This window comes from Scyliorhinus torazame, chromosome 16 (genome assembly GCF_047496885.1).
Source record: "Scyliorhinus torazame isolate Kashiwa2021f chromosome 16, sScyTor2.1, whole genome shotgun sequence".
Taxonomy (NCBI): Eukaryota; Metazoa; Chordata; class Chondrichthyes; order Carcharhiniformes; family Scyliorhinidae; genus Scyliorhinus; species Scyliorhinus torazame.
This window is the reverse complement of record NC_092722.1, coordinates 46,494,533-46,566,621: the sequence shown is the minus strand read 5'-3', so window position 1 is coordinate 46,566,621 and position 72,089 is coordinate 46,494,533. Positions and strand designations below refer to the sequence as shown.

The 72,089-nt window shown below is 46.2% G+C and overlaps 1 protein-coding gene across 2 annotated transcripts; it reads left to right on the top strand.

The window, feature by feature from the left end:
- The first annotated feature begins 30,916 nt into the window (after positions 1-30,916).
- Positions 30,917-64,870, top strand: cdc42 (cell division cycle 42). Of its 2 annotated transcripts, none has more exons than XM_072478440.1 (6): positions 30,917-31,024; positions 52,607-52,766; positions 55,798-55,870; positions 57,140-57,249; positions 58,170-58,367; positions 62,582-64,870. In XM_072478440.1, the coding sequence occupies exons 2-6, from the start codon at positions 52,662-52,664 to the stop codon at positions 62,672-62,674; spliced, it is 579 nt and encodes a 192-aa protein (XP_072334541.1). In that variant the 5' UTR covers positions 30,917-31,024; positions 52,607-52,661; the 3' UTR covers positions 62,675-64,870. The 2 variants fall into 2 exon arrangements, with proteins under 2 accessions (XP_072334541.1, XP_072334542.1); XM_072478441.1 differs by lacking the exon at positions 62,582-64,870 and adding an exon at positions 60,896-61,228.
- Positions 64,871-72,089: the final 7,219 nt, after the last annotated feature.

Here is a 72,089-nt window from a genome sequence, read left to right as displayed (position 1 = left end):
AACTTGCCAACATTGAGGGCATTTAAAAGTTTATTGGATAAGCATATGGATGATAATGGCATAGTGTAGGTTAGATGGCTTTTGTTTTGGTGCAACATCGTGGGCCGAAGGGCCTGTACTGCGCTGTATCGTTCTATGAGAAGGTACCTAAACAAATGAAATGGCCACAGTACGTGTGGGTATTACTGATTCAAACAAAGCTGATAAAGGAGGTATCCGGGACATATGAGGAGGTGAAAAAAATCCATCTTAGGTGGATATGAACTAGTGCCTGAAGCTTACAGACAAAGGTTTAGAAATTTAAGGAAAACGTTTGGTCAAACATACATGGGGTTTGAAAGGCTCAAACAGAGTAATTTTGATAGGTGGATAAGGGCTTTGAAAATAGACCAAACGTATGAAGCTCTCAGACAAATTATACTTTTGGAGGAGTTTAAAAATTCAATTCCTGATGTAGTGAGAACTCATGTGGAAGAGCAGAGGGTTAAAACTGCGAGATTAGCAGCAGAAATGGCAGATGATTATGAATTAGTTCATAAATCAAAGCATGGATTCCGACATTGGTTTCAGCCGTGAGGGATAGAAACTGGGGACATGAGAAATACGGAAGTGGTAAAGGTAAAGGAGATCTGATGGGAGATAATAGGGAGGGTGTACCTCAGATTAAAAAAGAAATCCAGGAGGGTGGAAAAGAAATGAAAAGTTTCAAATCTTTTCACTGTAATAAACTAGGCTATGTAAAGTCACTGTGTTGGTGGTTGAAGGAAAGCACAGGGAAGGCTAATGTGGTAAAACAGGATAAGACGTGGGGTTTGTTAAAGAGTTAAAGGAAAGCCTAAGTGAAGTGAAGGAGGTGTAAAAGATTGTACAGCCTGATCAAGAGGTGATTGATAAGAAGGTGCCAGATCTCTTTAAAGAATTTACTTGTGTGGGTAAAGTTTACTCATGTGTATCAGGAGGAGCATGTAAAGAAGTCACAATTTTAAGAGGTACGGGAGCTAGTCAAGCTTTAATGGTAAGAGATGAGGAGTTATATAGTTTGGGAAGAATGTTGCCAGAAAAGGTGATAATATGTGAAATTCAGGGTGCGAGGAGTAGTGTTCAATTATATAAGGTAAGGTTGGAAAGTCCAGTGAAGAATGGTGAAGTGGTCGTAGGAGTAATAGAGAAACTATCTTGTCCAGGAATACAGTTTATCTTGGGTAATGATATAGCAGGATCGCAGGTGGGAGTGATGCCTACTGTGGTTGATAAGCCAGTAGAAAATCAGACAACTGAAGCGTTGAAGGACGAATATCCTCGGATTTTTCCAGATTGTGTAGTAACAAGGTCACAAAGTCACAAGTTAAGACAAGAGGAGAAATCAAAGAGTGAAGATGAAGTTGAAGTGCAATTATCAGAAATGATTTTTGATCGGATGGTTGAAAAAGAACAAGAACAGGTGGAGGATGAGGTGGAAAATTGGCGTTGTTACAACAGAAAGGTGTAGAAATAAAACGGATGTATCAGAAAGCATACACAGAAGAGGATTCTGAGTGTATACCAGAGTGTTTTTACCATAAATGTAATGTCTTCATGAGAACATGGAGACCTTTACATATGCAGGCGGATGAAAAGTAGGCAGAAGTTCATCAAGTAGTATTGCCGGTAGGGTATAGAAAGGACGTGTTGTGAGTTGCACATGAGGTACCAGTGGGAGGTCATTTGGGAATAAGGAAAACTCAAGCTAAAATTCAAAAATATTTTTATTGGCCTGGACTACGTAAAGATGTAGTTAAGCTTTGTCAATCATGTCACACATGTCAAGTGATAGGGAAACCTCAAGCAGTGATAAAACCAGCGCCCTTAATACCCATTCCAGCATTTGAGGAACCTTTTACAAGGGTCGTAATTGATTGCTTTGGACCGCTTCCTAAAACAAAAAGTGGGAATCAATATCTTTTGACGATAATGGATGCCATCTGGTTTTGATACCATTACTCTGGGTGAGCTCTATTGGCTGCAACCCACTTCAATAATGCAATTTTTAAGCATACTCTCAATCTCTTTGTTAACCTGTGCCAATTTTAAAGGGTAAAGTCTGTATGGATGTTGTTTGATTGGAACAGCCTTTCCCACATCTAATCATGTATAGCCATTTTAGTACTTCCCAATTTATTGCCACAAACTTGCCCATGTGATATCAATAACTCTTTCAGGTCAGTTCGTTTTTCCTCTGGAAGGTAACTCAACAATGTATCCCAATTTTTAAGAACATCCTTGTTTTACAATTTAATTTGAGGTATGTTTCCAGAGGCCATTTCAGTATGTAATATTACAGCTGAAAAGATTGTGGAGGAGTTACTTAAATTCTTTACTAGATATGGACTACCCACAGAAATACAATCGGATCAAGGATCAAATTTTACCTCCAGTTTATTCAAAAAAGTTATGGATAGCTTAGGAATAAAACAATTTAAAACAACTGTGTACCATTCAGAATCGCAAAAGCATTAGAAAGGTGGCATGATACATTAAAGACAATGTTGAGGGCTTATTGTCATGATTATCCAGAGGATTGGGATAAAGGAATTCCATTCGTACTGTTTGCAATTAGGGATGCACCTAATGAGTCAACCAAATTCAGTCCTTTTGAACTATTTTTTGGTCATGATGTAAGGGGTCCACTTAAATTAATTAAAGAAAAATTGGTGAGTGAGAAATTGGAAACTACATTATTGGATTACGTGTCAAATTTTAGGAAACAATTAAATAGAGCAGGTGAATTGGCTAGACAACATTTAAAAGTTGCAAAAAAGATGATGAAACGTGTAGCGGACAACAAATCCAAAGTTTGTGGTTTTGCCTGTGGAGATAAAGTTTTAGTATTGTTACCAGTGGTAGCTGAACCTTTAAAAGCAAGGTTTTGTGGACCTTGTCAGATTGAAAGGAAATTAAGTGAGGTGAATTATGTGGTAAAAACACCAGATAGAAGGAAGACTCACCGAGTGTGTCATGTGAATATGCTTAAAAGGTACTTTGAAAGGGAAGGAGAGGGAAAGGAGGTTTTAATGATTCTAACACAAAGCGACAAACCAAATCCAGATGACTGTGAATTTGACATACCTCAAATTAAATTGGAAAACGAGGATGTTCTGAAAAATTGGGATAAATTGTTGAGTTACCTTCCAGAGAAAAAAACGAACTGACCTGAAAGAGTTATTGATATCACGGGCAAGTTTGTGGTGATAAATTGGGAAGTACTAAAATGGCTATACATGATGTAGATGTGGGAAAGGCTGTTCCAATCAAACAACATCCATACAGACTTATCCCTTTAAAATTGGCACAGGTTAACAAAGAGATTGAGAGTATGCTTCAAAATGGCATAATTGAAGTGGGTTGCAGCCAATGGAGCTCACCCAGAGTGATGGTATCAAAGCCAGATGGTACCCAATGGGTGTGAGTGGACTATAGAAAGGTTAATGCAGTTACAAGAACGGACTCTTATCCTATCCCACGTTTGGAGGATTGCATTGAGGAAGTGAACAATCAGATATTATTTCCAAACTGAATTTACTTAAAGGTTACTGGCCGGCACCTTTATCTGAAAGGGCGAAGGAGATTTCAGCTTTTGTCACTCCAGAAGGTATATACCAATTCAAAGTTATGCCATTTGGCATGAAAAACTCCCCAGCCACATTTCAACGGTTAACTAACAAAGTTGTTTCAGGATTACCCAATTGTGCGGTATACATCGACGATCTGGTAATTTTCAACCAGCCATGGAAAGAACATTGAAAACATCTGACGGAGTTATCCGATCGACTTCTAGAGGCGGGTTTGGTGATAAACCTAACCGAAAGTGAATTTGGAAAAGCCCAAGCCACTTTCCTTGGCCATACAAACGGACAGGGTCGAATGGTCACACGGGATGTTAAACCAACAGTTATTGAGGAGTTTTCAATACCCTCAAGACGAAGGGAAATAATGCGATTTCTTGGCATGAGTGGATTTGATCGAACATTTATGCAAATGTTTTGTAGTGTGATTGCTCCACTGATGGACTTGCTGAAGAAACATCAAAAATTTCAATGGACAGAGGAGTTGCAACAGGCATTTGACTGCCTGAAAGCTGTGATAACCAATGCTGTTGGAGAATTACAAGGGACTCTGTGATCAGATTGAACTAAAGTATCTGACTTTAAAGAGACATGCCGAGGCGTAGAGGAATGGATGGATCGTGCAGAGACCTTCTTGTTCAAAGAGACTGTCAATCGAGAAGGATTTCAGTTGGAGGAAAATGAACAAAAAAAAATGGACCATATTATTATACCTGTTTGCGTGTGTTGTTTTTTGAAACGAAAAAGTATATTTTCTGTGTGCATTTCTTAAGGATAGTGAAAAGGTGAAAAATGAAACCATCTTGAAGTTGATGGTTTATTTTTTTTCTTGGGAGGAGGTGTCATGTGAGAGTACCTTTAAGAAATGGGTGTTTAAGAAATGTACCTTTAAGAAATGGGTGTTTATCAGTGATATCAGAGTGTGGGTGGAGCTGGGCTGTCTGTCAGCTTTTTACTTTTGTTTTAGGCTGTTTGCTGCAGGGTGTGTCTTAGTTTTGTTTTCAGTGTTGGAGCTGAAGCCAGACAAAGCAGGTGTACTGTTGATCTCTCTGCCATGAAAAGACTATCTCTTGATCATTTGGTGAATTCGGAATTATAAATGTTTTCGGTAGTGAATGTAAACCTGATGTGCTTCTGTTAAAAGGTGTTTCTTTTGTCTTCTGGATGTTGTTTGGGAAGTTATTAAGGATTACTTAGTGTTGTATTCTTTGGGGGTTGTATTTGAATTGATGGTTGCTAAGATGTTCCCTGTATGTTTTAAAAAGGGTAACTTGAGTTCATAGAATAAACATTGTTTTGCTTTAAAAAAATACTTTTCCATTTATGCTGTACCACACCTGTAGAGTGGGCCGTGTGCTCCCCATACCACAATCTATTAAAAGTTGTGGGTCAGGTGAACTCCATGATACACTTTGGGGTTCTCTAAACCCTGGCCCATAACAATATTCCTGTTCCACCAGTCAGGGAGATCAGTATATTGTCGCCAGTGTGGTACATGTTGGCAAAGGAGTTCATTGTTCGCCTTGTGGCCTGTTATCTCACATTATTTTGCATGTAAAGTGACATTTTGGCTCATATACATGCGCAAAAAATAATTGCTGGAGCGGATGTCCATTCGTCTCATTGCTGCTTACGACACAAGATGGAGCAAGTTGTATGATGTGTTAAACTTGTACAATAACTGCTCACTTGTCGCAGCTGCACGGTAGAATTGTGCGGTTTGCTTCTCTGAAGGTAGTTGATTTGTTTTGCATTGTCTGAAATCTGTCTGTTTTCAGTACTGAAATGCCACTGCCAATATGTGACCTTCTGAATGCGCTGATCATTCACCATGGCTCACAGATTTGCAAAGGGGGAGGGATAAAGCACAACAAGTCTATCAAGTTTCACTTGTTTCCTGTAACAGTCTGTTATTTAGCAATCTCTTTCCATAAGCTTCACTGCGAATACAAACAACCCCATTCAGTTCATTATTTTTTTCTAAGTCAGCATATCCCTCCTTGTTTCTAATAATTTGCCCTTGGCAAATGCATCCCAGTTAGCTGTATTCTTCTTACACTTCCTGCAAAACAGTAACAATGTTGAAACAATAATTTTTAAAATTCATTTTAATATTTTCCCCTCCTTTTGAGGACCAGTGTTTATCGAATCATCATTCTTTGCTGTTCAATGGTATTACCATTGCTGACCTCCCCGCTCCCCTCACTATAAACATCCTGGGGGTTACCTCTGACCAGAAACTGAACTGGACTAGCTATATAAGTATCTTGGTTACAAGAGCAGGTCAGTGGCTGGGAATTCACCTCCTGTCTCCCCAACGCCTGTCCATCATCTACAAGGCACAAGTCAGGGGTGATGGAATACACTCCCTGAGTACGGCTCCAACAACATTTATAAGGCTCAACATCATCCAGGACAAAGCAGCCCACTTGATCGGCACCCCCATTCCCACCGTAAACATTCACTCCCTCTACACAGCAGTAGCAGTGTATACTGTGCACAAAATCCACTGCAGCAACTCACCAAGACTCCTTCAGTAGCATGTCCCAAAACCAGTGTCTCTTCCACCTAGAAGATAAGGACAAGAGATGCATGGGAACACCAGCACCTGCAGGTTAAACTCCAAGCCCTACACCATCCTGACTTGGAAACACATCACTGTTCCCCTACTGTCACAGGATTTTTTTTTTTAAAGCTATCTTCACACCCACACTGTTTTTCCCCTTTGGGCAATAGTGGGGGAAGTAGTGGAAGTATTCCTGAACTGATCATCATCCCGTTGAACCGTGTTATGAATCCTCCTTCTGTGGCCAGCAGGTCCTGGTGTTGGACTTGAACCTACAGCATCTAGTCCAGAGGAAGCTACGAGAGCGCCACGTCACAGAGTTAAAAGCCTGGAACTCACTCCCAAACAGTACTGTGGGTGTACCTGTGATTATATGCATAAAGCAAGTTTGTACATAATGTTACGGGTGACCTCCGACCGCTAGGTGGCAGTGTAAACCCACCACGTGCCCCTGTAGTCTGGGAGTTGGGAGCAGATCGTGCTGGAGGATAGATATATTTTATGGTAGTTCCACAATACTAGTGTTAGTAGTTTATTATTTTATTTATCCCAGTTATCTTATCACGCAATTGTTCTACAATAAATTATTTCAACTAGATGTTCTGTAGTTCATCATTCACTTCGGCCAGTCTCCAAAACACGACAGTACCTATGTCAGATGGACTGCATCCATCCTTGAGGAAGGAGGCTTTACATTAGCTTCTCACGGGCAATTAGGGATGGGTAACAAATGTTGGTCTTGCCAGTGACATTCATATCAAAAGAGTGAAGAAAAGAAGGATTTAAAAGCTGGGGCTGGATTATTTTCCAGACGGGTATGTTAAACCAGCTCTGAAGAGCAGAAGGAAAGAGAGTCCTTGCTTGGTGTCAATGAGCACCGGATCAAGCCATGTTGTTTGTGTGGTCAGAGGGTGAGCTGGGAGTGCTCTATGACACAGGAGAGATTTCGCAGAGAGCAGGGTAAGCTCGTGAGGGCACAAGATGGGGAGAAAAACTACATTTCTATGATGAGGATACTGAATCCGAATGAGAGGTGATGTAATCGAAACCTACAAAATACTTAAAGGAATGGGCAGGATAGATACAGGTAAGATGTGTTGCTCGGTTGGGGAGTCTACAACCAGGGATGCAATTTCAGAATAAGGGGGAAGCCACTTCGGACCGAGATGAGGAGAAATTGTGTTACACAGAGGGTTGTTAATCTTTGGAATTTTCCACCCCAAAGGGCTCAGTCATTGAGTGTGTTTAAGGAGAGATTGATAGATTGCTGATTAACAATAACATAAAGGGTTATGGAGATGATGGGCTGATCTACCCGAATAGGAACAGAGTCCAGTAACGTGCGCGTCAGTTCATTCGGGTAGATTGGGAGTCTCAGCGGGGAACGCACAGCCAACGCCGCATTTAGTCCCATTTTCAGCATTGAGGAGTTCTGCTTGCCGGAACTGCTCAGTGCAGGATGGGATCGAGACAACATTTAAAAATAGCGTTCCATTCTTTCGACCCCCCCCACCTCCGACACAACCCCCAAGCCCTAACTCTCCTATAAGGATGTCCTCAGGACCACTCACACCTCTCTGCACCCGCACAGGACACCTCCATCACGGGACAAATGCCAGCCTGGCACCATGGCAGTGCCAACTTGGCAATGGCCCTGCCAACTGGCAGTGCAATCTGGGCTGTTCAAGGCTGGCACCCAGGTGGCAATGCCAGGGTGCCAGTGCCTGGGTGTGGCACCAGCAATGCCAGGGTGCCACACTGCACAGAGGGCAAGCACCTGGGGGCCCCAAATGTCCTGGGAGACTCCCATGAGTGCCGTTTCATCTGGTCTCTGTTTGTGGGGACCAGCTTTTAACAGCACTCACCTGAGATCTCCAAGGCGAGGGTGTTAGATCCCACGCCTTGGTTAGGTCGTGCAAATGTATATTAGAGTGAGACTATCTGTCTCACGCTAAATGCAGATATGCTAAAAATTGATCCCGCCCACAAAATCGGCGGGATTCACATTACGACATCTCGTTAGATCTCGTGCGGTGTGGTGAGCCGGGTAGATCCCGGAAAAGGGATTGCCCAGTCGCTTTGTGCCGTACTGTACTGTTCTATGTTCTATCGATACTATTGAATGGTGGAGCAGGCTCAATGGGCTGAATGACCTGCGCCGTTCCTATGTTCCTAGCTGGTTTTGGGCTGAGGAATTGGAGGCTGTTGTGGCTAATATGCTTGTCTCCAAAATTCAGTTATCAGGAAGCAGGCAAAAGCAGTCCAGTGTTGACTTATTTTGATTTTGTCTCTCCCTATTCCCATAGGAAAATTTTCTTCCCTCCTTACTGAAGCTGATAAAGAGTTTTGCTGACTAGAACTATAGCATTTGGACCTGGGGCCTTCTGGTCTGTGTAATGTACATTGAACATCACAACACATCAAGGGAATGTCAAAAGATATTGGAGAATGTTCTGGATTTATCAGTTGTAATGAAGCATCTTGTCGAAATGCTCTTTCAAATCCTAACTGATCTACTCCGCATTTTCCCAAATTCTCCAATCTATTTCACATTTATGGCATTCGCAATTTTACTTTTTATCCCCTTCTTCTGCCTTTTCTGGTTGATGAACATTTGCATGACAGCTAGTTTCACAGCAATGACTTTACCACTTATTACACATTAGTTTGACAGACTGAGATGATTCATTTCCAGCTCAATGATTCTAGAATTGCTTTTTTTCTCTTTGCTTTCCCTTCAGGTGCTGACTCATGCTGTGATATATGGTTTAGCAAGCTCAGTCACCCAGTGGAGCTTTAGCTTTCCACGCCTCAACAGTGAACCACGATGGCTGTTCAACCATGAAAGACATTACTGTAAGCTGAACTCCGTCCTCATTCAACCCCATGACTGTATTTTCTAACAATTGTACTGGATAGCGATTAGGAAGAGAAGCCTTTTTAAAAATACATAGTTTTATTTAAATAATTTTTATTTTATACATAATACAACCAATCAGAATAGCAAACCCCCCTACCAGCCCCCCAGACCCTAGCCCCACCCCGCCAAAAACAGCTACCCCTCCCGTTTAGCAACTAACGGTGATCAGCTCTTTGAAATACAAAATAAACAGCTGCCACCTTCGGTAAAACCCCTCGATTGCTCCCCTCACAGTGTACTTGTCTTTCTCGAGGTGTAGGAATTCCATCAGATCTCCCAGCCACACTGAGGCGCCGGGTTGAGAAGTTGACCGTCACCCCATCAGCACTCGCTTCCGGGCAATCAGCGAGGGGAAAGCCAGGACATCGGCCTCCGCGCTCGACTGCAGCCCCAGAGAGTCAGAAGCCATTTAACACATTCTGGTTATTCTACTGTAGCATTGCAGTTGCAGACGTGAAGATCAGACAGTGGGTAGGGGATAATTGGGCAGAAAGATTTACTTCAGGCTCATTTTGAAAGTTGTACTGTCTGCCCCTCTTTTCCTATCCATTACAAATTCCTGTATCCATATTTACAATGGAATCTTGCAATGTAAGCACCACAATTCCACCTTCTTGCTGGTCTGTCTTTTTACATGAACTTTTGTGTCTGCTATCGAGAAACATAAAAACTAGGAACAGGATTAGGCTATTCGGCCCTTCAAGCCTGCTCCGCCATTCAATAAAATCATACCTGATCCTCCATCTTAGTGCCGTATTCCCACTTTCTCCCCATACACCTTGATCCCATTAAAATCTAAAAACTTATCTATCTCTTGAATACATTCAGTGACTTGGCCTCCACAGCCTTCTGTGCTAGAGAATTCCCCAGGATCACTACCCTTTGATTAAATTGATTTTGCCTCATCTCAGTCCTACATGGTCCACCCATATCCTGAGACTGTGTCCCCTGGTTCTAGTCTCCCCAACTAGGGAAAACAGCCTCCCTGCATCTAGCCTGTCCAGCCCTCGTAGAATTATATATGTTTCAATCAGATCTCCTCTCATCCTTCGAAACGGCCCAATTGAACCAATCTCTCCTCATAGGACAGTCCTGCCAACCTTGATGTCAGCCTAGTGAACCTCCGCTGCACTCCCTCTCTGACAATTATATCCAATCTTAGGTAGGGAGACCAAAACTGCACGCAATACTCCAGGTGTGGCCTCACCAAGGCCCTGTATAACTGCAGTAAGACATACCAACTTCTGAACTCAAATCCTCTTGCAGTGAAGGCCATCTTACCATTTGCCATCGTAATTGCTTGCTGCTCTTACCTCTCCACTTTCATTGAATGGTGTACAAGGGCATTCAGATCCTTTTGTACACCCACACTTCCCAATAGAAGTAATGGCTCTGCCTCCTAGTACAGATCTAAGTTCTATAAACCACTCTCAGCTCGCAATTTCAATCCAAAACTTAATCCATCTGCTTACTTTTTAAAATGAATTTGTCCAACTAATCTACGAATTTAAAAAAATCAATAATGCACCTTCAAAAGGCAATATAACATCAAACATATTTTGCAATTGTTCCCACTTGGCCTGCATTATTTGCTTGACTCAGCGCTCATTCCTGATGATTAATATTTGAAACATTTTACTGGTATTCAGTTTGGCAGCTGATTGCAAACTGGCAATTAGAAGTGCTCTGGAGAAATAGGTTCAAACCCCGCCATGGCAACTGGTGGTATTTAAATTCAATTAATTAATTAATAATTTCAATTGAATAATAAAAACCTGGAATTGAAAGGTAGTCTCAGTAATGGCACCCACAAAACAATGATCGATTGTTGTTAAAAACCCATCTGGTTCACTTATGTCCTTGAGGGAAGGAAATCTGCTGTCCTTACCTGGTCTGGCCTACATGTGGTTCCCAGACGCACAGCAATGTGGTTGACTCTGAAGTGCAATGGAAAGCCACTCATTTAATGGGGAATTAGGGATGGCCAAAAAATGCTGGCCTTGCCAGCGCCGTCCACATCCCACAAGAATGTTTTTTTTAAATGCATGTGGTGGAATCTTTGATACATTGGAATGACGGAAGGGGTGGATGATGGACCAGCAAGAAAAGCATGAGGGGAGTTAAATTTCGATGTGACAAATTAATTAATGTCTTTCAGCAACAGAGGGGCGAAGGCCATTGTGGAGGTGGGCAGTACTGTAGAATTGGGAATGAGTGGCCATGGCGGTGGATGGGAGATGGGTTTCAAAGCTTAGCTCAGGATTGAACCAAGGTGCTGATCAATTTAGATCAACATGAGGGATTGGCTGAGGAGGTAGAGTGAATCAGAAGTAAGGGAGTGACTGATTTAGTTTTCCAGCTGTTAAGCTGGAAGAAGGTGTGACTCACTCAGGAGCTGATGTTAAACGGCATGGAGGGAGCCAGGGAAGGGTTGGAGGACAGGTACGGCTGGGCATGATAGTTGACTCCATGCCTGCAAATGGTGTTGTAAGGAGCAGTGTGTAGGTACATAAGAGGGGGAGGAGGGGGGAAAGAATCGGTCCTCACTCAGGAAACTCTGGAGGTGAGAATAGAAGGAAGGTATTGGAGTCACGAGGAGTCCTGAAAAGGTTAGAACAAATAGTTTAATTTGTTAGCAAAGTGGTGGGGAGCATAACTAGTCTCAGCCAGAACCATCTGAAGTTGCTGGTTCCCTTCTGGGCCGGCTTTTATCTGGTGAAATTAACAAGTCCCCCTGTTGGTCCTCCACCCCTCAGCGGGAGAGCTCATATTCAGCAAGCTCCACGGGGAGATCAATCGGGTCGTCCCCATGGGTCTTGTGCGGTTTACAACAGAAGGGGGGGAAAGCCTTTGAGGTAAACGCACTGGCTACCTTTAGATTGGTCTGAGTGGATTTATTCAAGTCATTTCACAGAGCCCAATAATGGAGAGGTGTTGGAGGAAGATGAAATAGTCAAATGCTTTGAATAGTGTGGCTACGTCAATGAGGACAAAACGGATAATTCACCACCAGCACAAAGGACGTGATTGAAACTTTAGTCTGGGGATGTGATTGAGATGCAGGTGGGGGAATTCCAGCAGGGGGAGCTTAGGCATACATGGGCATGGAGCTGGTGGGCAGTGACATGCTCAGAAACATTGAAGAGGAAAGGGATATTAGATACAGAGCAGCAAGTAGTCAGAGTTTTCTTTTTGAGCTGGAATCACTATTGTGGTACCAAGCTGTACTAATTAAGAACAACCCAGTTTGAATTCCTGATCTGTGCCGCGTTCAGTAATCCCACAGTTAAGTGTGCTACAATAGCCTCAGTGAGGTGGTTTACAAAAACACTAGGCCAGCCAGGGTTCATTTTAAGTTAACTCCTAGATACCTATCGTGCAGACTTTGCTACAAAACATGAGGGTGAATAGTGAAATTACCTGCCCAGACTGCCCAAGCAACTCTTGCCATTTTTGCAGATGGGCGCTAGGTTTTGAACAGGAGCTGGAAGAACGTAGTCATGATCAGACCAACTCGAGAATAATTTCCTCAATTCATAGCTAAATAGTTTCTAGCACGAGGGTATTAACTCCAGCAGGTGGACTGATCGGCACATGGGCAGAGCATGTACAAAAATGAAGCAGTCAAAAAGTGGACAGTAAATTCCAAACAGAATGCTGCTTGAACTCCTCAGCAGGTCACGTGTCTGCAAAGGGAGAGAGAAACATTTCAGATTGACTGATGTTGCTTTTGAAAAATTTAGTTTATTCTAAGTTTCACCTCTGATGATACATGGAAGTTCTGAAAAGTGCCTGTGAAACTGTTTTTTTGCAGTTCCCGATGGGCTGGTGTGGATCAACACATGAGATAAGGCAACTTGTTGTAGAGTTTCCTGGTGGACCCTACTGTGGAAGACAACAGCCAACCACTGCAGTGCTTTGCCGAGCATAATTGTGAACCAATCCAATGGAAATCCATGGTCGCCAATCCCCTCTTCTTTGGTCATTGTTACTGAAGAAGGTGGAGGATGGCTACTTGAAGGTTAATGAGCCAAATCACTGCCTTCAACATAGGACAGGATAAAGTTGGGAAAGGACAACGGGGGAGGAAATAACTCAATGATTTTTTCGCTGATTCTTTTGGCCAGGTTTCTAAGATGAGGAGGCTGAGGTGGTTGGCAAGATAGGGTGGATGTAGGGAAGTTGTTTCCATTAGCAGGGGAGACTAGGACCCGGGGGCACAGCCTTAGAATAAAAGGGAGTCACTTTGGAACAGAGATGAGGAGAAATTTCTTCAGCCAGAGAGTGGTGGGTCTGTGGAATTCATTGCTACAGAGGGCGGCGGAGGCCGGGACGTTGAGTGTCTTTAAGATAGAAGTTGATAAATTCTTGATTTCTCAAGGAATTAAGGGCTATGGAGAGAGAGCGGGTAAATGGAGTTGAAATCAGCCATGATTGAATGGTGGAGTGGACTCGATGGGCCGAATGGCCTTACTTCCACTCCTATGTCTTATGGTCTTATGTCCTTCAGGGAAGGAAGCCTGATGTTCTTGCATCTGGCCTAGCGGTGACTGTAGTCCCACGACAACTTCAGACACATAACCTCTCTCTGAACTCACTCAATTGCATTAAATCACAACTCACAGTGGTTCACGAAGTCTCAAAACCTGCTTTTCAGGACAAGGAATGGGTATTAAGTGCTGTTTACGCCCTGAGAATGAATGAATCTTAATAAAGAAAGTGCCCTCTGGTTTAAAGCAACATAGGTGCAGAGGTGGACTATGCCTGGTGGGGACAGGTGCATCACTCTTTGTGACTATCAGAACCTAGGCCTGGTGGGGGAATATCCATCCCAACAACAGCCAGCATCTTCAGAAGAGGATAAGGGGTAGAGAGGGAAATGAGCCTTATCTCGGATACACTCCCTTGATCAACTCCCCGTATACCTGATAGGAACATAGGAAAATGAGTAGGCTATTCAACCCCTCAAGCCTGTCCTGCCATTCAACGAAATCACGACTGATCTGTGACCTAACTCTATACACCTGCCTTTGGCCCATATCCTTAAATATATTTGATCAGCAAAATCCCTATCTATCTCACATTTAAAATTAACAACTGATCTAGCTTCAACTGCTGTTTCTGGGAGAGAGTTCCAAACCTCTACCACCCTGTGAGTGAAGGCGTTTTTCCTAACATCTCTCCTGAATGGTCTATCCCTGATTTTTGGACTATATCCCCTAGTTTTAGAATCTCCACCAGTGGAAATATTTACCTTTATCTACCCTGTCTTTCCCTGTTAATATCTTGAATACTTTGATCAGATCACCCTTAACCTTCTAAATTCTAGCGAAAACAGGTCTAATTTGAGTAATATCCCCTCGTAACTCAACCCCTGTAATCCACGTATCATTTTTGTAAACCTATGTTGCGCTCCCTCCAAAGCCAAAATATCCTTCCTAAGGTGTGGTGCCCAGAACTGCTCACAGTACTCCAAGCTAGCACTCCATTAGCCTTTTTGATTATTTTCTGCATTCCTGGCATTTTAGGGCTCTAGGCACGTGATCCCCAAACCCCCAAGTTTCTTTGGACATCCACTGCACCTAACCTCTTTCCACTTAGAAAGTACCCTGCCACAATGTTGCCCATTCACCTGGAGCACGATTCTCCCAAAATATATTGAGGTTAATTTGTGGCGGGTTTTCCAGGGGGTTTCCCGCCGACTCTGCTGGCAAGTTCCCCACCGCTATTCCATCACACACAGTCACTTTTCTGGGCCCTGGGGAGTTTCTCACTGGTTTAGCCCACGCTTAGGGCTGGATTCTTCAGCCCGGGTCCGCCACAAGGACACCCTGGGCAAGACACTGACAATGGAAAAATCCAGTGATCTCGGGTGGGATTCTCGGCCCTTAGAATTGTTTTCATCACTGGGGAGCTGAACTCAGAGTTCGGGCCGCCATTTTGAAAGGGTGCTCCGATCTCTAAGTGAGCTTGTGGGTCTCTCACAACCCCCACCCAAGGGCAATGTCATCCCCCCCACACACACACATGGACACTACCCTATTCCCCCCAAGTGAGGACACCCAGCTTTGGCGTCTCTGGGGTCCCCCCCCTCTTCAGGACCCCCAAGCCCCCTTACATCATCTCCTCCCTTCCAGGACCCCCTCCCATCACACCCTAACCTCCCAGAGGCCCCTACCTACCTACCCTACTCACATCTACTCTTCAAGCCTCCCCTCCACCCTCCTTTCATGGGGGCATGGCTCCATTCATCCCCTGGCACGGGCACCATTGCACTGCCACCTTGACCCCGGGCAGTGCTCCTGCCTGCTTGGCAGTGCCATCCAGGCTCCCTGGCAGTGCCAAGGTGGCAGTACCAAGGTGCGCACATTCCAGGGGGAGGGCCAGCGGGCCACCCTGCACTTACCCTGGCCACCCAGGGGTCTCCGATGGCCCGGGAGAACCCCCCCCCCCCCCGGCCGGGTGCTGTTCCACCTGGGTTGACCAGTGCTGAATGGTGCCGGACTGCGGCCTCGCTGGGGAGGCCAGTGGATCCTGTGATGCTGGTGGATACTGGGTAAGTCTGCATAAGCTGGTTTAAAACTGGCTTCGATGCGTGCCGTTTGGTCACGCCCCTTGTGGCCGTGTTTCAGATTCTGGCGCTTCCCGGAACCTGGGTGAATCCGAGGCGCCAAGACTGACGGGAAGCTCGCGAGAGGGCTCTCCCGGCATCCACCGGCCTCACCACGCTCCAGGGAGAGCGGCCGATGGATCATACCCCAGTCTGTCAATATCTCCTTACAATTTTAGGCTGTCATAGACTGTGTTAGCTTGCAAACATCTAGACTGTCCACAATGCCACCTAACATCAGCAAATTTGGATATATGACTTTCTGCCATCATCCAAGTCATTAATGGATATTCTGAATAATTGTCCCCACTCTCTGCCGCCTGCCATTCAACCAATCTCCTAACCATGTCAATAATTTGCCCTCAACTCCATGGGCTTCCATCTAAGTTAACAGTCTCTTATGTGGGACTTTATTAAATGTCTTCCGGAAGTCCATCCATAGACAATCCCCAGTCCATTACCTTAGTCACCTCTTCAAATAATTCAATAAGATTGGTCAGGCATGACCTTCCCTTCACGAATCCATGCTGGCTCTCCCTGATCGACCAAACTTTTTCAAGGTGCTCAGTTACTCCATCCCTGATTATAGGCTCCAGCAATTTTTCCACTGCTGATGTTCGACTAACTGGTCTGTAATGCCCTGGTTTCCCCCTTTCACCCTTCTTAAAAAGTGGAGTGACATGTGCAATTTTCCAATTTAGGGGGACTACTCCTGAATCCAGGGAACGCTGGAAGATTATAGTTCGGGCATCTACAATGTGCTCCCCTACTTCCTTGAACACCCTTGGATGGAAACAGTCAGGTCCTGGGGATTTGTCACTCTGTAGTTCCATTCATTTCCTAGTTAGTGATGCTGTAATTTCAGGGTGCACTTCTCCGGAAAAAAGTGTTGTAGCGAGCGGGAATTGGCGTGAGCTTCCCGGCGCTCGACCCAGTGAGGCCAGCAATGTAATTCAACGTTAATTGGTCCACTTAACAAGGCCTCATGGGATTTTCGCTGCAAATGAAAGCTCCCCAGCTGATTCGCCAGGACCGTGCTTGCCAGCCCCCTGCTAACAAATTCGAGCTGCACTCAAACAGCACTTGCTCAGCCAACCCCAGCCAGCTGATCTTACGAGGCTCCTGGACGCAGTGGAGGCCAGGAGGGATGTCCTGTTCCCCCCGGGGGTACCGGAGGATGATCCGCAAGGCTGCCAGTGCTGCCTGGGATGGGGTGGCGGTGGCTGTCACTTCAGGGAGTGTGACCAGGAGGACTGGTCTCTAGTGCTGGAAAAAGGTCAGTGACCTACATCGGACAGCACGAGTGAGTAGACATCAACGCCACACCCCTCCTCAAGGGAGCTTCCAGCCCCCCCCCCCCCCCCCCCAACCCCGCAGGCAACCCCCAACCCTCCATCCACCTCCACGCCCCTCCACCATCCCTCCATCTCCCCTTCAACCCACCCTCCCCCAACTGTGAACCACGCATGTGGCTAACGGTGCCCTCTCTATGTCTCTGCAGGAAAAGCAATCGGCGGGAGAAGACCCAGACTGGTGGTGGGGTACCGGACTTGAGAATCCTCACCTCCTTTGAGGAGCGTGCCTTGGAGGTGACTGGGGTAGTCGAGGCTGGCGGACCCCGCAGAGGTGAGAAACCATTGGGCTCCACCCGGAGGACCTGTCAAACGTACATTATTCTTGCCTTATTGACTGACTGACCCATCCCTCCCACTGACCACATGTCCATTCTCCCGTAGTCCTGCAGCCGATGGCGCTGGCCCATCCCGGGCGGCACCCTCTCCTGACTCCGAGGAGAACACCTCGGAGGAGAGCTCCGAGGACGCAACCGTTATAGCCGCGGCACAGCTTTCATCCCCACCCTCCACCAGCGCAGGTACACACACCTCGGTGGGAAATGTTAGTGGACAGGCATCTGGGGCACAATCTGGTGAACCCCACACTGCTGATCATGCACATCAGGTGGAGGCAGGAACCCCCAGGTGAGACAGCAGTCGGAGGGCTCTGGGTCCTAGGACTCAGCTGGATCCCAGCCTGATGCTGAGCCTCTGGAACAGGGTAACCCGGAGCTGATGGAGACGATAGGGAGCGTCCGAGACATTCAGAGGGAGATGTCAGCGTCACTCCAGTAGATCCACAGCCGATTGGAGGAGTCCCAGAGGCTACAGGGGCAGGTGATGGCGCCGGCAATGAATGGCACCGAGGCCAACACTGCTTGGGTGACACCGCATGGAGAGCCTGGTGCATGACGTCGGCACCATTAGTGAAGGTGTCCAATGTGTCGCTCAGTCAGAGATGGCCATAGCCGAAAGTCTCGATAGAATGTCTGCCTCACTGGGGATGTCACCAAGTACCAGGCTGACCTTAATGAGGTTCTGCGGGACATGTCCCGCTCTCAGATTGGCATGACCGAGGTGCTGCAGAGCTTGACCCAGTCGCAGGTGGGTATTTCCGAGGTGTTGCAGAGCGTGGCCCAGTCACTGAGGAGCATTGCTGAGTGCGTCGACACAATGGTGCAGACCATGGGGAACCTCCAGGGCCGGCAGAGCCAGATGATGCAGGGGCAGCCAGGGCTCAAACCAGCTGCCCCTCCGTCCTAAGGCAGTCCCCAGGAGCCTATGGGCACCGACCGGGAGGAGGGGGCGCTCGATACCTAACTGGACCCGTCCTGGGGCACTGATGGTGGCACCAGCTCCCCCCCCCCCCCACCCCCCCCCCGAGTTCCATCCCTCTGATGAGACCGCGTCTCGCAGTCAGCGCACGGGACAGGGTGGCTCAGCTGTGCATGTGCCGCCGACAAGTGAACCGGGGCCCCCAGAGGACGGCTGCCAGGGGCATCAAAGGCCACGGGATGAGGTAGGCAGCTGGCAGCCTCCACCACTGATGTGCATCCTGGGGAAACACCTAGTGGTAGAGCTAAGAGGGCAAAGCACACCGAGGATCACTGAGGGCAACGGGGGAGGGGGGAACGGGGTGGGGGTGGGTAGGTAGGGGGTGAGCAGGGGGTGTGGAGGGGGGGGGAATGGCACCATTGGGAGAGTGGGGACCAATATTGAACATTATACACCCTTGTACACATCCAGTAAGATGCCTCTGTCACTTTCTTCCGCATGCAGGTGATGGTGTGCGTGAGCACTCAGCAGGCAGGCAGCGGTCAGACTATGGCATAGATTGAGGAGCACTGGCACTCAGCTCTCTGCGGGTTATTATCACCCCCTGCCTTCGACAGTGACCCGCTGACAGTGCCGACACAGTTCCAGCACCCTGGAGTGATGTGACACATATCCTGGGAGGGTGGGAAATGGGGGTGGGGAGTGGGTGAGGTTGCGTTGATGGGCTAGGCCACGTCTAAGAGAATCGGGCATGTATGAGGGCCTCCCTGGCCCTCCGGGCTTGCCGGATCCTCACCACTGCCGCCTGTCCTGCAGCCTCCAGCTGGACCTCAGGTTCCTCCCTGGGCATGTCCTCGAGTTCCTGCTGGTCCGATGCCACCTCATCGTCCTCGTCCTTGTCCTTGGAGTTGGCCACATGTTTCTCATCACCAGCCTCCAGCACGTTGTCCCGCTGCTGTGCGAGGTTCAGGAGGGCACAGCAGACCACCACAAAGCGGGCTAACCTCCGAGCGGTGTACTGGAGTGTACCACCAGAGCAGTCAAGGCATCGTTACCAAGTCTGATGCACCGCTCCATCACAGCCCGGGTGTCAGCATGGACCTCGTTGTATCGGGTCTCCACTTCGGTCTCAGGCCTCCGTACTGGCATCATTAGCCAGGTCCTCAGCGGATACCCTTATCCTCCAAGAGCCAACAACCCATCCTGGGGTGCTCTTCGAAGAGGGCAGGATGACCGACTATCCCAGGATGTAGCTGTCGTGCCCTCTCCCAGGGAATGGGCACACATGTGCATTATCTTCATCTGGTGGTCGCACACGAGCTGTACGTTCAGGGAATAGAACCCCTTTCAGTTAACATAGGGCACTCCCAGATGGCCCGGTGAATGCAGGGCAACATGCGTGGCATCTATTACCCCCTGGACCTGGGATATCCCGGCAATGGCGGATAAAACAGCCGGATGGACCTGTGGGCTGTGGCCTGTGAGATACCGCACAGGTCCCCGCTCGAGACCTGGAATGATCGCGATGCGTAAAGGTTCAGAACTGCAGTTACCTTGACGGCCACCAGGAGCGGGTGTTTTCCTCCTCCATGTGGTGCCAAGTCCGCGAGGATATGACTTAGGCCCCGCACCATCTCCTTGTTGAGGCAGAGCCTCCTGCGGCACGCGCTGTCCGTCATTAGTTCAAATGACCATTGCGCCTGTACACTCTGGGTTGTCACGGGCCCCCCTCTGGGTCCCTCCCTGGCCTGATAGGCGGCCGGGTCCTCATGGTGTGGGGCAGGGTCCGGCATGTAGGCCACTGCCTCGAGCATCTGTAGATTATGCTCCTGCCATCCTTTCCGCTGTCTGACAGCAACGTGTAGCACCAGCACCACCAGAGCAACGTCTGTGTCCAACATCCCTGTCATCGCATTCAATATCTGTAAGGCATTGGGAGAGGGTGTTAGACTGGCAGACAGGAGTGGGCGGGACCCTCCATTTCCCCACTAATCCCCCTCCTCACCTCCCCCGCCCCCCCATAACCGGAACGCCCTGCCCACGCACACCCGGCAGCTTCACAAGCTGTGAGGAGGATAACCGAGTGGCACTCATCCCCAATGATGGCACTGGAGCGAAAAAAATATTGCACTCTCTCCACGGGCGGCACGGTAGCAGTGGTTAGCACTGTTTCTTCACAGCTCCAGGGTTCCAGGTTTGATTACCGGCTTGGGTCACTGTCTGTGCGGAGTCTGCACGTTCTCCCCGTGTCTTTGTGGGTTTCCTCCGGGTGCTCCGGTTTCCTCCCACAGCCCAAAGATGTGCAGGTTAGGTGGATTGGCCATGCTAAATTGCCCCTTAGTGTCCAAAAAGGTTGGGTGGGGTTACTGGGATGGGGTGGAGGTGTGGGCTTGGGTAGGGTGTTCTTTCCAGGAGCCGGTGCAGACTCAATGGGCTGAATGGTCTTCTTTCTCACTGTAAATTCTATGATAGTCACCGTACCTGCATCAGAAACCTCCAACTTTCCAATGTGTGGCATGGCCGCCGTCGCTAAGGCGGCCTCCTGAGGTGTATGAAAAATGGGCCGAGTTCTGAGAAGGTGGCACCATCGGCCGCTCCACTTTATCCTCGTTGCCAGTGTTAGATCCAGAGAGAATGACCACAAGGAAACGATGATGAAAGTAATAAAGTTTTAATTACACAATAAACGATGATGTACAACTCTACTCCCCGAATGGTCTCCTGTCCCGACCAATGTCCGGGTTGGGTTTTTCATGCCCGGTAGGCTTCCCGCCCTCTTAACAGGGAAGCTCGTATTCGTCCGAGGTCAGGGGGAACCTGACAGTCCACACTCGCATGAGAGTTACAACAATGTCCCTTGCAAGTTTCCTTTCATAATCCCTTTTAGTAGCTCTTATAAGCTGCTTTGTGACCCTTTGCTGGTCTTTGTACCTAACCCATTCGTTTGGATCTGTGCTATGTTTACATTTTTGTAAGCCCTTTCTTTGAGTTTTATGCTGTACCTAACCTCTTTAGTTGTCCTTGGTTGTTTTTTGGTGAAGTGGAGCCTTTTCCTCTCGGGGGTTTATTCTTGCTTTGTATCTCGTTAAATGTTTCTTTAAATATTCTCCAAACGATCTTCAGTCTTTTGACCCATGAACAGATCTCCCCAGTCTCTGTCTCATACCCAAGTCTAAAATTCTAGTATCTGAAACATGCTTTTCACTTTCTTTCTTTTTTAAAATAATTTTTATTAAAGGTTTTCATAAAATATCAATAACAAAATGAGAAAGAAAAAAGAACCCAACAGGGGTAAGTACAAAACACAATCTGAAAAATCCAAACCCCTCCCCCCGTACCTAAATAATAAATTAACATTAACACCCCAACTTAAGACAACAGGTGTATACACCCCCTCAGACCCTTCCAGTGTAAATAACATAAATAAAAATAAAGTAAACCACACGCCCCCCCCCACCCCCTGAGCTGCTGCTGCCATTGACCAATGTCTAGCGTTCTGCCAGAAAGTCTAAGAACGGTTGCCACCACCTAAAGAACCCTTGTACCGATCCTCTCAAGGCGGATTTCACCCTCTCCAATTTAATGAACCCTGCCATATCGCTGATCCAGGATTCCACACTTGGGGGCCTCGTATCTTTCCACTGAAGGAGAATCCTCCGCCGGGCTACCAGGGACGCAAAGGCCAGAATTCCAGCCTCTTTCGCCTCCTGCACTCCCGGCTCCTCTGCCACCCCAAATATTGCGAGCCCCCAGCCCGGTTTGACCCTGGATCCTACCACCCTCGACACCATCCTCGCTACGCCCTTCCAAAATTCCTCCAGCGCTGGGCATGCCCAGAACATATGGGTGTGATTTGCTGGGCTCCCTGAGCGCCTAACACACCTGTCCTCACCCCCAAAGAACCTGCTCATCCTTGTCCCGGTCATGTGTGCCCTGTGCAGCACCTTAAACTGTATGAGGCGCATGAAGAGGAAGAGTTCCCCCTCCCTAGGGCATCTGCCCACGTCCCCTCTTCGATCTCCTCTCCCAACTCCTCCTCCCACTTACCTTTCAACTCCACCACCGAGGCCTCCTCCTCCTCCTGCATCACTCGGTAAGTTTCCGAGATCTTCCCCAATCCCACCCACCCCCCCGAGAGCACCCTGTCCTGTACTGTGTGTGGCAGTCGCCGTGGGAATTCCACCACCTGCCGTCTGGCAAACGCCCTTACCTGTAAGTACCTGAAGGTGTTCCCCGGGGGGAGCCCGTACTTCTCCTCCAGCTCACCCAAGCTCACGAACTTCCCGTCCACAAACAGGTCCCCTAACTTTCGTATGCCTGCCCTGTGCCACCCCGAAAACCCTCCACCTGTTCTTCCTGGGGCGAACCGGTGGTTCCCCCGTAATGGGGTCCATGCCGAGGCCCTAACTTCCCCCCTATGCCTCCTCCACTGCCCCCAAATTTTGAGGGCCGCCACCACCACCGGGCTCGTGGTATACCTCCTTGGAGGGAGCGGCAGCGGCGCCGTTGCCAGCGCCCCCAGACTCGTACCCACACAGGACGTCGTCTCCAGCCTCTTCCATGCAGCCCCCTCCCCCTCCATCACCCACTTGCGCACCATTGTCGCATTGGCGGCCCAGTAGTACCCACAGAGGTTGGGCAGCGCCAGCCCCCCCTATCTCTACTCCACTCCAGGAACACCCTTCTCACCCTCGGAGTCCCTCGCGCCCTCACAAACCCCATTATACTCCTGTTAACCCGCCTGGAAAAAGCCTTCGGGATAAACACGGGGAGGCACTGGAACAGGAACAAAAACCTTGGGAGCACCGTCATTTTGATTGACTGCACCCTACCCACCAGGGACAGCGGCAACGCGTCCCACCTCTTGAACTCCTCCTCCATTTGCTCCACCAGCCTTGTAAAGTTAAGCCTATGCAGGGCCCCCCAGCTCCTGGCCACCTGGACCCCCAAATATCTGAAACTCCTCTCCGCCCTTTTTAGTGGGAGCTCGCCAATCCCCCTCTCCTGGTCCCCTAGCTGAACTACGAACAGCTCGCTCTTCCCCATATTGAGCTTGTACCCTGAAAAGTCCCCGAATTCCCTAAGCATCCTCTGGCATTCCTCCCACCGGGTCCGCCACATACAGCAGCAGGTCGTCCGCATAAAGCAACACCCTATGCTCCTCCCCACCCCACACCAACCCCCCCCAGTTCCTCGACTCTCTCAGTGCCTTAGCCAGGTGTTCAATTGCCAGTGCGAAGAGCAGGGGGGACAGGGGACACCCCTGTCTCGTCCCTCGGTGCAACCGAAAGTACTCGGACCTCCTCCTATTAGTGGCCACACTCGCCATCGGGACCTCGTACAACAGCCTAACCCACCTGACAAACCCCTCCCCAAACCCGAACCTCTTCAGCACCTCCCACAGGTACCCCCACTCTACCCTATCGAAGGCTTTCTCAGCGTCCATCGCCACCACTATCTCCGCCTCCCCCTCCCTCGCCGGCATCATGATAACGTTCAAAAGCCTCCGCACATTCGCATTCAACTGTCTCCCCTTCACAAACCCCGTCTGGTCTTCATGGATGATCTGCGGCGCACAATCCTCAATCCTCGTGGCTAAGACCTTCGCCAGCACCTTGGCATCTACATTTAGCAAGGAAATCGGTCTGTAAGACCCACATTGCAGGGGATCCTTGTCCCGCTTCAGGATCAAGGAGATCAGTGCCCGGGACATCGTCGGGGGTAAAGCACCCCCCTCCCTTGCCTCATTAAAGGTCCTAACTAACAGCGGGCCCAACAGGTCCATATATTTTTTATAGAACTCGACCGGGAAACCGTCCGGCCCCGGTGCCTTCCCCGCCTGCATGCTTCCTATCCCTTTGATCAGCTCCTCCAGCCCAATCGGGGGCCCCAATCCCGCCACCAGTCCCTCTTCCAACTTTGGGAACCTCAATTGGTCCAGGAAACGGCCCATCCCTCCCTCCTCCCGTGGGGGCTCGGATGGGCACAATTCCTCGTAAAAGTCCCTGAAGACCCCATTGATGCCAACCCCACTCCGCACCACGCTCCCTCCCCTGTCCTTAACTCCCCCGATCTCCCTAGCTGCGTCCCCCTTCCGAAGCTGATGCGCCAGCATCCGGCTTGCCTTTTCCCCATACACGTAGACCGCCCCTGGGCCTTCCTCCACTGCACCTCCGCCTTCCTGGTGGTCACCAGGTCGGATTCGGCCTGGAGGCTGCGCCTCTTCCTCAACAATCCTTCCTCAGGTTCTTCTGCATACCTCCTGTCTACCCTCACCATCTCCCCCACCAGCCTCTCCCTCCCCCCCCCGCTCCTTGTGGGCCCTGATGGAGATCAGCTCTCCCCTCACCACCGCCTTCAGTGCCTCCCATACCATCCCCACTCGGACCTCCCCATTGTAGTTGGTCTCCAAGTACCTCTCTATACTTCCTCGGACCCGCTCGCTCACCTCCTCGTCCGCCAACAGCCCCACCTCCAAGCACCACAGCGGGCGCTGGTCCCTCTCCTCCCCCATCTCCAAGTCCACCCAATGCGGGGCGTGGTCCGAAATGGCTATTGCTGAATACTCGGTATCCTCTACTCTCGCTATCAGCGCCCTACTCAAAATGAAAAAGTCGATTCGAGAATAAGCCTTATGGACATGTGAGAAGAATGAAAATTCCCTAGCCCCCGGCCTTGCAAATCTCCAAGGGTCCACCCCTCCCATTTGGTCCATAAATCCCCTCAACACTCTAGCCGCCGCCGGCTTCCTACCCGTCCTGGACCTGGAGCGATCCAGTGCAGGATCCAACACCGTGATAAAGTCTCCCCCCATTATCAGGCCCCCCACTTCCAAGTCTGGGATCCGACCCAACATACGCCGCATAAAACCCGCATAGTCCCAGTTCGGAGCATACACATTGACCAGTACCACCCTCTCTCCCTGCAACTTACCACTTACCATTATGTACCTACCGCCATTATCTGCCACAATGCTCGACGCCTCGAATAACACCTTCTTTCCCACCAAGATCGCCACCCCTTGATTTTTGGCATCTAGCCCCGAGTGAAACACCTGACCTACCCACCCTTTCCTCAGTCTTACCTGGTCTGCCACCTTCAGGTGTGTCTCCTGAAGGCCACATCCGCCTTGAGTCCCTTCAGGTGCGCGAACACGCGGGCCCGCTTAACCGGCCCATTCAGTCCCCTTACATTCCAGGTTATCAGCCGGATTAGGGGGCTACCCACCCCCCTCCCCCGCCGACTAGCCATGACCCCTCCTCGGCCAGCCACGCGCCCGCACCCCACACCCGGCCCATTCCCCACAGCGGCATACCCCCGTCTTGACCCACCCCACTCGCTCCAGCTCCTCCTTGATGCTTTTCACTTTCAAGCGCTATACTGAATTCAATGTTGTGATCACTATTTGATAAATGTTCTTGCAGCACCAGGTTAAAGTCCAACAGGTTTGTTTCAAATCACTAGCTTTCGGAGCACTGCTCCTTCCTCAGGAGCAGTGCTCCGAAAGCTAGTGATTTGAAACAAACCTTATGGACTTTAAGCTGGTGTTGTAAGACTTCTTATTGTGCTCACCCCTGCCCAACGCCGGCATCTCCACATCATGATAAATGTTCACGCAAGTTAGGCTACTAATTAAATTGGGCTCATTACTCTTAATTAAATCTAATACTGCCTGCCCGTTGTTGCATCTAGAACATATTGCTGCAGGAATTATCCAGGACACATTCCAGGAACTCATGACCTTTCCAACAGATGCTTGTTTGCCTCTCCCAATCTTTGTGTAAGTTAAAATCCCCCATTAATATTACTCTGCCTTTGCTAAAACTTGCCTAATTTCTACCTTTATACAATCTAGCACCTCAGAGCTGGTACCAGGGGGTCGATACACAACATCCATTATAGATTTAGATCCATAAAAGTTCCACCCATGTGATCTCCACTGGATGCTTTCCCCTCATTATATCCCCCCTCACATTGAAGTGATAGTATTTCTAATCAGATCCACTCTCCTGATCCGATACATTCTACTGATATCTGCTACATGCTGCTGATCCTTGATCCTCTCTCTTGATCCCTGTTCCACTCTCTTAAAACTCTGGTCTACTCTTATCCACTCCTTGATCTCTGATCCATTCTCTGATCTACGATCCTCTCTCTGATCCACTCTCCTGATTCCCAATCCACTCATCTGACCTCTGATCCACTCACCTGATCTTGGATCCACTCACCTGTTCCCTGACCCACTCTGGTCCCTGGGCATTCCCTGATATCTGATACACTCTCCTGATCCCTGATCTACTCATTGATCTCTGATGCTCTCCCTGAGACAACCTATTGATCTCAGATCCACTCTCCCAATCCTTGATCCACTCTCCTGAGCTCTGATCCACTTTCTTGATCCCTGATCCATTCCCCCCCCCCGATCTACTCTACTGATGCCTGATCCACTCTGACCCCTTATGTAGCCACCTGGGTTGGCCACTTCCCGACTTAAAATGTAGATCCGCAAAGAATGCAGGGAAATTCAGTCAAGCCAGGAAAAACTAGCAGGTGCAAAGTTTCCTGTGTATTAGAACTTGTAGAAACCCAGACAGCACTGAAACTAGCAACCATCCGCATATTAATGAGCGATCCCCGGGAACAATTGAAACATTTAAGGTGAATAAGGCCAAGCCAGACTCCTCGGCGCCAGCAGGAGCCAAGACAAAGGAAGGCCAACGGACACTCAGGAACCGCCCAGCGATCAAGGAACAGCTCCAGTATTGGAGAAATTGATCCAAATGATCGGAACCTAGTCCAATCACTTGGAACCAGATACGGGGTCCACCTCAAATGGCGCGAAGCCCCTGGGGACTATAAAGTAGAGTCCCCAAGTTCAATTTGTTCTTCTTGGCAGGGCCACTCAGCAGCTCGAAAGAACCCTTGACAGTGACCTGCCTAGCCGCTGCATCAACCAAGTAAGTCTCCAGTGAACGCACGCTACGAGATAGGCGCTCCTAGCTACCAGTCCATACCAGCTTTGAATCCTGCAGACTCAGAATCGAACAAAGGGCCATTTGTTCCCCTGACCTGGTGGGCCAGTTCCGAAGCTAAGTATAGGCCTTTTAGTGATAGAGATATGTTGCCTGTGGACAAATGGGCGCGGTCTACGTTTCCAAAAACGGCTGTAAAATGGATCCACAGGCGTCCAGCAACTGCTGTGGGGTGTTCTGTTTTCTTCTGCCTGCACTTATTCAGGCCTTCTACTGGGTCACATCTGTTATAACCGATCGCCTCTAGGATCGCCGTGTGCATCTCTGCAAGGGTGCCTCCTCCTACATTCTGTGGGTCGGGAAGGGCTGCTACAACCGAAGGGTCTAAGCTTAAAACTGTGAGCTTCACTTGCTCACGCTCATCCAGGCCGTACATGGTCGCCTGCTGCTTCACTCTAACAAAGAAGTGGTGGGGGTCTGAGGTGGGGGGGAACGGTGTGATCTTTTCGCACGCGCCCCATAATTGGGTCACGGTTAAGGGGGTGGTGTAAAGGAATTCCGCGTCTCCTTCCGATGTGACTGTGCGGTGGGTAGTTACGGGATTCATGGGTGCCTGATCTGTCTGCTCTGCGGAGGGTTGGGGTGCTTTTCTCCTTTGGGGCTTTCCTTGCGAACATGTTCCCTGTACATATCTCTGCGCGGTTTTGTTTAGTTCTTGCCAATCAGGGCCATCTTCTTCATCTAATTGGGATCCAAAGGTGCTTTGAAACCCATTTTGCACCGAAAGCAAAGACTGCAGTTCCGCAATCTGCTTCCGGCATTTTGCATGATCCACTGAGCTTTGTCTGTGCTCCGTGGTAGCAGCATGAAGTGCTCTTAACGCTGCTTTTAGATCGCTGCACTGCCTTTGCAATGGCTATATTCTCTCTCTCGATCTCACTAACATCGACCTTGCTCAATCGATGTCTCTCTTCTATCTCTTTGCGGAGCATCTGAACGACCTCCTCTGTGCCTCGCAATTGTGCCAGACAGGACACGATTGCCATCGGCTTGCGAGCTTTTCCCAAGTTTTTCTTATGGATCTCTGACAGTTTCTCCCACCAAGTATGTTCTATACTCCCGGGTCCAGTTTACGCATTATCACAGAATTCACTCCAAAGGAGCCATCCTTTCCCTTTGAGATATTTTCTGATCTCTTCTTCCCAAACGGGACACTGTCCTACTCTATTGCTGGTCGCTGCGACCTCGAATTCCTGGGAGTTCATAAGGCGTTCCATTGCCTTCATTGCCATTTTTCCTATCTGAATGCTCTCTTTTAAAATTTGGAACGAGGGGTACTAAGGCGGTGCTGTAAACACGGGTACGGCGTTCACTATTTTCCGGAATACAAACTCCCGACAGTTTTCACAACAAAAATATATCAGTTTTACCTTATAGCCCTGTTAGTTACGCATGCATTAACACGCTTCCGAATTATGAAGATTGATCAGAACTGCTTGAACACTTGTGGTTTTTCTGTTCCCAATTGGATTATAATACAAATTTTGGGTTCTCCCGGAGTTGTTAGGCCACTTCTAAGTCAGGTCCCAGCGGAGTTGCCAGTAAATGTTGCTAACTTTTGGTTGGCTCTTAAAGGTTGCTCGTTGTGTCTTTACTTAATTTGCTCTGTTTCTATAACCTTTGCTCTAGAGTCGCCAGGTATCTTTATGATACCGTCACGAGGTTCAAGTTCAAGTGCTGATCAATAACTCAATACACCAGTTAGTAAGTTTCAAATCAAAAAACGTTTATTATACACAGTTAATCACTACTCATGCATAAACTCTACTTACTAGACTATCTCTATCACTAAAAGGCCTATACTTAGCTTCGGAACTGGCCCACCAGGTCAGGGGAACAAATGGCCTTTTGTGCGATTCTGAGTCTGCAGGATTCAAAGCTGGTATGGACTGGTAGCTAGGAGCGCCTATCTCGTAGCGTGCGTTGACTGGAGACTTACTTGGTTGATGCAGCGGCTAGGCAGGTCACTGTCAAGGGTTGTTTCGAGCTGCTGAGTGACCCTGCCAAGAAGAACAAATTGATCTTGGGGACTCTACTTTATAGTCCCCAGGGGCTTTGCGCCGTTCGGGGCGGACCCCGTATCTGGTTCCAAGTGATTGGACTAGGTTCCGATCACTGGGATCGATTTCTTCAATACTGGAGCCGTTCCCTGATCGCTGGGCGGTTCCTGAGTGTCTGTTGGCCTTCCTTTGTCTTGGCTCCTGCTGGCGCCGAGGAGTCTGGCTTGGCCTTATTTACCTTAAATGTTTCAATTGTTCCTGGGGATCGCTCATTAATATGCGGATGGTTGCTAGTTTCAGTGCTGTCTGGGTTTCTGCAAGTTCTAATACACAGGAAACTTTGCACCTGCTAGTTTTTCCTGGCTTGACTGAATTTCCCTGCATTCTTTGCGGATCCCCATTTTAAGTCGGGAAATCGCCAACCCAGGTGGCTACACTACCCATTCCACGATCTCTGATCCATTCTCCTGATTTCTAATCCACTTTCCTGATCTCTGATCCACTCTGACCTCTGATTCATTCTCTGATCTCTGATCCACTCAGGTCCCAGATCCACTCTGATCCCTGATCCATTCCCTGATCTTTGGTCCACTCTCCAGATCCACTTTCCTAATCTCTAATCCCGAACTCACTCTCTGATCCCGATCCCCTCTCCTGATTCACTTTCACAATCTCTAATGCACTCATTTCCCTAATTCACTCTCTGAACACTCTGATCCCTCACTCATTCTCTGGTCCCTCACTCTCTCCCTGATCCATCATGGTCCCTCACTCATTCTCTGATCCCTCACTCTTACTCTGGTCCACTCTGATCTTTACTCACTCTCTATTCCCTCACTCACTCCCTGATCCCTCACTCACTTCCTGATCACTCATTCACTCTTTGATCCCTCACTCTTGCTATGGTCCACTCTGATTCCTCATGCTCTCTGCTCCCTCACTCACTCCCTGATCCCTCACTCACTCTGATCCCTCACTCTCTCTCTGCTCCCTCACTCACTCCCTGATCACTCACTCACTCACTCTGATCCCCTCACTCTCTGATCCCTCACTCATACTCTGGTCCACTCTGATCCCTCACTCACTCTCTTTCCCTCAGTCCCTCCCTGATCACTCACTCACTCTGACCTCTCACTCACTCTCTGATCCCTCATTCTTACTCTGGTCCACTCTTATCCCTCACTCACTCTCTGCTCCCTCACTCGCTCCCTGATCACTCACTCACTCTGATCCCTCATTCTCTCTGTGCTCTCTCTCGGTCCCTGATGCCTCACTCACTCTCTGATCCCTCACTCACTCACTCCCTGATCCCTCACTCACTCTCTGATCCCTCACTCTGATCCTCACTCACTCCCTGATCACTCACTCACTTTGATCCCTCACTCTCTCTGTGTTCTCTCACTCACTCCCTGATACCTCTCTCCCTCCCTGATGCCTCACTCACTCTCTGTCCCTCATTCACTCCCTGATCACTCTGATCCCTCACTCATTCTCTGCTGCCTCCCTCACTCCCTCCCTGATGCCTCACTCCCTCACTCTCACTCTGAGCCACTCCATTTCCTGATGCTGACGCTGGGGGCGGGGTCGGCGCGATGACGCCATGCCCCTGCCGCGGTTGAAAGCGGAGCAGGAAACCCCGTGCAGTTGCCAACGCCCGGTGGAGACGGCGCCTGTCGGGGGAGGCGGTGAGTGAACGGGCGGCGCCGGGCTGAGCGATATATCCCCCTCCGGTTTCTCGGAGGGAAGCTGCCTTGGGGGGAGGAGGGTTGGTGTGTGAAACACCAGGCCCGGGGCCTGGCGTTGGGAGCGGGGCTGGGGAAAGGGAAGCGGGTTTAATCCGGCGCCTGAGGCCTTGTTTCCCCTCCCTTCCTCTCCAGGGGAGACCGGCTGTCGGCGCGCGGGAGTGGCGCGATCCGTTAGCCGGTGTTGGTGCAGCGCCTTCCCAGCATGGAGGGGGTTGTTCGCTCGGGGAGGCCGGGGTGGGGCGGTGCCTCCCCCCCCCCCCCCCCCCCGCACGGGGCCGGGGAGGATGCAGCCTCGGGGAGGGAGGGGATTTTGCTGCATTTATTCTGATCCCACCAAATGCCGCAGTTTGTAGGCGGTTTCCTTGCTCTGAATTCCAGCAACGACCTGACATTTAACAGCATCCCTGCCTTTAGAGGGATTGGAAATACTTCACTTTAAAAATAAATTCTCAGCTCTGAATTGGGTTTCCTTTCCTAAGGCTACCCAGTGACACCAAAGAGGAAGTTAGGAGGGTGTGATATCCAAATGATGCTTATTTTCTCTTTTTCAGACTTGTATTTTTTGGGGAATGAAATCAATATTGGGGGGGGGGGGGTGGGTGGGTTGGAATGAGATCAATGTGTGCGGAGAGAGAGGGGGGGGGGGGGAGAGAGAACCTGCAGATAAACTAGCAGTTTTTTTCCCTCGTGAATGTCATGTTCAAACGAAACTTTGGTTGCAGTCTCAAATCTTGGGAGGGCTTGGATCTCTTGAGTGAGATGGTTTGTTTGGTGAAGGTACAGAAAAAATGTTCTGTCAGCTGTTTTGAGCATTTCACTGCAGTGAAGACTGCAGAGAAACTGCATTGCTGCTGATGACAGGAGGGTATACTGGGCCACAAGACCAATGTTCTGCATAGACTGGTTGCATCTGGGCGGGTGTTCTAATCATTGCTGTCCATGATGGGACCTGCTTGGTCAAAATGTGAATCTGTGATGCTCATGAGATGGGTGCAGCCCCTCTGCTGCAGAAATGTACAGTATTTTGAGCAGCTGGTGTCCTCAATGTCACTGCGAAGCTGTAACTTGCAGGATTCCTCTTACGATTCAGAAGTGAATCACCCTTGAGGTTGTGAAATCATGCTAAGAAAAATTATCTGTCAATTCTTACTATACTTCATTCCTATCTTTGACTATAGATATTGCTTCTGGGGGTTTGAATTCTGTTCATAGGCCTGATATAGTTGTGTTATAAAATGAAGTGTCTGGTAGGTGTTGCTTTTTAAAAAAAAAAAAAAAAATGGTTGATGAGTTGCAGTGACCGGAAGCTGGCTAATCTGGTGCAATCCAGTAAATCTCTTTAAAAAGGCTGGGTTTAATTTTATGCTGTTTAGTGTTTTGTTATGCTGTGATTGGTATTCTATAGCATTGTGATTAGTTTACATCAGTGCTGTTGTGATTAGTTTAAATCTGTGTTGTTTCAAATGGGAACAGAAAAGGCTGGAAATAGTCAGCAGGTCAGGCAGCAATAGTACTGGGTGAAAGCAATGAGTTTTAGATTAATTGACTATCTGATCAGGTCATTGACCTGCAGCATTAACTCCTCTCGCTGGTTGCTGCCTGATTTGCTGAGTGTTATCAGCATTTTTCTCCAGGTTTCTGCTGTATTTTACTTTTGTGAGTTCAATTTTATTTGCATGTCCTGGGTGTCCTTGGCAGGGTTGGGAGAAATTTGTCCTTTCAAAGCTTAACTAGCAAGATGATGGTGGTGTAGTGGTATTGTCACTAGACTAATAACCCCCCCTTGTCGGGCAGTCTAGAACAAGAGGTCACAGATATGGGTTTAGAACTGAAATGAGGAGGAACTACTTGCAGAGGGTGGAACTAGCTCTCCCTGTAGTGTGGTGGAATCTTGAGTCATTAAAATGGTTTCAAGAAGGCGATTGATACCTTTCTGATACAAAAACGGGTTAAAGGGATATGGGGACTGGGTAGGGTGGCACTGTTGTTTCACAGCACCAGGGACTTGGGTTTGATTCCCGGCTTGGGCCATTGTCTGTGTGGAGTCGGCACATTCTACTTGTGTCTGTGTGGGTTTCCTACCACAAGTCCTGAAAGACTTGCTTGTTAGGTGATTTGGACATTTCTGAATTCTCCCTCAGTATATCCGAACAGGTGCTGCAGTGTGGTGACTATGGGATTTTCACAAACTTCATTGCAGTGTTAATGTAACCCTACTTGTGACACTAATTATTGAGACCAGGAAGAGATCAGCCAACATCTGATTGAATGGCATAGCAGGCTCGAAGGGCTGAATTGCCTACTTCTGCTCCTAATTGCCATGGTCCTAAGCTCTGGGGACATGGATTCAAACATCACGATGAAATCTGAATGCAATAAGAATCATGGAATTAACAGTTCAGTGGTTTTATGGTACGCTGGTCATTTGGGAACCAAGGGTTTTTAAATGTCCTTTTTAGGGAAGGAAATCTGCCATCCTTGTCTGGTTTGCCTACATGTGAATCCTAACCTACAGCTGTTGATTCTTAAATGCTATCTAGAATGACCTAGCAAGTTCCAAGAGCAATTGGGTTGCATGACCAATGATGGCACAGCTAGTGATGCCCACCTACCATGAATTGAATTAATAATTCAAACAAAATGCAAGAATTGGTGACAATTGCATACCAAATATTGCCTTCAATGAGTTGACAAATGTGAAGAGCATCTTTGAGAAACTGTCTATTGCTTAACCTTCAATGGTCATTGTGCACGCTACACCATTCTGAATATTGTTAATATTGCCTCGTTGTCTGACCTATTGACAGCCCCAAACCCCTTCAAATTGCCCTGCATATTTCCGTCTGTGGGAATATTTATTGATTCACTTTTAGTTGTGAAAAAGATTTATAATTTGGTTTGTGTAGATAAAAGATTGTACCGGTCTTTGACCAAATGTCCCTTTTTCAGAGGGTAGGGACTCTGAAAGAAAGATCTTGGTGCATAAAACTTGCTTCTGGGCCAACTTGCTAAAATTGAGAATTAATCCCCTATTTGAAAGGGAGATGGTAATTGCACAGCCTGAGAAGAAGAGACATTTGGAATACTGTGCAGTTCTGGCCGCCACATTACCAGAAGGATGTGGATGCTTTAGAGAGGGTGCAGAGGAGGTTCACCAGGATGTTGCCTGGTATGGAGGGTGCTAGCTATGAAGAAAGGTTGAGTAGATTAGGGTTGTTTTCATTGGAAAGGTTGAGGGGGGACCTGATTGAGGTCTACAAAATTGGAGAGGTATGGACAGGGTGGATAGCAACAAGCTTTTTCCAAGAGTTGGGGTGTCAATTACAAGGGGTCATGATTTCAAGGGGGTGAGGGGGAAAGTTTTTTAAGGGAGATGTGCGTGGAAAGTTTTTTACGCAGAGGGTGGTGGGTGCCTGGAACGCTTTGCCAGCAGAGGTGGTAGAGGCAGGCATGATAGCATCATTAAGATTCATCTAGACAGATATATGAACGGGTGGGGAACAGAGGGAAGTAGATCCTTGGAAAATAGAAGACCGGTTTAGATGAAGGATCTGGATTGGCGCAGGCTGGGAGGGCCGAAGGGCCTGTTCCTGTGCTGTATTTTTCATTGTATGATGCTGCCTCTCTAATTGTGAAAGCATAAATTAAATCTTGCCTTTGTATTTCAAGTCTCGCTTCCTGTGAGGAAATTTGCTTTGTAGCTGTGGTTTTTGGTATCTGGTTCTGAAGTTGCATCTTTATTTCTTCAATCACATTTAACTTGTCATTGTCAGCAGGGCCAGTGCAGCGTCTTTGCCTACTTTCAAGTTTGCAGTTTGTGTTCTAGCCCATTTTTATTGGAAAGTAATGATGTAATATTTCTAGTTTCTAATACAGTACAAGGAACTGATCCTGAATAATGGGCAGAATCGGGTTAAATGTTTAAACTCTCAAATGGGAGCTAAAGTTCTGCTTCCATATTAAGATTTTTCAATGATTGAGATTTGATGCAATGTGAAGGTTAATAGGCTGGAATCTCCCCTGTTGGTAGAATGGGGATGCAAGACAGATGGTAGTTTGAGGAGGTTGACCAGGGGAACACTCTTGGTGATGTACATGGATTTTTCAACAAGGCATTTGATGCAGTGCCACATAATAGGCATGTGAACAAAATTCTAGCTTGTGGAATGAAAGGGAAAGTAGACACTTGGCTAAGAAATTGGCTGAGTGAAAGGAAACGGTGAAACGCACAGTGAAAGTAGTGTTTTCCAGGGGTCACTGATGGGAGCTGTTCCTGGTAACCTAGACTATGTACAGGGCATGATTTCAATTGAACTTCAAAAGGACAGACATTGATGGATTGGCCAGACAAGTGATGATGCTCATTCAATGCAGAGAAGTGAGGTCATTCATTTCAGCAGGACGAATATGGAAAGACAGTATTTTAAGGGGCAAACTCTGAAGGTGCAGGAACACGGGAACCTAGTGTACAAATCATTGTAGGTGACGGGCATGTTGAGAGAGCAGTTAAAGCATTTAGCACCCTAAGTTTTATTAATACATGCATTGAGTGTGAACAAGGAGGTCATGTTGAGTTTGTATAAGACACTAGTTAAACCTCACCTGGACGACTCTGCCCAGTTCTTGGGACCATACTTGAGGGATGTGAAGGCATTGAAGAGTAAAGATAATTCACAAGAATGATGCCAGGGATAAGCAACTGCACCGCTAATTCGCTTGGTGAATGGAAAATAACAAATTGTTTTATCTGCCTTTGTGAAGCAGAAATAACAAGCTGAGCTAGTCCACAATGCTTTTGCTGACTATGAAAAAAGGCAGGTTGGTGTTGCCTCTGTTCCAATTCCAATGTGAGAATTGTGAACAGGAACTTGTCGATGGTTGAGCATCTTTCAATTTAAATATTTTTAAATTTTGCTGAGCATCTTTCAAAATTAAATTAATTTTACAGCAGCTTGATTTTACAAATTCTTTTTCAGATGGGGTTTGCTGTACATATCATCTTGTTTCAACCTGTACAGTTGCTGACCTATATTTTGTCTGCTGCTATTCTGGGCTGGACATCTTGTCGTCTTGTGCATTTTAAGCATCTGCAGTTTCTTGAGCCTTTAGCACAGGGTACCATTGGTGAATTTTGCACCGATCCCTCTGCTAATGGGACTTTGCCTACCTCAAATTAAATGCTTCTGTGACTATTTGCAGTTTTCATATGTGCTATTCTAAATGATGTATCATTTGTTGCATGACTGACAAGACTTTTACAGCTGAAAAACCTAACAATTTAATCTTTAAATTGGCATGGTGTTCTGTAATTTTTGTAACTTTGCTAATACTATTATTTCTCCACTGGTGCTTGAGGTACGTATGTCATTGGTCAGCTGAGGCCCACGCAGTAAAACAGAATTGATTTTTATCTAGTCCTTTGTTCAATTTCCTATTCTGATTAGATTTGGCCTGCTGTGAATATGGTCACAGTGACCTGTGATCTTTCCCAGAGGCGTTGTGCATATGCTGTAGGATGATGTGTGTGCTTTGCTCCTGCAAAATTATGTCTTGATCCAAATTCTTTGTGGATGGGTCCTTTGGGTCTTCATAGAATCTACAGTGCAGAAGGAGGCCCATCAAGTCTGCACTGGCTTTTGGAAAGAGCACAATGCCCCAACCTCGTAACCCCACCTAACCTAAGGGCAATTTATCCCAATAACCTAACTAGGGCAATTTAGCATGGCCAATCCACCTAACCTGCACATCTTTAAACTGTGGGAGGAAACCGGAGCATCCAGAGAAAACTCACACGGACATGGAGAACTTGCAGACTCTGCGTAGACCCAAGCTGGGAATTGAACCTGGAGCTGTGAAACCACTGCAACCGTGCCACCCCATGAATGGGTTCTTTGGGTCTTCAAGGCGAGGTTGTCTGTTGAGCAGGAACTGCAGTGGGTCATGCTGGAGTGGCTGCCTCTGGTTCAAAATTGTGGGTCATTACACCCAGGATTAGTTGTTTCCTTCACTTGTGCGAATTTCAAATGTGTCTTGCAAATACCTTGTATAGGTTTCCTATTTGTGGATTTCTCTGATCTTCACAGGTAGATTCTGTAACTGCTAAATGGGGATCCACAGTTAATGACCAATTTGAAGCTGGCATGTAGTGGGAATCGGCCTCCTTGTTTGTAATCTCATTAAGATTTTGCCACTTTTCGTCAATTGATTCTCTCAACATACAGAAATGAGCTTGAATGCCCCACCTGGTTTATCTATCCGTTGCCACATTTGCTGACGCACAGTGGTTGGATTCTCCACCAACTGGAAGCCATGACCTCTTGGGAGTTTTAGGTGAGTTTAAGAGGGAGAACTGAAATTCCTCTGCCTTTTGGGTGATCAAAATGAGCCATTGCTTCACTTTGTTATCATGATGCCTTCCGATTGTATGATGTGATCTGTCTCATTCAGGTCTTGCTTGAATGAATAGCAAATCAAACATGAGATAGGTTATTGATTAATGGGGAGAAGGCAGGTGAATGAAGGTGAGAAATATAGCACCCATGCTAGGATGATGGAGGAGCAGGCTCATGGGCTAAATGGCCTAATTCTGCTCCTGTGTCTGTGGTCTTGTGTTCCATGGGTCCTCAATGCTTTGGGAAAGGAATCATCACTTAGTTTTGTCCTTGCATAAGCTTGATCACAAGCATTTCCTGTACATTCGAGATTGGGATGGAGCGATTGCCTTTTCCGACTAGCAGGGCATTAAAGCCAGTTAAATGATGCTTACTCAAGATTGGTGGCCAAACCAGAGTCCTCTGATCAAGTTGTTTATCTTGAGCGTTTAACTATTTACTGAGGAAGTATTGATGAGACACCTAGCTAACTATCATAACTATGATTTTGGACTAAACAAAGTGCTATTTTGCTTTTGGCTGAACTTGGCAGAAATTTGGAATCCAGTATTTGAATAGTGTCAACCCCATTCACTGCTATAGATATGTAAAATTAGATATGGGAAATGAACTCCAGTTTACTACCTCAAACACTTTATGTCCCGCTGATCCCAAGGTTTTTCTTGAGGAGTGAGACCCGAGACCCATTTACATCAGTTTTGTGCAGAGAATGGTCATAATTAGCAAAACATTTTGATTCTTGTCATTGCTCAATGAAGATCAGGAAGTAACAGAGTTAACATGGAGAAAGGCAGCTATTCAATGGTAACAATGTTGAAGCTGTAATTCCATACCAGGAACAGTATGGTTATGGGTTGCCTCCTGTAACCTCCCCTGTAACCTATGTGGTAAATGTGTTACTTGAAAGATCAGTAAAATTTTTACCAAATTAGTATTTTGAAATACACCATCCTGTATTGTTTTAGTCCCAGTTCCTGCCTATGTCTGCTTGTCAATTGCTGGCATGTGCATGCTGTGCCTGCTGTTTTTTGAAAAACACTAACCAGTGTCACTTTTCACAAATGTAAAACTTGGACAACTCTTGACGAGGATATGGCAGTCATAATGATGACTACCTGTAAATACCCATGCAAACATGGGATTTCTGGGAATTTGATTTTAGCTGAACAAATTTATTAAATGCTATTGTACACATTCAACAATGTAAAATTCTGAAATGGTATCAAAATTTAGTGGTTTTGCTCATGGTCCAGAACGGGAAAGGCAACAATAACCATTCATACAAGCTCTTTTCTCACCAGCTGGTCATTATAATTATATTGTGTCTGTAGAGTCCACATTCAGGACCAAAGGATTGATATATTATTTGCAGTTTTACATGTCCCAATAAATTAGGATGAACTGCTCAAAGTATTCTTGGTCCCCAGTTTTCCTTATCCTACAGGCAGAGCAAGAGCTGACTAGATCTGTTTTTGCAGCCATCCATCATATGCTATTTTTCTGTTCATGCTGCTGCATTACACTGCTGGGAAGCTTCTGATGTCCATGGGCCATATCTGTTGTGTTCAATGCAGGTGATTGCATTCACTCACACCGCTGGTAGTATTACTGCTTTGCCTGGAAACTTTTTAAACTTAACAACAGATGAGATTATGAAATAGTCAGATTACTTCAATGTGGCCAGTTTGAACCCTGCTTTTAATTGTCTTATGTGATTTCCAAGTAATGGTCCATGGAAACCATTTAATGCTGAGTTTAACATGGACTAAGTCAAATTGTTGATTTTCAACTTTGGGAATCCACATGCTCAATTTGTCTGACAGACCAGGTGCTGTAAAGTGTGTAGCTGTTCTTGCACTAAATTTTCACATGTTCCCACTAGTTGGGCATTAAAAGTTCTTTTCATTTATACTTTGATTCGTGCTGTCCAATCACAGTCGCATCTAGCAGCGATTGCTTAATAATCCTGTTTTAAGAATCTGTTGAGCTTGTGACAGCTTGTTTATGCTTGCATACATTTTTATGATCTGTCTTGGTTGAATTACCCAGGGGGCTGGGTTGATAGTTCCCTGTTGTGTTCTTCTTGGCTAGCAATGCCTTGCCTAATGTTGCTGACCGATCAGCACCCTTTTCTTTTTGTAAATTATTGCGATTGTTAAGAAATTTGTCATTCTTGTGTTTTCCTCCTGATGAGTGCAAGATGAATGTTCCAGCAACGTGTCTTCTCAGCAGTTCTCAGGATGTTGGCTTTCAGTGTAGGCCACTGACCTCGGCAGCAATAAATTTTGTACACATCAGCATACCCTTTTTTTAAAAAGTTGACTTTTTAAAAAAAGTCGTCCTGGCAGCCAGCTTGGGATCTGTCCCAATCCTTTTCTTGATGGTTGCAGGAGACCCACAACAGTTAAAATTTACATCCCACTGACCTGACAAAAACTCATTCTACAAGTTTTGTGGCTTGTTTAAAACCCTTTATTATTGTTAGTGAATTGTTATTGTACAGAGATCATTGTTATTTGCATTGCCCTTGTGCTTCCCCTTGTGCTGCCCCCTGGTCTTTACCATTGCTCTTTGTCTGCTGGTACTTTTTGGTGCTAGTTATTGCTGCTGACTGGCCTGCATATCTGAAATGAGGCAGTGATCATTTCCAGTCATCAGTGAACCATGTCTTAGGCCGTCAAGTCCATTGAGATTGAGGATGATTTGCATTTGTTCTGGTTTGATGGATTCTGAGATGGCTCACTCCACTGAGATCACATTGTGTCAGCCATGTAGTCCAAGACTGCATGCACAAGCCAGCAAAGCCTTTGCTTGCTGGTCTGAATGCAGCACTTCTGAAACTCTGACCCCTAACTGTAGAATCACTGAGCTACACACAACCTGATACTAATTGGCTTTCTAACACTTGAGTAACTAGTTTAAGTTGCTTTTAAATTCAGTTTAAATTAACACTTGTGAAGGACTAGAATAGAAGCAAAATATGCTTCAGTCACCAAGTGATCTGTGTATCACCTTTCTTCAATGTAGTGAAGGTGTTTCACAGGAGAATTTAATTCTGAGCTATATGATCTTTTTAAAATGATTCACAGGATGCTCTGGCATTTAGTGCCACCATGCTATTGTTCCCTCAACCTCTGAACCTCTGAACATCTGATGCAGTAAGAATTTGTACAAGTGTGGCTAACCAGTCTGAGCTGTAGTGTACTAACTAGTAGATCTGAGAGTTCTAGTTTATGGTGGTCATGGTGCTGAGTTGCAATGTTGAGAAATGCATATATTGCAACAGCAATTGCAAGAATATTTCATGAGGCGAAGTGTTTTAGGATAGTGTGGTTCTGATAGGTGGCTGTTTCTTTTTGCTGTGGTCTGACGCTGTGCTAACTGCAGAGTACAGATTTGGGTCAGATCGTGACTTTTGAGATGCACATGTTCTTTCAATCACTTAAATGTGACTTGGTTTAATGATCAGCTAACTATGCTTATGCTATGTTTTAATTTGTGCAGCAAATTGTAACAGTACAATAAATCCACGGTAAAACATAAAACCACTTTTGCCCAAGAAGGAACTCGTGGGCTGAATAACTGTACTTTGCCTGTACTCAAATCCTGTGCTTGCTAACTTATCTTGGCTTGCAGTCTGGCGATCCTTTTTTTAAAAATAAATAAATAAAATAAATAAAAATAAAATAAATAAACTCATCTTTGATAACAAATTCATTGGCTTTGCCCCTCACTCTGACTTCCTCCAGTCCTACAGCCCTTGTGTTTCTGCTTTCCTCTAATTCTGGATAGTGGTGCTTTATCAGCAAAAGCCAGGGTCTTGCTTTATAGCCATAATACTTGAGAACAATTCCAACTGAGATGTTTTAAATTGTGTAATTGAGCTATTGATGTGCCAATTTAATGCAGGAAAAATAAAATATTGCTGTTGCTGACCTTTGGTTGTTTGGGGTGGGGGATATCTAGATCAGCTCTGGGATTTCTGGTACTTTGGACAGAATTCTGGGCACATCTTGGGCAAGTGTGCTGTTTCGCTAACCTGCCTATTTGCTTGAGGTACTGGTAGTGAGAATCATCCAGCAGGAAAGCTGGAGATTGAAATATCAGACTTGTACTGAAAACACTTTGCCATCTCAACCATGTTAAGCTGCAATGAACTAGCTGAAATTCTAGCAGAATTGATTACTTGCCGGCTTAATATTGAAAAGTTTACTTTAACCTTTTTTTTATTTGCCTAGGCTCCTGTGGTCAGATGGAAGTTATGTTTCTCCCCCTGGTGTTTTGAGAAATGCAATGGCAGCATGCCTTGCTGTGTTCAGACACACCCAGTTATTTTTCTGTTACTTAAACACTTGTGCATTATGAACTGACATAAGCTAATTGGCCAATTTGTAATGGTCTCTGCATATTCTCCATTTCAGCCTCACTTCACTCTTGAAGCCTGTATATGTGCCTATTCTAGGTCAATGCTTCTGTCTGCTAAATATATGGATGCCTAATGTTAAGACTTAACTGGTCAAGGTACAAAAGGTTACTTATTCTTCAGTGCTTGATGAAATGCTTTCTGCTGCAGCTGTGCTGGTCAGCTGTTAGTTGCACACTAGCAGGTTCATACTTGAACCCTTTATTAAATTCCTGCTTAAGAGACCTGACGGGTGCCCCTTTTCCAAAATTGATATTGTGCACTAAATCATAGAATTTACAGTGCAGAAGGGGGCCGAATTGCAGGAGGCCATTCGGCCCATTGAGTCTGCACCAGCTCTTGGAAAGAGCACCCTACCCAAGGTCAACACCTCCACCCTATCCCCATAACCCAGTAACCCCACCCAACACTAAGGGCAATTTAGAATGGCCAATCCACCTAACCTGCACATCTTTGGACTGTGGGAGGAAACCGGAACACCCGGAGGAAACCCACGCACACACGGGGAGAACGTGCAGACTCCGCACAGACAGTGACCCAAGCCGGAATCGAACCTGGGACCCTGGAGCTGTGAAGCAATTGTGCTATCCACAAGGCTACAGTGCTGCCCCTGAACTGGGGGAACTGAAATGGAACTGATCTGTATCTTGATTGTTTACCTAGTATTGATCCATGATCCCTTAACTCTTGTGTAACCTATCGATCTCTATCTAGGACATCCAAGGGACTGTGACTCTGGAGGTTAGTATAATTGCTGCATTTTCCAGCAGTGATCACTGAAAACATGCAACTTAAAACCTTGCCTCCATCTTTCATACTCCGCAACAGCAGCAGTCATTACCCAAGTTGACATTGAATTGCTACTGCTTGTGTCTACTACCAGGCGATCTGTCTTGTGCCATCCTCGTACATCTGCTGTAGCTCATACACAACTCCAATGATTTACCATCATTCAACCATGCCACAGTCGATCCCTCTTTCAGCTGCCCTAAACTATAGAAGAGTGTTCTTTTTTTAAATTACTTTTTCTGAGTTACAAAGCCACAGCTCAGTATGGTCAGGGGCGAATCCCTAATCCAGCTCCTTGCCTGCTCCAAAAGACAATTCGGATTCAATTTGAATCCAATTCATGGTCCCCACAAGAGAGACATACCAGATCTGAGCCAAAAGGCTACTACACTTAATCTTAGCCAAAAGACTGAAGCGATTTATAGAAGTGTTCTGATCCAACAGGTGAAATACTGACATTTTCTTCTCGCTGCCACATTTGTTCTTGCAGTTTCAAGGACTTTATTGGTTTTATGGTCTGTACACTCTCTTTCTCCCCTCGCCCCCCCCCCCCTTCATTGCCAAGTGCTTGTAACTGAAAATCATAATCTGCATAAATTAAGAACTGTAGTGAATATCTGACCAATCATCAGTTATTTTGCGGTCTCGCAGTAAATGTAGGTAACGTAGAAATTATACTTGCTCTCTGTTCTGCTGTATGTCATCCTGATGATCTGAGCATGTGGAGGAAGGGGATCCGATGCAGTTGATATTGATGACCCAGAATGAATACACAAGACAAATAGGACAGTTTCCAACAATTGTACAATTTTCAAATAAATTTGGTAGTTCATTCTAATCTCTGATCAACGACGCCATCCGGACAGCTGCTTTTGCCACTGCTTTCTTTCCCCCCTCATCCATCAGACCAAATTTTCCCCTTTCCCTATTCAGGCACTTTTTCTCATCGCACTGAGCTCTTTAGGGTGGCACAGTAGCACAGTGGTTAGCACTGTTGCTTCACAGCACCAGGGCCTCTGGTTCGATTCCCAGCTTGGGTGGCTGTGCAGAGTCAGCACGTTCTCCCCTTGTCTGCATGGGTTTCCTCTGGGTGCTTTGGTTTCCTCTCAAAAGACGTGCTGTTGGGTGATTTGAACATTCTGAATTCTCCCTCCGTGTGCCTGAACAGGTGCCAGAGTGTGGCAACGAGGGGATTTACACAGTAACTTTTGCGGTGTTAATGTAAGCCTACTTGTGGCATTAATAATAATAATTTTCCATAACCCACCTCTTGATCCTGTTCATGCTAACAGCTGACCACTCCTGGTCCCTATATTACAGTTTATGTGTTGTCTCTTTACATAGCATTGTCTCTTTATGGTAGCATTGTGGTTAGCACAATTGCTTAACAGCTCCAGGGTCCCAGGTTCGATTCCCGGCTTGGGTCACAGTCTGTGGAGTCTGCACGTTCTCCCCGTGTGTGCGTGGGCTTCCTCCGGGTGCTCCGGTTTCCTCCCACAGTCCAAAGATGTGCAGGGTAGGTGGATTGGCCATGCTAAATTGCCCTAAGTGTCCAAAATTGTCGTTGGTGTTGGGTAGGGTTAACACAACAAATCCTTGTGTTGTCACCTCTCTAATCTTGTTGATCTTGCCTCTCTAACCTCTCCAATCGTCTGTCTTTCTTAGAACTCAACTACTTGCAGCCCGACCTAGTGACAAAATGGTGATGGTTGTTGGTCAGTCATCTGTCGCAGCACATAATTTCCAGAGTTCCTCAGGGTAGTGTTCTATGCCCAACTATTTACAGATGTTTCATCATTGACCTTCATCGTATGCTCAAAACAGGGGTGTAATGGTATGTACCATTCACAAACTTGTACCAAAGTAGTCTATGCCCCTAATGAGACAACATTCGGGCTTGGGCATAGATCATAGAATTTACAGTGCCGAAGGAGACCATTTGGCCCATCGAGTCTGCACCAGCTCATGGAAAGCGCACCCTACCAAGTCCACACCTCCACCCTATCCCTGTAACCTCACCCAACACTACGGGCAATTTTGGACACCCAAGGGCAACTTAGCATGGCCAATCCACCTAACCTGCACATCTTTAGGCTGGGAGGAAACTGGAGCACTGAGGAAACCCACGCACACTGGGAGAACGTGCAACTCTACACAGACAGTGACCCAAGCCAGGAATCTCACCTTGGACCCGGGAGCTGTGAAGCAATTGTGCTAACCACTATGCTACCATGCTGCCCACATGGGTGGTAGGTGGTAAGGTGGGCAGCAAGTTACATTGTGTCATTAGTTTCAGGGAATGACTATCTCCAATGAGAGAATCCAGCCATCACTGCATGCTATCTCTGAAGTCCCCACTATCACATCGGGGGGGGGTTGCCATTGACCAGAATTCTGCCAGCCACATAAACACAGCGGCCCTCGAGAGCTGGTCAGATGTTGGGAATTCTGTGGCAAGTAACCATGTGATAGCCTTGTCCATCAAGTCAGGTGTGTGATGGCATACACTCCGCTTGCTGGTTGAGAGAAGCTCTTGACACCATCCAGGACAAAGTAGCTTGCTTGATTGTGGAAATTGGACAGCAGAGACATGGAAACACCACTTCGCTCGCTCTCTCTCTCTCTCTCTCTCTCTCTCTCTCTCTCTCTCTCTCTCTCTCTCTCTCTCTCTCTCTCTCTCTCTCTCTCTCTCTCTCTCTCTCTCTCTCTCTCTCTCTCTCTCACTGTGAAAGAATTTAAATTAAACAAAATTTTAATAAATCAAAGATTCCAGTCACAATGTCACCCTACAACCAATTAGGGTAAATTAATCCCCAACCCCTTGTGCTTCTGCACTGTTTTGCAGCTTTTGACACCCAGCTGGGTGGGACTGCATTCAGTGTCCCATTTTCACTGCCTAATTATAGCTAGAGCATCCTCTTTTATAGTGACTTTCCACTCCTGTACCATTTCCCACTTGTCACCCAAGGATTGACCTGTCACCTCTATCTAAAAGCACAGCATTAGTTTTCACTTGTAGGCTGATGACACCAACTTTGCTTTGTCACTAACTCTCTCACTCGTTTTCTTGGCCAGCATCCCACCGTCTACCCTCGCATCTGGTCATCCAAAACCCTTTGTCTTGTTGTTCATCAATCATCGTTACTCCATTGGGGAGGCGGTGGCATAGTAGTATTGTCACTGGACTAGGGTTCAAATCCCACCACAGCAGGTGATGGAATTTAAACTCCATCAAATATCTGGAATGACCATGAAACCATTGATTGTGGTTTAAAAAAAACAACATCTGGTTCACTAATTTCCTTTAGGGAAGGAAATCTGCCACTCTTAACAAGTTGGACCTACATGTGACTCCAGACCCACAGCAATGTGGTTAACTCCTAAATGGCCTAGCAAACCACTCCATTGTATTCAACTGCTACGAATACACAAAAATGAAACTATGGACCACCTGGCATGATAATTGCAAACCCAGTCCTGCTGACCCTGCAAAGTCCTCTTACTAACATCTGGGAGAACTGTCTCACAGACTAAAGCAACAGCCAGTCATATTCGCAGAAACATACCATACTGTACAATGTCCCAGACACCACTATCTCAATTCCTGGGGATGTCCTGTCTCTCTGGCAGGACAGCCCCAGCAGAGGTGGCAGCACAGTGGTATACAGTCTGGCGAGAGTTGCCTGGGAGTCCTCAACATTGATTCTGGACCCCATGAAGTCTCATGGCTTTAGGTTAAATGTGGGCAAGGAAACCTCTTGCTGATTTACCATGTACCAGCCACCATCGGCTGATGAATCAGTACTTGCATGTTGCATACAACTTGGAGGAAGCACCCGAGGGTGGGGGAATTGAGCACTGAGTGGCTCATTGGTACCACCACAAGACTGAGCTGGCCGGGTCCTAAAGAACATCCTGCTGGACTAGGACTGCAGCAGGTGGTGAGGCAAAAAATGCTTGATCTCACCCTCTCCAATCTGGCTGCTGCAGTGACCACCACAAAGTCCTGTCTTCACCATAGAGATACCCTCCATGTTGAGTGCCACTACCACTACTAAATGGGATAGACTTCAAAACTCAAGACTGGGCATCCACAAGGCATTGTAGGCCATCAATAGCAGAATTGTATTTGGGCATCCATGGCCTGGCATATCCCCCACTCTACCATTACCATCAAGCCAGGGGATCAACTCTGAAGAGTGAAGGAGAGCATGCCAGGAGCAACATCAGGCATACCTAAAAATGTCAACCTAGTGAAGCTACAACACAGGACTAGTATGCCAAACAGCATAAGCAGCAAGTAACAGACAAGAGATAAGCGATTCCACATCCATCAAGATCCAAGATCTGTAGTCCTGCTACATCCAGCCTTGAATGCTGGTGGACAATTTCACTGGAGGAGGAGGCTCCACAAATGAGACATTCGTAACTATCTTTATCTGTCTCCTCTGGAGGTCCCCATTATCACAGATGTCAGTCTTCAGCCAATACAATTCACTCCATGTGATATCAGTGAACAGCTGAAGGCACTGGATACTGCAAAGGCTGTGACAATATCCTGGGAATAGTACTGAAGGCTTGACTCCAGAACGTCCCGTACACTTAGCCAAGCTGTTCCATTACAACTACAACATTGGCATCTATCCAGCAATGTGGAAAATTGCCGGTATGTCTTGCACAAAGCAGGACAAATTTAATTCCGCCAATTACCTGCGCCATCAGTCTACTCCATCAAAGTGATGGAAGGAGTCATCAATAGTGCTATCAAGTGGCACTTACTCTGCAATAACCTGCTCATGGATGTTCGGTTTGGGTTCTACCAGGTTCACCCAATGGAAAAGAGCTGAATGCCAGAGGAGAGTGACTGCCCTTGACATCATGGCAGCGTTCGACAGAGTAAAGGAGCCCTAGCTAATTTGGTGTCAATGGAAATGGGGGCTGGGGAGAGGAGGAAAGAGGAGAGACTCTGTTGGTTGGACACATTCCTGGCACAAAGGATGATGGTTAGAGGTTAATCATCTTGGCTCCAGAATACTGCAGGAGTTCCTCAGGGTAGTGTCCTAGGCCCAACTTGAGCTGCTTCACCAATGACCTCCTGCCATAAGGTCAGAAGTGGGGATGTTTGCAGATGTTCAGCACTATTCGTAACTCCAGATAATGAAGCAGTGCAGTACATGTCCAAATGCAACAAGACTTGGGACAATATCCATGCTTGGGCTGACAAGTGGCAAGTTACATTTTTTGCCATCAGTGCCAGGCAATGATTATCTCCTACAAGAGGATCTAACCCCTCCCTCCATGGTATTCAGTGGCATTGCCATTGCTGAATTTCCCCCTTGCTGGGGTTACCTATGATCAAACTGGATTAGGTTTGTTCATTGTCATGTGTACTGAGGTACAGAAAGTATTTTTCTGCGAGCAGCTCAACAGATCATTAAGTACATGAAAAGAAAAGGGAATAAAAATAGTAGGGAAACACTAGGTATACGATGTAACTGCATAAGCACCGGCATCGGATTAAGCATAACGGGGTCAGTCCATAAGGGGGTAATTTAGGAGTCTGGTAACAGCGGGGAAGAAGCTGTTTTTGTGTCTGTTCGTGCGTGTTCTCAGACTTCTGTATCTCCTGCCCGATAGAAGTCGGAACAGTGAGTAAGCTGGGTGGGAGGGGTCTTTGGTTATGCTGCCCGCTTTCCCCAGGCAGCGGGAGGTGTAGATGGAGTCAATGGATGGGAGGCAGGTTTGTGTGATGGACTGGGCGGTGTTCATGACTCTCTGAAGTTTCTTGCGGTCCTGGGCCGAGCAGTTGCCATACCAGGCTGTGATGCAGCCAGACGGATGCTTTCTATGGTGCATCTGCAAAAGCTGGTAAGAATTAATACCAAATTTCCTGAGGAAGTATAGGCACTGTGCTTTCTTGGTGGTAGCGTCGACGTGGGTGGACCAGGACAGTTTGAGATGTGCAGAAATTTGAAGCTAACCATCTCCATCTCTGCCCTGTTTGATGCTGACGGGTGGGTACAGTACTTTGCTTCCTGAAGTCAATGACCAGCTCTTTAGTTTTGCTGGCATTGAGGGAGAGAGTCGCTGAACCACTCCACTATATTCTCCAATCTCCTCCCTCCTATTCTGACTCATCGTTATTTGAGATCCGGCCCACTATGGCCGTATCGTCTGCAAACTTGTAGATGGAGTTGGAACCAAATTTTCCTACGAGTTGGAACCAAATTTTCCTATGCAGTCGTGTGTGTGTGCGTGCGTGGAGTAGGGGAGGGGGCTGGTATTACATTATGGAGGTATTGTTCATTCTTGCTGGTCTGTGGGTCAAAGTAGAGGATGCAGTTGCAGCAGAGTGGGGAGCCAAGTCTTGAGGGTTTGGAGCTTTGATACGAGCTTGGCTTGGATTATGATATTGAATGCGGAGCTGTCGTCAATAAATAGGAGTCTGATGTAGGAGTCCTTGTCTTTGAGATGCTCTAGGGATGTGTAGGGCCAGGAAAATGGTATCTGCTATGGACCGTGTTGTGGCGGTATGTGAATTGCAGTGGATCAAGGTGTTCTGGGAGTATGGAGGTGATACGCTTCATGACCAACCTCTCGAAGCACTTCATTCCGACTGGCCACCGGATGGTGGTCATTGAGGCACATTGCTTGGAAAAGCCATATTAATACTGTGGCTACCTGGGCAGGCCAAGAGGCTAGGAATCCTATGGTGAGGAACTCTCCTCCTGACCCCCCCCCCCCCCCCCCCCCCCCCCCAATACAAGATGCACTGCAGCGACTCACCAAGGTTCCTCGGACAGAACCTTCCAAACCTACAACCACTAAGGACAAGAGCAGCAGATACCTAGGAGGTTACCCTCCCAAGTCACTCACCACCCTGACTTGGAAATATATATCTGTTCCTTCTGGAACTCCCTCCCTAACAGCAGCAGGTGTATCAACACCTCTAGGACTGCAGCGAGTTCAAGAAGGTGACTGGCCAACAAGGCAACTAGGGATGCATAATAAATGCTGGCCTAACCAGCACCCACATTCCATAAATGATTAATTTTTAAAAAACTTGTTAACCTACTTTGCTTCCAGTCGAGCACCACCTTGATTTTAAAATTCTCGGTGTCTTGTTTTCAGATTTCTCAATGGTCTGTCGCCCTCTTACTTTCAGTGGCTGTGATCACCGTTCTGAAATTGTTAACTCCGTACCTCCTTTCTTTCTTTTGATGCCACTCTGCTCTAATCAAGCTTTGGGACATCTAATATTGCCTTGGTGACTCATTTTACATACAAATTAGGAGTAGGCACTCTGCCCTTCAATCAAGCCTGCTCTACAGCCTGCTCTACCATTCAACAATCATGGCTGATCCGATTGTAACTTCAAACCACATTCCTGCTTACCCCTGGCCTTTCACCCTTAATCAGAATCTAGTAGTTCTGCCTTTAAAATGGTGCTTCCACTGCCTTTTTTTTTTTGAGGAAGCAAATTCGAGTCACTCAGCCCTCATTCTCATTTCTTAAATATGAAACCCCATTACTTTATAAAGTGGCCCTTAGTTCTAGTTTCTCCCAAGAGGAAACATCCCCATCACATCCACCCTGTCTGTACCCCTCAGGATTGTATGTTTCAATCAAGTCATCTCTTGCTCTTAATTCTAGTGGACACAATCAATCCCATGTGTCAGATTTCTGCCCACTCCTCCGATGTCCCTTTTGCAACCTTGTCTTCTTGACCACTTACTTTCATACCTGTCTGTCTTCAGGAAATTTGGATACATACTAGGACAGAAAGGCCAAGAATATAAGGTCTGTGGTTTATTTCTGGAGTAGGAAAAGATGAGCTTGTGTAGGGTTTGGTTCTAGCACACTTAAACCTGGTGTACAGTTCTGGTCTACAGAAGCAAAAATAAATTGATATACCAAGCTTTACAAGGATGATGGGTCACTGTCCGTGTGGAGTTTGCATGTTCTCCCAGTGTCTGTGGGTATTGCCCCCATCCAATGATGTGCAGGGTGGGTGGATTGGCCATACTAAATTGTCCCTTAATTGCTTTAAAAAAAAAAGGAATTGGGTACTTTAAAGAGCTATCAGCCCTCCTTTTATATGGCTACTGAACTCTTTCCCCTTAAATTTTTTTTGTACATCTTGTCTCAAGTTTGTACCAAGATTAGGGTGTTTACATGAAAGATGATGTCACTCAAGCCATTTGGACTTGGCCCCTGTATTGTGTACGTTTCTCAATTTCAAAATTGAGACCAGCAGATAGCTATCTAAATGTGATTAAAACTTCTGCTGCAGCAACAAATGTGGATGGGGAATTTAACTCCCTAGCATTTAACATGTTAGTAAACAAAAGCCTTTTGGTATCCCAAATCCATGAATGGGCAATCTAGGCTAGTGAGTGTACTGCATGAGTGGCCCTCCACCTCAGTGGGCCGTAAGATTTGAGTTGAATCCCAGGGCCAGGATTGAACTCTGGTCCTCAGTGCCATGAAGCAGCAGTGCTAACTACTTTCTGCACCACCGTCCTGGGGCTGGCAATTCTGATGAAAAAGATCAGATTTAAAATTAAATCCATTTGTCTAATCATGACCCATGATTAAAATTAAATACATTTAATAAATGAATATTTCAGAACATTGTAGAAAATTCTTGATCATTTATACATTAATAAAACTGCGATCAACTTCAAAAGGTAAATGACTGACACTTTTGGACACAGATGGAGTGCACGGCTCTGTGCAAGTGGCATGCACCTCATCACTTCAGTCTTACTGGTAGGAAAAAAACTACACAGACAGAAATAAGCAGAATGTGGCAATCTTGTGTGGGCAACAGTCAGCAAATGCCTCGTGGGTCATACTCCGAACCCAGATGGGCTGCATGTGGCCTAGGGGCTGCAGGTTGCCCACCACTTGTTCCAGATAGACACTTGGGCAATTTAGTTACATTTTGCCACTTTAGAGCAGATATCTTGTGAACGACGAGCAACGTTGTGTTCAATTGGCACTTAATGAATGCAGTGTCCTAAGAATTTGAAGTAAGTTAGCAAAAAATGTTTTTCTTTATTTGCAACCAGCTTGGGTCCATTCCTTGATCAATACCATGAGCACACGTGTGTAGCTTTTATATTTGATTATTTGCCTGTAATGCTATGGCTCTAACAATGCGGTTGTTCGATATGTGTAAATGAGGTTTCTGCTGGAGCTAGTGTCCTGTGTAGGATGGTGAGCTTTTCCCTTGGATGAGTTAACATTGCAACTGTGCCAATGTATCCACTGTCTGAAACTACTTGTGCCCTACCCAATACTTTGGATCTTTGAGCTTTGTTTCATGTAAAACTAATTCACATCATTCAAGTTTGTTAAGTCATTAAATATCTAGATATCATGTGGGCCTTTTTGAATCCCTAAAGCGAGCAGAGCTTGATTGCCAAATGTTCCTTTGAGGCAACAGGTATTGTGGCAAAGGTGCGGGTAGGTTATCTTTACAAAAGAATGGTTTGAGATTCACCCCCCACAACCCAAAAATGTGCAGGTTGGGTGGATTGGCCATGCATTGCCCCTTAATTGGAAAAATGAATTGGGTACTTTAAATTTATATATAAAAAGAATGGTTTTTGAGAGAATACAAAAGTTAAGTGACATTGTTTACATTCTGGGAGGAACCTGATTTGCATTTGACTTGGACGTTTTCACAGCCACTGATTCAGTCTTCCCCTCAACACACTTGTACTACTGCCACCTGTGTAACCTGGAGAATGGAATCTACTACCCCTGCCTGTACTTTGTCACTGGCCTGCCTGTGTCGTCCATAAATGAAGAACACAATTTTCAACTTTAGAATGCAACAGGGGCAATCAGGAAGGTGGGATTTGTGCTGAGCTCTGGGATTCTGACTTCTTATGTGGTCTCTTTTTCCAGATACTCTAATACATTGGACAAAGTGTGAAGGTGGAGATTCCAGTGACCTACAACTATGCAGACTATTAAATGTGTTGTAGTTGGTGATGGTGCTGTTGGTAAAACATGTCTCTTAATCTCCTACACAACAAACAAATTTCCATCAGAGTATGTTCCCACGGTAAGTGAAATGCCTGTTCAATGTGAACACAAAATTGAATTTCAATTGCTAACCTGAAACTAACAATTGGCATAAATGAAGCTTAAACGACAAGTCCAGTTGTCAGTGGCTGGTGCTTAGATTTGTAGCTGTAACCCTCCCTTGTGGTGTTTCCAGTGCTTCTGTTTCAGAAAAGTGGCTCTGGTATAGAAACTGGTCACTAATAACTTGTCATGCAGGGATCCAGAGTAGGTTCACTTGAATGAAAAAATAAAGGCAAATTATTTTCTAAATGGAAAGCAGGTTCAAAATGTGCCTGGGCAGCTGGATCTGGGTGTCTTTGTTCATGAATTGCAGAAAGTCAGTATGCCGGTACAGCATGTAATTAAAAGGCAAGATACAAAGGGATATGGGGAATAGGGAGGGAGGTGGATTTTGAGACCAGGAAGCCATGATCTGATTGAATGGCAGAACAGACCTGAAGGGCTGAATTGCCTACTTCTGCTCCTAGTTCCAAGGAGAGTGCACTGAAATTTAACCTGCAATGATTTAATATGTGAATCACCGTAGCAAAGCAGTTCGTAGCCATGCAGTTGAGAATAAATTTAGATACCCTTGAGATTAGATTAAATTCTTATATCCATTACTTTTCCTGCTGTTACCTTTTGCTGAGTCATGTGGGTGGCATTACTATGACTTGGACAAAGCCCATCCAGAGTGCAAGGAGATTCTCACTTAGTCCTGTTCACTTAATCCAATTCCCACTCCGATGAGGAAATTAGCTATCAACACTGCGAAACCTCCGTGGAAGATATTTGCCTTTCAATTTTCTTCAGCAATTAAAACCTTGGATGGAAACTTTTTTTTGTGAAGCCAATTTAAGTCCGGTTCCCATGCCTGGGCAAACAATTTGTTGACGCCTGTGCTTAGCAGCCATAATTTGTTAGTCAAGTAGGCCTGAAGAATCAAATTAAATCCTTTAAAGATCCCAGCTGGTTATATCATTTGTATTCCAATTTGTAATGAAGCTGTTTCTCATTCAGTCATGCATTTTATTTGTACACTTCCTAATGCAAACTTAATAATACATAATTGTCTTGGTGTTCGTGTGGTTATGTTTTAACCAGCTTGTTTTTACCAAATGTCCCACAGTGGTTAATGGGTTTCTTGGTTTTTGAGATTAATTAGTAACCTCTATCCTACTTGTTTAAATTGAGGTACTGTATCTTAAACAGATTCAGTTCCCCTTTTGGGCAGCAGGGTGGCGCGCCGAGGTCCCAGGTTCGATCCCGGCTCTGGGTCACTGTCCGTGTGGAGTTTGCACATTCTGACATTGTGTGGGTTTTGCCCCCACAACCCAAAAATGTACAAGGTAGGTGGATTGGCCACGCTAAATTGCCCCATAATTGGAAAAAATGAATTGGGTGCTCCAAATTTAAAAATAAAAAAATTCTGACCCTTGTTTTCAGATTCCACCTTGCCCTTGACTCTAATCTACAGCCCTTCAATATCTATGCTTCTGGAATTTTAGTCTTTTCAATATCCTCTCCCAATGATCCACCATAAGCTGTAATTGCAGCTACCTTGGCCGATCCCTTCCTCTAGTACCCCTGCCTCATGCTTTCCTGATGCCTCTTGGATTATTTGGCCCTAATGCCACCTGATTAAGTTCCTGGAAGATGCTGTGTAAATACTCGTTGAAAGATTCATTTACCAGGTATACTAATAAAGCTGTATGTAAATTGCCCCACAAACCTGGACAGTATAGGGGGAAACTGAATAAGTAAATGAGGGTGAAAGAAATGGCAGGTTCTACCCATGAAGTTAGAAGTAGGGAAGAAGGATGCAATGCAGAGCATGGGCCACATAGTGTGCTTGTGCTGTAAAATTCTAGGAATTAGGGATGTGGTCAACATAAAGTGCTGTATTCGGCCAGTTAATGAATTGGACCTGGAAGAAAATGGAGTACAGGTGAGTACATGCTTTAGTGGGATGGTAGTATCCAAATTTGATTTTGGGCTTGAGTTTTCTGTTTATTTGGGATTGGGGGTTTTCTGTTTATTTTTGACATGGGGATGTTTTTATTACACTCCACGTTTTGCCCCCTAACAGGATTGTGTAGAATGTGTGAAACTGCAGTGCATGGAATGTTGATAGGAGGTGAATGTTAGTGCCTTGTAAGATCTTAACTTCATTAGGCGTCTGGCTTTACTGGATTGTGGGTGGTTGTGTAATTGACCCAGGGATTTAAGTTGCAAGACCATTCAAAAACTTTGTTGCTTTGATAACTAGGAAGCATGGAGAGTCCAGGAACTGCTACCCACCAGCTTGGGTGTGTTTTAGTATAATACAGGATTAATTAGCTTGCATTTTTTTTTTTTTTAGAAACTCCTTAGCTTTGATAAAACATGCTTACATGAACTTGGTTCTAGGATACATGAATAGGATGGGAGTAGAGGGATACGGACCCTGGAAGTATGGAAGATTTTAGTTTAGATAGGCAGCATGATTGGCGCAGGCTTCGAGGGCCGAAGGGCCTGTTCCTGTGCTGTACTTTTCTTTGTTCTTTGTTGTTGTGTCACTCTGGTGCAATAAAATCCAAGAGTTGGTGGGTGCTGTTGACACGTTTGAATAATCGGGCCGGGCTGGATATGCAGATGGTTTGTCTTGTAATCTAAGCATATTTTCCCCAATATTTTAAAGCACTTTACTGCAAATATTCTAACTTCAGGATTAATAAATGCAATTCACCATCTCCATACCGTATGCTTTACTCCTAGTTGCATCTATACAGGGCAAAACATCAAATTGAAAAGTACAAATGGCATTCAACTTGCAATTAAGCTGTATGTTTCCAGCTCTGCCTTTTTTCATTTTGATTAAACTCTCAAAGTTGTGACTAGTGACTGGAGTTATTGAAATATTTTAAACATTGGTGACTCAGTTTCAAATTTCACTTGGTGTACTCTATCTGAATAGTTTAGCTACATTAATTTTTTTTATTCGAGGTACTGATTTGCATTCAATATGACGTTCTTTGTGTTTTTTGCAGGTATTTGATAACTATGCTGTAACAGTTATGATCGGAGGTGAACCATATACTTTAGGGCTGTTTGATACTGCAGGTAAGAAGGGTTGTCTAAAATTAACTTTTGAGTAATGGTCAGGTTTATGATTTCCCATGGCTCTTGTCATAGCTAATCTGTAATTGATTAGGTACACTAGGATGTGTTTTTAGTGGGATTTGGAACTTATTTTTAATGCAGCCAGATTGTGTATTCTAGGAATAATCCTGCCTTTAGCAGGATTTCTCAAAACTAAAGGGTTCTAGGTGGAGGTACCAGTCTTTACATAATTGCGAGTGACACACTTAATTGCGAGTGACATTTTCTGAGCACTTGGGTTGAGAAGAATAGTGAATTGGCCCTTTTTTTCCCCCACCTATTAAAAGGTGGAGGATGTAAATTGACTTCTAGTTGTATTACTTTCATTCTGGAGTAACTTGAGGGTTCTGAGTTTGGTCTTTGCTAGCTCCTATTTTATTGGGGTATGTGGTATTTAAATTGCATTGCCAGCAACCTGGACTGACCCCAACCAAAGGCCATTTTGTACCACCAAACCATCTAGTCATTTGATTAATGCAAAATTTGGCTGCTTGTGACCTTCTTGGAGCATTCTGGCTCCATCCACAAATTTGATGAATTTTACCCACTGCTGCCAATAATACAGCTTCTTCAACTGGATACTAAAGTGAAACAACCAATTAAAGTGAGTAGTCTGCTTGTGCAAGAGTGCATTGTCAAAAGGCTCAAGGTCACAAACAATACAGATTTAAGCAATTTAAACATTTTTTTCCCATGCACATCTACAAGTCTTGTATTTACCGTTGCTGAATGTTGAGACAATATTTCTCCCTTTTGGGAGATTCCAGAACTAGGTAAAGTTTGAAAAGTGGTCTCATTTGAGATTAAGGTGATGGAATTTCTTCTCTGGCTCGTGTCTTTGGAATTCCCTAAGAACAGTGTAAGCCTGGGTCATTGAATATATTAAGAGAGAAGATTAGATTTTTTTTATCTTCTAAGTATTAGATCCTCGAGTCTAATCTTGGAGACGGGTGTAACCTTGGGTGCTAATTAACACTTGATGGTAGAAGAATCTCTTTATTTGAAAGACTGAATACCTTTCCTTTAAGATATTGATGTGGTTAAGTTGCAGTATATCTTGGGTGTTCGGAGGTAACATCCGCTTTTATAATTGTTCAAAGGGTGAAACTTGACATTTTAGCTGGTAGGTAACTTTGGCCAGTTTATGTAAATCTTATACACTCACTGGGGGCTGCAGTCAGTTTTTCTGCAGTAGTAAACAATCTGACGCTAACTTCAATTTGTCTGCAGGCCAGGAAGACTACGATCGATTACGACCACTGAGCTATCCACAGACTGATGTTTTCCTTGTGTGCTTTTCTGTTGTGTCACCATCTTCGTTTGAAAATGTTAAAGAAAAGGTTTGTACTTTGGTCCTCACTGAAATCTGTACTCGGCACAGTTCCTCGAAGTGGGCACACCTTATTCAGCACCGCCTGATCCACCTAGTAGAGCAGACAATCCTCTGGTTCTCCAATGAGAGGGCTAGAAATAAACTACTTTTCTCTGTATTTCCCTCGTGACACTTTCAGGGACGTGATGTGGGTGCTGCCGGCTAGACCTGGCTACTACCAACTGCTGCAGCATTTGTTGTAGTTTGCTCATCCACACCCGAGTTACTCATTGGTGTGAGACTGACGTCTCCAATTGGGTAAGGACTATGGGCTATCTTCCCTAAAAGGGTATCTGTGTACCAGCTGCGTCTCTTGTGATCTGACCAATGTTACTGATCCCAACCTTTGATTTCCAGATTCACTAAACAATGCATGGGGTTTAAATTTGCATTCCTTGGATTATCGGTCCAATAGCTCACTACTCTAGCAACTGTTACTCTTGCTTTAGCTATAATTTACAGACTTGTTCCACATGTTTCTGGGACTTGTTGCTTACTCGGCTACAACATGTTAACCAATGGGATTCCAAGGTAGCTGCAGTATGAGGAGGAATGTCCAGCATACAAGTTGCAAAAAAGCCTCTACAAATTTTTTAACTAGTCTTTCCTCCTGTGGAGGATTACATGGCTTTGTTGAGCAACTGGTCATGTTGTGATCTGCAATCCACTTGAAGGATTGTAGCTACAAGACAGATAAGACCCAAGTAGACCACTGTAATTGTGTCACATTTAATTTAAAAATGAACTTGTATGCAAGGCATTGTTTGTTTTTATAATAAACTAATCCTAAACCAATGTCACTCCCATGTTTTGGTCAAATGTAGTATTGAGGTGCTACCTGGATTAAAGTTGAAATGTTCCAATCCTTTTCTCTGTTCCTCTGTATAGTGGGTACCTGAGATTACTCATCACTGTCCAAAGACTCCATTCCTGCTGGTTGGGACTCAAATTGATCTAAGGGATGACTCCTCTACCATTGAGAAACTTGCCAAGAACAAACAGAAGCCCATCATCCTGGATAATGCTGAAAAACTGGCCAAGGACCTGAAAGCAGTCAAATATGTGGAATGTTCTGCTCTGACACAAGTAAGTGCTTAACTATTCTAGAGCTTTAACTGTTGGTCAACATTCCAGAAGAGACTTGATTGCACATTATGAATGGCACATCTGGATTGTCCTACTGTCTGCATCACCTGGCATGCAGATTTCCTAGAGTGTCAGTCACAACATTTACATTGCTGCATAATTTGTGCTGTTGGTGACCTAACATCTGCCTAGTTGTGCACTTCAGCAATGTTTAACTGATCTCCTACACCACTCTCTCATTAAGATGCTTGTTGAGAAGTATGCTGCCCAAACATGACTTTTGGGTTGAATGTGAAGCTGGTAATGCCACTGGATTAATCCAGAGGCCCAGGCTAGTGCTCGAGAAAACTGGTTCAAATCCAACTATGGCAGCTGGTGGCTTTATAATTGAATAAATCTGGAATATAAAGCTAGTCTCAGTAATAACTATCACTTGTCATCCATTTGGTTCACTGGAAGGGAAGGAAATCAACTTGGCTTCTGTCTGACTATTTTCCCCCTAGTTTTTATTTTTAACCTCGATTCGTACATAATCTCATGAATTGTTGATACTGGTATCAATGGGGTCTCATGGGCTGCAAAATGAGTGCTGCTCACCTGGTTTGATATCTGGTGAAAATCGTTTATGCTGTCTGTTCTAGACACGCAGTGTAAACTATGATACTAAAATACTAATGGCACAGTCAAAGCTGCAAAATGTTTGACTGGAGCTAGCTGCACCACCTTGCAAAGTATAAAAATAACTTGGAAGGGACATTTGATCGCATCCACATGCCCTCTGAACATTTGACCTGGTTTTTAGGCTGGCTCACTTAGATATAGAGTATAAATGTCAATTATTAATTTGGGAATAGGTGTAGTGGAATTCATGCATTGTCCATGCCTGCTTTCACCAAAATAACTGGATGAGGTTTATTCTGTAACCTGTAGAGACTAAGGTGGCCCTGGTTTTAATTTTTGGTCTCAAAATGCACCTGTAATGGAGACTTGTCCATGCATTATTTGGGGGTGGGAAGAAGAGATGGGGGGAGGGGGGGGAGAGGAGAAGGGGAGGAGGAGAGAAAGGACAAGAGGCGAGATAATCTCGTTGTTACATTTTTTTACTTTGCAATGGATTTCCATCTGATTTTCCTGATTGGAAAAAAGCTTGAGGTTATTGAAAGATGTTTGGGGTCAGGAGAGTTGAGGTGGACCTGTTTGTTTTCTTTTCCACCCTTTCTGTCATTTTTGGGGTGGGGTTTATACTGGTTGCTGATAAAACGGGTATTACACTTGTCTGGTCCTACTTTTATTTTTTTTCTAGCTTTCATCCACATCATCCCTAGCAAGGCTCCTGTAATGCTTGTAGTTTTTTTTTTTTCTTGCCCATGTGGTTTCTCATGAGGCTGGTACTGGTAGTTTATCCTATTGTTTTGAACTGTGGGGGCTGCATCAGTTCAGTATGCAATGATTGACTGGAATTTAAAAAATTAACCAATTGGTTTCACACCTATGCAGGTGAATGAGCAATTTTTGACCAGTTGCAAATTAAACCTGTGACTTGGTTTGCAAAGCTGCTAACATTGTGATATCTTCAATTGTTCTGTTGCATTTTGTTCTTGGCACTGCACCCCCCCCCCCCCCCCCCCCCTCCCAAAAGACAAAACAAATTTGGTCCTAGTATTGTAAGTCTTATCTGCTTAAAGAACTTTCTGAACCAGGAGCTGTGAACTTGATCTATAAAAGAAACACAATTTTTATACAAGTTTAGAACAAATTCTTTTGAGATTGGAGCTTTAAAAACCTGAACCCTGACTGTTTAAATACAAAATATTTGAGTAAATTTTAAAGCCGTGTAAAATTTTGCTGCATGATATAATCTTTTATTGAAACGGACAAGATGCTGAAGATCTACAGCTTTTCAGTGCCTAAAATATAACTACCCTGAGGCATGATGCAGAATATTCTGCTGAAATGCCAGCATGGTCCTGTCCCTTTTTCCAGAAAGCCCTCACTGCGACCACTTTTTTTTTTTCTGTTTAGAAGAGCAATAATTAGTTTATCTGCCAACTAGCAATTCGGGTCTGCTGTCTCATCTAGGAATGTCAGGTTGGAATGATCTTTTGCACGCATTCAGGTCCATCCTCGAAGTGAAGCTTTCTCCCCACTCTGGGTTGCAAAGTAACTTTGAATTCTGAGGATAACACAATTTCTTAAAATGCCCGAGTTTGGATTAAAGTGAGTCAGTCAGAATTGAAGTAGCAAGTTGTTTTTTAGTGGGATTCCTCTTTAGAATGGTCTTGCCTGAACCAACTTGCCCATTTCTGGCACCAATACTGATTTTGTTGTATGTTGGGTGCTCTTCATCCCTGGTTAAATGGGTACTGTTAAAACTGTCTTGCTTCTAACCTGAGTCTCTCCTCTAACTTCATGCTGTTTTTCCACTCCCATCCCTCCTTTCTCTTTTTCTTTCTCTCTCTCTCTCTCTCTCTCTCTCTCTCTCTCTCTCTCTCTCTCTCTCTCCTCTTCCCCCAAACCTTGTCTTGTAGAGAGGTCTGAAGAATGTTTTTGATGAGGCTATCCTAGCTGCCCTCGAGCCACCGGAAACTCAAAGGAAACGGAAATGCTGTATATTCTAAGTGTCCCTCCATCTTTCTCTGTATCCAGTCCTTTAGAAATGCTGTTCAAATGCATCCTTTTTTAAACTGTTCCATTCTCCTCCCCTTCACATGGATATGTAAAAGTTGCTGAGTGGCATTTTGGGCCTTTTTCCAAATTTCTACTCCTGTAATTGTGATGTACTCTTTTAGGTATTGTACAGTTGCACCTTTTTGTGGGTGTCTTGCTGTTAATTTGGTTGAAATAAAGTTGGTTCAAATGAGTTCTCTGGCTCACTGTATTGGAGACCTGTGTAAATGGAGCTGATGGCATTCTATATGGATTTTTGATGTCTTGCTTTCTCTATCCTTCACCTGTGTGGCACAGAGGGGTGTCCATCTTTGTAGCTGTTATCAAGTTGGCTAAATTTCAACTGAGTAGTGCCATGTGGTTACATTGTGTTATTGCCCCTGCCTCTACTGTGATTTCTGTGCCTGAGCTTTAACAGCAGACCTTTAGCTACTTTCTTAGTCCCATAGCAATAGTTGTAGCATAAACCTTCCTATAAATTCTCAGTGCTTTCTTCTGTTTGGACTGTTGCTGGTTTAGTACCTCCACACTCTTTACTGCAGATGTGAGTTTAGTGCTGAAGATTTAATCTGTGTAGCTGGCAAAGCCAATGGAGATTCTCACGTGCAGACAGTTCTTTAAGCAATATTACAGCAGTTGTGCTTTATCCTAACTGAGCTGCAGCTAATTTTTACTAGATGAGCACCATTGCACCATTCTAGCTACTGTGCAAATGGAATAAACTTTGGGTATAGTGCATTGTGCTAGCCTTTTGTATAAATGTTTTGTTTTGAGTGTTTATTCCTTTTTGGTCTTGCTGTCAGCAAGATGTAAGAAATTAAAGTTCTAGATACTGCCATGTCCCAATGCCAATAGCAGTCTTCAATCTCCTTCATGAAAGTTGTCTTCATTTGATGCAAGGCAGAATTTAGCTATAGAACTTATTGGTCAGAGAGCCAAGGTTAGTGGTAGCTGTTATGCGTAGTAAATTTAGTGTACAGTAAATATCAGCATGTTATGGTGCCAACATCTCAGATACAAGCTTTAAAATTGGATGTATTTGGTCAATTGTATGCACAAGAGGGAAATGCACGTTTCTAGGTGATTCGTTCTAGCACGCTATTTTGAAGGTTGGAGGGTACCTAAGGTAAGGTAATGGCATGTCCTGGTGGAGCTTGGACATTTTTTGGCAAACTATTTCCTTGGCCCAAAGTAGATTTAGTATTGTTATCTCAATAGTGTAATGTTGATAGAACTTGGAAGTGACACTAAATGGGCTGGAGGAGTGAGGACAACAACCCAGTGCTGTTGGATGTGTTTAGAGGTTTGTCAGATGGGAAGAAACAAACCAAGATGGTTTGGCATACTTGAATCCTTTTGTGGTTGTAATCCTATAGAGATGTTTAACTTTTAATTGATATTACCTTTTGTAGAGTTGCCTTCTGTTGCAACTGTGCGGCTTTAATATTGTCAACGAGGTTGATTTCCCAAATGTTTTTTTGGTTTGGTTCGTGTTTTTATTTTGAATCTGTAACAATGAGACCCCACCTTTCTCTCCCACTTTCCAGAAAGGACTAAAGAATGTATTTGACGAAGCGATATTGGCAGCCCTGGAGCCACCAGAACCCAAGAAGAAAAGGCGCCCTTGTTCACTGTTATGAGCAGTGTCTGCAGGCTGACATATTGAAGCATTGTTTTTAAAAAAAAAAAAATCATCTTGCAATAACACCCTGCACAAACCACGAGTGCGATGATGGGAGGAATAGAATAGCCAATGGTAAATTTTCCCCCTTCTAATGTAACATTTAGTAGTCAATGAATTTTTTGTTCCTGATTTATTTTCCACTGGACACTTATCCATAAACTAGGTTTTAATCTGCTGTTCTAAAATTCCTTACCACAAACATGAGACTTGCACAGTAATTGCTTCTGTTTAATGATCAACTAATGGCTTTTTATGATGTTGCCACACTCCCAAGTGCCACATCCAACAACCTAGCACCACTGTTCCACCTTCCTTCTGTTTGTCATCAAGCTGTCCTGTTATCACTAGACTTGATTGGAACCCATGTACATTTTTTGTATGCGCTGATTTTTAGTGGCAATATTTTTAGATAATACTTCACTTCAAATTTCTCCCACTGGTGCTTTACACGCTCTTGTAAAATGTTCCCTCCAGTGGGACAACTCACCATAACCACAGTTCAAAGCTGGAAGTGAAACTTTCTGAATTAAGTTACTGCAGTCCCAGTGATGGTGCAGGGACAGTTTAGACAAAACTAGGTATTTGATCTGAATTCAGCATTGGCATACAATCTGCCAGATGCTTGAGCCATAAAAGGTCTTTGATGGGCTGTTGTGCTTGGGAGTGGCGTGGGAGATACTTGTGTGTAAAAGTGCAGACTGGATTCCTGTGGGAATAATAAATGCTAAGGATCCTTGTAGAATTCAGTGTTAAAATTTTACCAAATCTTTTGAATTTTTTTTTCCATTTTGAAGTGTCATGTTTCCTTGTCCGTGTAACTTTTTGGTTTAAAACAAGCTTTATTTCATGTTGAGTTCTTTGTATATGCATTTTCAAAATATTAAACTTGTACCTTAATGGCCTTTATTGATGAGTTGTATTGGGATTGATTGCCACTTGGCTCATTTGTCAGCATTCATTTGTTAAAGCTATATTGTATGAAGACGAGTAAATTAAATGACATTGGCTTTGTCCTGCATCTGTGTACACTGGTCATGTTCAGTTGAGATTGCCAGCAAAATTTAATCACATGTTTGGGTTTTATCAAATCAAATGGCCTGCATTTGTACTGGCGATTCCGTTTCACCCAGTTAGATATGCATTTTTTAAAGCTACAATTGTAATCTAGAAAAGCAAGAAATTCAAAGAAAAAGCTGAAAGTAGGTCTGAGCTCCTAACATGCTCTGTTCACTCCTACTGCTCAGTGGTTCAGACTTGCACACCATATCTTAAAAGGAATATGTGGGATGAGATTAGGGCAAAGTGAAGCTTTAAAATCCATGAATAATAGTGACCTCGCATTGAAACATTTCGGTCACACTTGGCATTTTGATTGAAATGGAACAGCTCTCTATTCGGAGTAGAGTGTGCACATTGACCACATTAGGTGCTGCAATAATCACGCAACCTTCCAAATAAAACCATGTGCCATGCAATATTTAATGTCAATGGTGACTCCCTGGGAAAGGGACTTTATTTACAATAGGGAATCACTATTCTGGTTGTACACACTGCAGAGTAAGGATCTAAAGGGAGACTGCAGCAAACTGTATAGATGCCAATGGTTGCAGGAAATTACATTTGAGAAGCTGAAATGGCCTTTTGAGGAAGTTGCCTTGCGATGTACTCCATTTTATTCAGCAGCAGCCCTAGTCTATAGGACCTGGTGCAAGTGGAGTTGAATACCAGATTTCTGTCCCTTGCACGTATACATTTGGATGAAGACCCACAGATCATTGACAAATGACAGTCCATTTGACCAGAATCTTGGGAGTTGCATTCATAATGAAATTTTAATGTGGTTCTCCTCTGCTTTGATCACAGCAAACATCATAGTTGTTTGCATGTAAAGGACTTCAGCCAATGCTGTCATCAGGACCTCCAACACCAGCATTGGAAAATATTGAATGACTCCAAGTTCACCCGTAGGCCACCACAATAGATTTTATGGAACTCTGATCTTGTTGCAGCTCTTTAGTGAAATAGTGTAGAGATTCTAGCTGTAAGTATCTGTATGGAAACATTGTCTTGAAGCCTAGTGCTAACTCTAGTCTTGTGTAGCATGTAAGTAATGTATTTTTTCCTACTCAAACATTAAAATGGTACATTTTAATTTTCTCCTGTCTTCATTGCTAGATTTTGGAATATTTAATCTACTTTTTAGTAAAAAGGAGTGGAGAAGGTATGCAAAGCTATTTTAACCAATATTTTGAACAGTATAACTAATCTTTCAATTTGTAGCTAAAGTCAATACAAAACTGATGACGCAGTCTACTTGTCTCCATATGAAATAGCTTGTTGTTGAGGACCTGTAGTCTCCCTACATTTTGTTGTAGAATTAAAATTTTCAAGCTGGCGAGCTGCTGGCTCCCATGGTGTCTGCATAACCACAACTGCTGTGCTGTTTTATCTCTTCAAATGAGATGGGACCGTAACTGCATTTAATAAAAAAATTTAGAGTACCCAATCATTTTTTTCCAATTAAAAGGGCAATTTAGTGTGACCAGTCCACCTAACCACATCTTTGGGTTGTGGGGTGAAACCCACACATAGACAGGGAGAATGTGCAAACTCCACACTGACAGTGACCCAGGGCCAGGATGGAAACCAGGTCCTTGGTGCTGTTGGCAGCAGTGCTAACCACTGCCATTGTGCTGCCTGGGCAATAACTGCATGTCATTGAGCAGCTTGAAGATGTAAATGGTAATCGAATCATTGAATAGTTACAACACTGGGAAGAAATTTTGCCCCAGATCAGTTTTATTGTGACAACTGATTAGAATAGGTAGGTGCTTGATGGCTGCTGTAGACATGATTGGCCAAATGTCTTGTGCTATAAAACTCTCTGCCTGACTAATTGCTTAGTGAATCCCTTTTTTAAACCCACCCCCCCCCCCCCCCCCCGGGTTGCTGCTGCTGGCCATCTATCTTCCCTCTAGCATTCTGCTAGGTAGTTGAGGAACGGTTGCCACCGTCTGGTGAACCCTTGAGCCGATCCCCTCAGCGCAAACTTCATCTGCTCTAGTTTTGAACCCTGCCATATCGTTTATCCAGGCCTCCAGTCCGGGGGGTTTCGCTTCCTTCCACATGAGTAAAATCCTACGCCGGGCTACTAGGGACGCAAAGGCCACGACATCGGCCTCTTTTGCCTCCTGCACTCCCGGCTCATCTGCTACTCCAAATATAGCTAACCCCCAGCCCGGCTTGACCTGGACCTTCACCACCTTCGAGATCACTCCCGTCACTCCCCTCCAGTGCCGGACACAACCAAAACATGTGTGCTTTGCCGGGCTTCCCCTGCACCTCCCACACTTGTCCTCCACTCCGAACCTGCTCAACCTGGCTCACGTTATGTGTGCTCTATGCAGCACCTTAAATTGGATCAGGCTAAGCCTGGCACACGAGGAAGAGGAATTTACCCTGCTTAGGGCATCAGCCCACAAACCCTCCTCCCTGAGCTCTTCCCATTTTCCCTTCAGTTCGCCCACCAGCTCCTCCCCCTCTTCTCTCATCTCCCGGTACATCTCTGACACTTTGCCCTCCCTGACCCACCCCCCCGAAAGCACCCTGTCCTGGATCCCTTGTGTCGGGAGCAGCGGAAATTCCCTCACCAGTTGTTTCGTGAACGCTCTCACCTGCATATATCTAAAGAAATTTCCCCAGGGCAGCTCATACGTTTCCTCAAGCACTCGCAAACGTCCCGTCTATAAATAAATCTCCCACTCTCCTGATTCCTACCCGGTGCCAGCTCTGGAATCCTCCGTCCAGCCTCCCTGGGGTAAACCTATGGTTGTTCCTGATCGGGGACCACACCGAGGCTCCCAGCACACCCCTCTTTCGCCTCCATTGCCCCCAGATACTTAATGTTGCTGCCACCACTGGGTTTGTGGTAAAATTTTTTGGGGAGAGTGGTAGTGGTGCTGTCACCAGTGCTTTTAAACTCGTCCCTTTGCAGGACTTCATCTCCAACCTTTTCCACGCCTCTCCCTCTATATCCATTTATGAATCATCGCCACGTTGGCGTCCCAGTAGTAGTCGCCCAAATTCGGCAACGCCAGTCCCCCTCTGTCTCTGCTACGTTGTAGGAACCCCCTCCTTACCCTCGGGGCCTTCCCTGCCCACACGAAGCTCGTGATGCTCCTATCTTTTTTTTAAAAAAGGCCTTCGTGATCAGTATAGGGAGACATTGGAACACAAATAGGAACCTCAGGAGGACCATCATCTTAATTGCCTGCACTCTGACAGCGGCTGCATGTCCCACCTTTTGAAATCCTCTTCCATTTGTTCCACCAGCCGTGTCAGATTGAGTCTGTAAGGTTCCCCAGCTCCTGGCTATCCGAATCCCCAAGTATCGGAAGTTTCTTTCCACTCTCCTTAGCGGTAGGCCATCTATCCCTCTACTAGCGGTAGGCCATCTATCCCTCTACTCTGGTCCCCAGGGTGTATCACAAAAAGCTCACTCTTTCCCATGTTAAGCCTATATCCTGAAAAATCTCAACTCCCTCGATATCTGCATGACCTCTGTCATCTCCCCCCCCCCCCCCCCCCACTGGGTCTGTCACAGCAGTAGGTCATCCGCGTAGAGTGACACTCGGGTGTTCCCCTCCCCCTCTAATCACCCCTCTCCATTTTCTGGAGTTTCAGCGCTATGGCCAGTGGTTCAGTTGCCAGCGCGAACAGTAATGGGGACAACGGGCATCCCTGTCTTTCCCTGTGTAGTCGAATACTCCGACCTTTGCCGACCTGTGACCACACTTGCCGCTGGGGCCCCATAGAGTAGTTTAACCCAGCTGACAAACCCGTCCCCGAACCCGAACCTCCTCAGCACCTCCCATAGATACTCCCACTCCACCCTGTCAAATGCCTTCTCCGCATCCATTGCTGCCACTATCTCTGCCTTTCCCTCTGCTGGGGGCATCATTATCACCCCTAACAGCCGTCGCACGTTGACATTTAGTTGCCTCCCCTTTACGAGCCCTGTCTGGTCTTCGTGCACCACCCCCGGGGGACAATCCTCTATCCTCGTTGCCAGCACCTTTGCTAGCAACTTGGCGTCCACATTTAGCAGTGAGATGGGCCTATAGGACCCGTACTGCAGCGGATCTTTATCCCGCTTCAAGATTAGCGATATCGTCGCCTCTGACATTGTCGGGGGTAGGGTCCCCCTTCCCTGGCCTCGTTAAGGTCCTTGCCAGCAGCGGGGCCAACAAGTCCACATATTTTCTATAGAATTCCACCGGGAACCCATCTGGTCCCGGGGCCTTCCCTGCCTGCATGTTCCCCAGCCCCTTGGTAACCTCGTCCACCCCAATCGGCGCCCCCAGGCCTTCCACCTCCTGCTCCTCCACCCTCGGGAACCTTAATTGGTCCAAAAACTGCCGCATCTCCTCCTCTTTTTCCCTCTGGGGGTTGGGACCTATATAGTCTCTCGTAAAAGGTCTTAAACACCACGTTTATCTTCCCTGCTCTCCACACCATAGCTCCCATTTCATCCCTAATTCCCCCCCATCTCCCTTGCCGCTGACCTCTTTCGCAGCTGATGGGCCAACGGGCGACTCTACTTTTCCCCATATTCGTATCTCATCCCCTGTGCCTTCCTCCACTGTGCCTCCGCCCTCCTTGTGGTCAACAGGTCGAACTCCGTCTGGAGTCGTCGCCTCTCCTTGTATAATCCTTCAACCGGGGCCTCCGCATTTTTTGTCTACCCTCAATCTCCCCCAGTAGTCTTTCCCTTTCCTTGGCCTCTATTTTCCCCTTGTGGGCCCTGATGGAGATCAGCTCCTCTGACCACCGCCTTTAGTGCTTCCCATACTACTCCCACTCGGACCGCCCCGTCGTCATTGGCCTCCAGGTACCTTTCGATACATCACCCTTCCGCAGACTCTTTTCCCCCCCCCCCCCCCCCCCCCCCCAATTATCAGGTTTCCTACCTCCAGGTCCGGGATACGTCCCAGCATCCGCTTCATAAATCCCACATCATCCCAATTCGGGGCATATACGTTAACCAACACTACCTTCATTCCCTGCAGTCTGCCACTCACCATCACATATCTGCCTCTGCTGTCTGCTGCAATGTTCCTAGCTTCGAATGACACCCGTTTCCCCACCAGTATGGCCACCCCTCTGTTCTTTGCATCCAGCTCTGCTGACGCATGGCCACGTCAGCCCTCCGTCCTTTCAAGTGCGCGAACACTCGGGCCCTTTTAATCGGCCCATTTAGGCCTCGCGTTCCACGATATCAGCCGAACTGGGGGGCTGCCTGCCCCCCTCCCCTGTCGACTAGCCATCACCCTCTCTAGGCCAGTCCCACATCCCGGTTCCGCGCACCCACCCGTTCCCCCGGTGGCGCATTCCCGCCCTGACCACCTTTTTTCTTTTACCAGTTCCTCTTCAATCTCTGCAGCAGCAACCCAGTTATCTCCCCCCCCCCCCCCCCCCCATATTGCTTCTGAAAGTCAGCTGACTTCAACTGACCCCAGCTTCTCCTGCTCTCTCCTTGTCCCCCCCCCCCCCCCCCCCCCCCCCCGGTATGGGGAACTCCCATCTACCTTGCGCCTATCTTCCCGCCATCTTTCTGGCGTGGGAACAGGAACAATAAGCCCTGTGTTCTCTAGAGCCGTACCGCCCCTCGTGGCGCAGCTCCCTCTGCCGCCCCACTCCCATTCCCCATCCCCCGCCTATGTCTCTTCTTTTTCTTCCCCCCCCCCCCCCCCAAATTTACATCTCTATATACATCAGCATTGTCATTTCCCCTCCAACATCAGTCCCTCAGTTCTGATCCAGTTTCTCGTTTTTAATGAAGGTCCATGCTGCTTCCGCCGTTTCGAAGTAGTGATGCCTCTCCTGGTGCGTGACCCACAGTCGCACCGGCTGCAACATCCCGAACGTCACCTTGTGTAGCACCTCCTTGGCTCGATTAAAACTCTCCCTCCTTCTCGCCACCTCCGCACTCCAATCCTGGTACACCCGTACCACCACATTCTCCCATCTACTACTTCGTACCTTTTTGGCCCATCTCAGAACCACCTCTCTGTCATTGAAGCGATTAAATTGCATGATCGTCGCCCTAGGTGGTTCTCCCGCCTTTGGTCTCCTCGCAGGGACCCGATGGGCCCCTTCCACTTCCAAGGGGCCCGAGGGGGCCTCGGCTCCTATTAGCGAGCGTAGCATCGTGCTCACGTAAGCCCCGCCGTCCGCTCCTTCCACTCCCTCTGGGAGACCCAGGATCCGAAGGTTCTTTCTCCGTGATCTGTTTTCTAGGACTTCAATCCTTTCAATGCACTTTTTGTGGAGCGCCTTGTGTGTCTGCATTTTAACCGCCAGGCCCAGGATCTTGTCCTCGTTGTCCGTCACCTTCTGCTCCACCACGCGGAGCTCCATCTCCTGGGTCTTTTGTGTCTCCTTAAGCCCCTCAATTGCTTGTAGCATGGGGCCAGCACCTTAAGCAGCTCCACACACCGTCTCAAAAATTCGTCTTGGTCCGGCCCCCATGTCGCCTGGGCTCCCTCCACCGCCATCTTGCTCCTTTTTCCTTCTGCCCCTGTCCTCGAGGATTCTTCGTGATGTTTTTCTTTTTCGTTTGGGGGGGGGGGGGGGGGGGGGGGGGGGGGCTCCTTGTTGTCTCGCCCCACACCAGGTTTCGTCCCGAAAAAATTCCCCGTGGCTCTTAAAAGAGCCCGAAGGTCCGTTCGAGCTGGAGCCGCCGAAACGTGCGGCTTAGCTGGTCATCGTCTACTGGAAGTCTGAATCCCTTATGTAAACAAAAATCCAATGCAGTGTTTGTCCTGTGTCCCTGGTCTCTTGATGTTTTTCTGTTCTTATGGAAGAGAATTATATCAAGGTCCGCACGCTTCCATAATAAAGTAAAATGCACCAAAAATGTTGGGAATAGTGTTCGGTTCGGATGTATCAGTATGAATACTTGAGTCTCTACCACTGATTTGTAAGTGTACATATTTAATCCTGAACCTGAATAAATGTTTTCTTCATTCCTGACCAAGGGGTAAATGCCAGAATCCTGGCATTTTCCCTACAGTTACCTCAAACTCAGAGATTGCTTTGCGTTTTTGTTCCATCCTGGGTTGCTAGCTACTCCTGGGATCTAGACTTCTTGCTCCCGGTTAGTTGAATATATTGAGTTGCAGGAAGGAAATAGCAAAATTCTTAAATGGAATAGAAATTTAAAAGAGACTTCTGGTGGTGCAGGTGCCATGTGAGGGGAAGATGCATACGAGGTGGCTTTTTCTGGTGCCATAGTAACTTCCCAAAAAATCCCCTGCAAGTTTCCTTGATGCCCAGGAGAGTCAAAAAGCTGGGAAAGATTCTGCCCACATTTTGACAGTAGCCTCGGATGCTGAAGCCTTCCATGGATCAACTTGGTGGTGTCAGCCTCTCCAACCACTCCACTAACAACTGAAGCTCAGCAAAATGTTGGTGGTTGGGGAGGGGGGGAGGGAGCCTTCCTCCGGAGACCCTCATACCCCAACTGTTGCATCAAGGGGATGGCCTTGGCCCAGCTCAATCAGGGACCCAACAGGTGTTAGCACTCCACAGAAGCACTGCTCTACTGCAGAGGAATCAATGAATCAGCAGACCTCACCCCAACCAGTTGCCTTTGAAGCACTCCTTGGTTCTCTTACCCTCGCAGGGCAGAGATCTCTCCAGTGACACCACCCTTCGGCTCACACTAGGGAAAAGTGTGTCCCTCCTCTCACTGGCATGGAGCAGTGAGTCCAGCTCAGACCCCTGACATTTTGGGGCAGGTCATCTGTAGGCCATCAAGGGGCTGTAGTGAATGCATGGCAAGTAGAGCGCGTTAAAAACAGCTACAGCTCCCAGACTCTTCGTGGCACCGGCCCCCAGCTGTTAGATCAGTCGCTGGGCCGGTAATTATTGCTCGGAGTTAAATAAATCAGTAGGGCAATGGTGTTGGGGAAATTGATGGGATTGAAGGCCGATAAATCCCCAGGAATTACAGGTTTTAACAATGGATATGCATCCCACCTCGGAAAAAGAAAATCAAATTCAGTGCATTCCTGGGCCCCAGTTGCATGCAAATCAGGCCAAGTAAAAACTTGCCTAACCTCTTTCCCCCCCCCCCCCCCCCCCCCATTCCCCTCCCTCTCTTTCCCCCCCCCCCCAGAGGCCTTCTGAGCATTTAAAGGACGTCGGCAGCGCTTAGCAGATTGAGCAGCCAGGAGCCTGTAAATAGTACCAAAGGGATGTGTTTAAAGGACATACTGCAGAAATGGCGGTTTGAGCCAGGCCAACCCGATCCCACGTCCACTGACTTGGCACCAGGTTGCTCCCTAGTACTGCCCCTGGCCTGGGCA

What these genes read in the sequence shown, in the direction of transcription:
- cdc42 (XM_072478440.1), top strand. Translation starts at nt 52,662, where the DNA reads ATGCAGACTATTAAATGTGTTGTAGTTGGTGATGGTGCTGTTGGTAAA. An exon ending in CATCAGAGTATGTTCCCACG is followed by an intron (nt 52,767 to 55,797) that starts GTAAGTGAAATG and finishes TGTTTTTTGCAG; the next exon opens with GTATTTGATAACTATGCTGT. An exon ending in AGGGCTGTTTGATACTGCAG is followed by an intron (nt 55,871 to 57,139) that starts GTAAGAAGGGTT and finishes ATTTGTCTGCAG; the next exon opens with GCCAGGAAGACTACGATCGA.